This window comes from Rhinopithecus roxellana, chromosome 8 (assembly GCF_007565055.1).
Source record: "Rhinopithecus roxellana isolate Shanxi Qingling chromosome 8, ASM756505v1, whole genome shotgun sequence".
Classification (NCBI taxonomy): domain Eukaryota; kingdom Metazoa; phylum Chordata; class Mammalia; order Primates; family Cercopithecidae; genus Rhinopithecus; species Rhinopithecus roxellana.
Genome location: NC_044556.1, coordinates 17,742,442 through 17,812,343, shown reverse-complemented (window position 1 = coordinate 17,812,343; position 69,902 = coordinate 17,742,442). Strand labels below are relative to the sequence as shown.

Here is a 69,902-nt window from a genome sequence, read left to right as displayed (position 1 = left end):
GAGCCTAAAACCTCGCCAACCAAGCAAATAATTACGCTGAACCCCCTTTGACACTCTGTAATTGGATGTCCTGGGTACTCCCAATTCTTAGTCCTTTAATACCTGTTTTTCTCCTCTTACTTGGACCTTGTGTCTTTCGTTTACTTTCTCAATTCATACAAAACCACATCCAGGCCATCACCAATCATTCTACACAACAAATGCTCCTTCTAACAACCCCACACTATCATCCCTTACCCCAAAATCTTCCTGCAACTGAATCTCTCCCACTGTAGGTTCCCATGCCGCCCCTAATCCTGCCCAAAGCAGCCCTGAGAAACATCGCCCATTATCTCTCCATAGCACCCCCAGAAATTTTTGCCACCCCAACACTTTACCACTATTTCTTTTTCTTTCTTTTTTTTTTTGAGACAGAGTCTCGCTCTGTCGCCCAGGCTGGAGTGCAGTGGCCGGATCCCAGCTCACTGCAAGCTCTGCCTCCCGGGTTTACGCCATTCTCCTGCCTCAGCCTCCTGAGTAGCTGGGACTACAGGCGCCTGCCACCTCACCCGGCTAGTTTTTTGTATTTTTTAGTAGAGACGGGGTTTCCCCGTGTTAGCCAGGATGCTCTCGATCTCCTGACCTCGTGATCCACCCGCCTCGGTCCCCCAAAGTGCTGGGATTACAGGCTTGAGCCACCGCGCCCGGCCTCATTTTATTTTTCTTATTAATGTAAGAAGACAGGAATATCAGGCCTCTGAGCCCAAGCTAAGCCATCATATCCCTTGTGACCAAATGGCCTGAAGCAACTGAAGATCCACAAAAGAGTGAAAACAGCCTTAGCTGATGACATTCCACCATTGTGATTTGTTTCTGCCCCACCCTAACTGATCAATGTACTTTCTAATCTCTCCCACCCTTAAGAAGGTTCTTTGTAATTCTCCCCGCCCTTGAGAATGTACTTTGTGAGATCCACCCCCACCTGCAAAACGTTGCTCCTAACTCCACCGCCTATCCCCAAACCTATAAGAACTAATGATAATCCACCACCCCTTGCTGACTCTATTTTCGGACTCAGCCCGCCTGCACCCAGGTGAAATAAACAGCCATGTTGCTCACACAAAGCCTGTTTGGTGGTCTCTTCACACGGACACGTGAAACAACAGGCATACATCATCATGTCCAGCTAATTTTTAAATTTTTTGTAGAGACGGGGGTCTCACCATGTTGCCCAGGCTGGTCTTGAACTCCTGGCCTCAAGAGATCCTCCCACCTTGGTCTCCCAAAGGGCTGGGATGACAGGCATTGGCCACCATGCCAGGCCTCTTTTCAATTTCTTGATGGATGTGTTGACATCCAAAAGTTTGAAATTGTGATTGAGTCTAATTTGCTGTCCCCTCCAAATCCCCAAGTTTTTCATATTGTCCTTATGGAGGGCAGGTTTCATGTTGCCGGCCAGTTAAGGCCAAGACAGACAGGCAGACTCCGTTCTCCTGCCTGCTTCTCCCCAACCATGACCTTCTGTCCTTTCTGGGTCTCTGGCCTTGGTCAGGTGCCCTTCCCCCTCCTTCCCCTCTGCCCCCCACCCCGTGGTCAGCAGGAAAGCGGACTGTGGCAGCTGAGTATGAGTCAGCAGGTCTGGGACCGTGGGGGGCGGAAGTGGTGGGCTCAGCCTCGGGGACCGGCTGTGCGAGTTCCTGCATAAACTGGCCAGGAAGTGGGTCAGCTGAGGCTTCCCCCACGTGCTTGCTGCCCGGAACCCATTGGCCGGGTAACCTGGGCCTTCCCCTTCACGTTCCACATTAGCAACCCAGTTCGCATGCTCGCTCTCGTCATAATTCTGCTGCCCACAGTGTGCATTTATGAAGCACTTACTGCATGCCAGGCTCTGGCTGAGCTCAGATACGCGGCCCTGTGATAGGGCTATGGAGATCTGCTCTGTGTCACAGGGGTAAACTGAGGCTCGGAACAGGGCAGCTCCGTGCCTGAGTTACACAGCACAGCGCCTGGGTGACCCAATATCCCAAATCGTCATCCTCGGCTGGCTAAGGCCCTCTCTGTGTCTCCGTGTCTTCACCCTAAACAAAATATCTGGAGAATTTCCACTTTCTCTCTTTGTGTCTAACTCTCCCTGGCTCTCCCTCCATTTCTGCCTGTCTCTCATCGTGTCTATCTCTGTTTATCTCTGCCTCCCCCATGCCCTTATCAGCACCATACAGGGAAGGGAGAGGTGACAGCCTGACCCACCCTTCCCTGCTTCTGGGGGACCGGGACATGTCCTGGCAGGTCTGAGGCACTCCTTGTAAAAACTGGTGATTGCTTGGAGGCAGGAAGCCAGAACCTGGAGAGGGTGGGAAGGTGGAAGATGTGTGGGGGAAGGACTCAGTTGGGATTTCTGGTGCTGGACTTTGCCCCCTTACCCCTACCCCAGGCTTTCATCACACTCAGGATGTCTTCAGACCACTGCAGCATCTTTCCCAAACCTTGGGTTTTGAGGGATGCATAGGAATCTTCCAAGCATCAATAAGGGCTTTGGGGAGGGTGGTTCTGGGGAGAGGAAGTGGGGGATATTGAGGCAGTCGGGGGTCAGTAGAAACAAGGGAATGGGGTTCAAATGCCCAGTACAGAAATCCTTTTTCCTATAGGCGAAAGGGAGCCACAGAGGGTGTGAGAGGCCCAGCAGTTGGAATGGAGTGGAAGGGCAAGAATGGAGGCCAAGATCTTCATCTTTTCATTTTTATTTCATTTTTTTTAGAGACAGGGTCTCACTGTGTCACCCAGGCTGGAGTGCAGTGGGGCAATCTTAGCTCATTGACACCTCTGCTTCCTGGGTTCAAGTGATTCTCCTGCCTCAGCCTCCTGAGCAGTTGGGATTACAGGTGTGCACCACCACGCCCGGCTAATTTTTGTATTTTTAGTAGAGACAGGGTTTCACCATGTTGGCCAGGCTGGTCTTGAACTCCTGACCTCAGGTGATCTGCCCACCTTGGCCTCCCAAAGTGCTGGGATTACAGGCGTGAGCCACTGTGCCCAGTCCACAGCTACTTTATAAAATTTATTTTTACTTTTGTAGAGATACAGTCTTGCTATGTTGTCCAGGCTGGTCTGGAACTCCTGTGCTCAAGCGATCCCCCTGCCTTGGCCTCCCAAAGCACTGGGAATGCAGGTGTGAGACAAAGCACCAAGCAGACCCATTCCTTTGAGTAAGGCTGGGAGCACCCAGGTGAGGACGGATGGGGCCTCTAGGGGATGGACCCTCTAGGGGATGGACCCTTGTGCAGCCTCTCTCAGCCACATCCTGGGATGAGCCTTGGACTCTTTTTTTTTTTTTTTTTTTTTTTTTTTTTTTTGGTTGAGACAGAGTCTCGCTCTGTCGCCCAGGCTGGAGTGCAGTGGCCGGATCTCAGCTCACTGCAAGCTCCGCCTCCCGGGTTCACGCCATTCTCCTGCCTCAGCCTCCCGAGTAGCTGGGACTGCAGACGCCCGCCACCTCGCCCGGCTAGTTTTTTTGTATTTTTAGTAGAGACGGGGTTTCACCGTGTTAGCCAGGATGGTCTCGATCTCCTGACCTCGTGATCCGCCCGTCTCGGCCTCCCAAAGTGCTGGGATTACAGGCTTGAGCCACCGCGCCCGGCCCAATGGGAACTTTCTGAATGACTGGGACAGCCATTCATACAGGGTGAGGGGCCTCCTTAGGTGGAGGCCCCAGATCGCAGGAGGAGCCTGGTGTTTCTAGCGTCTTTCACTCCTGGGAGGAGGCACTGGTGTCTCGCCAAGTCCCTGGCTGGCCTCAAGAGCGGACCCACCGCACTCACCTCTCCTCCCAGCAGTTTACTGAACACCTACTGTGCCTCTGGCACTGTGCTGGGCACAGGAGACACACGGGGGGCCCCACGCATACCCATCCACCCTGTCACAGAGGCTGTCAATTACCACCCAGAGTGCTACAATGGGGACACCCAGGAAGCTGTAGGAGTCAGAGGAGATGCCTAGGTAGCCAGGAGGGCTTCCTGGAAGAGGAATTTATTTTGTGGGTATTTATTTTGTGGGTTTATTTTTTTGAGATGGAGTCTCATTCCATCACCCAGACTGGAGTGTAGTGGTGCAATCTCAGCTCACTGCAACCTCAGGCTCCCTGGTTCACTCAATTCTCCTGCCTCAGCCTCCCGAGTAGCTGGGATTACAGGCGTTTACCACCATGGCTGGCTAATTTTTGGATTTTTAGTAGAGATGGGGTTTCTCCATGTTGGCAAAGCTGGTCTCGAACTCCTGACCTCAAATGGTCCACCTGCCTTGGCTTCCCAAAGTGCTGGGATTACAGGCATGAGCCACCGCACCCGGCCAGGTTTTTGTTTTTGAGATGGAGACTCACTCTGTCACTCAGGCTGGAGTACAGTGGCATGATCACTGCTCACTGCAGCCTTGACCTCCCCAGGCTCAGAAGATCCTCCCACCTCAACCTCCTGAGTAGCTGGGACTACAGGTGTGTGCCACCACACCTGTCTAATTTTTGTATTTTTTGTAGAGATGGGGGGGGGGGGTCTCACCATGTTGCCCAGGCTGGTCTCGAACTCCTGACCTCAAGTGATACACCCGCCTCAGCCTCCCAAAGTGCTGGGATTATAAGCGAGAGCCCACACCCTGATCATTGTATTTACTGAGCACCAGGCTCCAGGTTAAGGGCTGTAAAAGCACAATCTCATTGAATTCCCACAAAAGCCCCATGAGGAATGGGTAAACTAAGGCTCAAGACAGCAAAGGGCCGGGCGTGGTGGCTCATGCCTGGAATCCCAGAGCTTTGGGAGGCTGAGGTAGGTAGAGAGCTTAAGCCCAGGAGTTCGAGACCAGCCTGGGCAATGTGGCAAGACCCTGTCTCTACATTAAATAATAATAATGAGTCGACTCTATGGGAAAGACCACCCAGCTATGAATACCCCCACTCGGGGTGCAAGAACCCTCAGTCCTCAGTGACTCCAAGAAAGTTCCCCCAACCCACGGGGTCCACTTGCTCCAGGACATCTTGCTTCTTGTGCAAGTCCCTTTGCTGTCAAAAGTTTATTCTCAGAGAGCCAGAGACCAGGTTAGCTTCATTCCTGCTGAGGACAGGCCTAGGGAATGAACACATCCGTTTGTGTTCTTCAAGGCCCTCCACTCCAGAGAAGCTGGCCTGGGTTCACCTTCCCACCCCTACTCTCCCTGGCTGTGACACAGGGGACAAGGGGCTTCAACTGGTGGAGCCTCAGTTTCCCTGTCTGTAAAGGTGGCAATGGCATGGCATCCCCTGTCAGAGTGATGGGGATTTCTTCGTTTTTTTTGAGGAGTCTCGCTCTGTTGCCCAGGCTGGAATGCAGTGGTGCGATCTCGGCTCACAGAAACCACCCCCCCGAGTTTAAGTTATTCTCCTGCCTCAGCCTCCCGAGTAGCTGGGATTACAGGCACCTGCCACCACACCCAGCTAATTTTTGTATTTTTAGTAGAGATGGGGTTTCACCATGTTGGTCAGGTTGGTCTTGAACTCCTGACCTCAGGTGATCCACCCACCTCAGCTTCCTAAAGTGCTGGGATTACAGGCGTGAGCCACAGCGCCTAGCCGTCATGGGGATTTTGTATGCTCTGGAGGTTGACGTAGATCATCGCTCAAATCCCAGTGCCTGTGTTACCACAGGCAAGTTCCTCAATCTCCCTGTGTGTTGCAACAAGTCCCCGGTTTGTTGTTGTTGTTGTTTGAGACTGAGTCTTACTCTGTTGCCCAGGCTGGAGTGCAGTGGTGTGACCTTGGCTCACTGTGACCTCCACCTCCTGGGTTCAAGTAATTCTCCTGCCTCAGCTTCCTGAGTAGCTGGGATTACAGGCAGTTGCCACCACACCTGGTTAATTTTTGTATTTTTACAGGGTTTTGCCATGTTGATCAGGCTGGTCTGGAACTCCTGACCTCAGGTGATCCACCCACCTCTGCCTCCCAAAATACTGGGATTCCAGGTGTGAGCCACCGCGCCCGGCCAGGCCCCTGATTTTGAGGAAGGAGAGCACTCAGGGCAGAATTCCCCCCTTCATCACTCACTCAGCACATGGTCACCAGCTGCCCTGGGCCCAGCACCACCGAGAATGGAAACCCAGCGACACAGGGTCCCCTCTACTCCCGGGCACCCAGGTGAATTCCGGCCTCACACAAGGACACACAGGAAATGTAAGTGTATTTCAACTGTTTTATTTGCTTTCTCTGGTGTCAAATTTGGGGTCTCCTAGAGTCCAGCCCCAGGCAGAGTCCGGCATATCCTTCTCCGCCTGGGAGGTCTGGGACACAGGAGTTTCAGAAAAGGCACTGGCAAAAGTTCTGGGGGGGGTCAGGGAGAAGCCACGCTGAGCCTGAAGGGACCGGGCCCTCCTTTGGGGACAGAAAACACAGTCACCTTTGGAAGGGAAGGGTTTTTTCCTAGAGAGAAATTTAAGACAAGATAAAAACCTGAGATGTTAGAGGAGCCTCCAGAAACAAGCTGGTGCTCCTCTGGGCAGGCAGAGAGTGAACTCGGCTTCCAAAGGCTCAGGGGAAGCTTGCCTGGCCCTCAGCCAGGCTCAGATGCCACAGGCCTTGGCAAGCAGAAAGCCCAACTCAAATCTCTATGTGGGATCTCCTCGAGACAAAGTGTCAGGACACAAAAGCCCTCAGGCCCCAGACCCCACCTCTGTGAATGGCTTGGGCCAGATGCTGGTCTGGATCGTCAGGAGCCACCGCCACCACCCAGTGACCAATTCCTGTCCCCTTTTTGTGTGTTCTGTGAGCGGTGGAGAGGCAGGCACTTCTGTGGGTAACTTTGGGGAGCCATGGCAGGGAGAAAGAGGAGGGGAAAGGGAATTTGGGAGAGTGGCAGCAGTTTAGGGTGGGACTGGGTCCCTCAAGGCCTGGGAGTTCCCTGCCACTCAGCTTGTGACAACTGTCCTGGAAACCAGGGGACAGATTCTCAGCAGGTATGTTCAGCATCCACCCAGGAATTAGCTTTCCAGCTGGGCAGCACCTGCCCCTCCAACAGCCATTCTGCCGAGGGTCTAAGTGGAACCCCAGCCCTCAGCCTGCCTCCTCACTGCAAAACCGGAGACACTTTCCCTCCCAGCCAGCAGCCCCAGGCCCTTAAGAGGCACTTGTGCCCAGGGAAGGGAAATTTAATCTGGATTATAAAAACAAAGGCCTCTCCTGCCCCCTTAAGTTAGGATGCTGAGGACAGGTGGCTGCATGGGGCAACCTGGCAGAGACCTACTTCCTCGACCATCATCAGCACCCCACACTGGCCGCAGGATCACACGGCTCCCGGAGGCCTCAGGATAGAGGCTGAGGCCATGGAGAATAGGGCTTTGTCTGGCTCTCTCCAAAAGGGATGTCTAGGTTCAGATGCCACAAGAGGCTGAGAGGTCAAAGGCCAACAGTCTAGACAGTGGCAGCCCAAAAGGGGTCGGCTGTGCGGGGCAGATTTCCATGAGCCATCCCCTCCACCCAGTCGCCTCCTCTGGGCACGGGAGTGCAGATGTAAACATGCCAGCTGGTCTTGCTTCCTGGAAGAAACTTCCAAGACTAAAAGGCATCTTGAATCTACTTCTCCAGCTCTTCTGTGGGTAACTTTGGGGAGCCACGGCAGGGAGAAAGTATCCAGAGTGGATACTTTCTGTTCTAGATGTTTCTATGCCAGCAACGAGCAGAAGAGTGGAGCAGGGAATTCCATTTTTGGTTTTTTTTTTTTTTTTTGAGACAGTCTTGCTCTGTCACCCAGTCTGGAATGCAGTGGCGTGATCTCGGCCCACTGCAACCTCCGCCTCCCAGGTTCAAGCAATTCTCCTGCCTCAGCCTCCTGAGTAGCTGGGATTACAGGTGCGCACCACCCGCTCCTAATTTTTGTATTTTTACAGACGGGGTTTTGCTATGTTGGCCAGGCTGGTCCCAAACTCCTGGCCTCAAGCAATCAGCCTACCTTGGCCTCCCAACGTACTGGGATAACAGGCGTAAGCCACCGTGCCTGGCCCCCTTTTTTTTCTCAATTTTGAGACAGGGTCTTTCTCTGTTGCCCAGGCTGGGGTACAGTGGTGTAATCACGGCTTACTGCAGCCTCCACCTCCCGGGCTCAGATAAGCCTCCCAACTCAGCCTCCCAAGTAGCTGGGACTACAGGTGCTTGATACCACACCTGGTTAATTTTTTTTTTTTTTTAATTTATGTAGAGATGGGGTCTCACCATGTTGCCCAGGACTGGTCTTGAACTCCTGGGCTCAAGCAATCCTCCCACCTCAGCCTCCCAAAGCACTGGGATCATAGACATGAACCATCTACAGGATTCCCCTCCTTGTCCAGAAACTACTGCCATCTGGGACATTTCCTCCACACATCTGGCTCTGATGGAGAAGCTGTGAACTCGGCCCCCACCCCCGTCCCTGCCCAGCCCTGCCTCTCCAAGTGGCCTCAGGCTTGTTCCAGCCCTTGATGGGAGCAGGTGGGCTAGGTGGCCCCAAGCTCAGCCCACTCGCTTTGAAGTCCTGCTTCTTCCTTCCTTTCCACTCCATCTCACTTCTTTTTTGAGCTACATCCCCACACACACACCACTGACCTTTGTGGTGGGGAGGGGGTGCTAGGGGCCAAATAAAGTGCACACACTTGGGCATCTTAAAAGAGATGCCATCATCAAGCTGGTCAGGGCACCAGGTGCCCCGATCCCTGTCCCTGTACCCCTGTTCCCTGCCTCAGCACCCTCCATGACGACTCATCAGGGAAGCCCCCCAATCACTTCACACCTTTCTCCCCCAGCCTTCCCACCACACCCCTCAGCCTGTCTTTCCACCATTGACACTCGCCACTCCTATTCCTCTTCCCAACACCTCCCAAGTCCCACCCACTTTGCAGACCCTTCCTATGCCACCTGTAGCCTCTACCCCAGGCTCTGAAAATGAGGCCAGAGGGAATGGGACTTGGTCCTTACCTTCTTGCATGAGGATTTTTTTTTTTTTTTTTTTTTGAGACAGGGTCTTGCTCTGTTGCCCAGGCTGGACTATAGCGGTGTGATCATGGCTCACTGGGGCTTCAACCTCACAGGCACAGGTGATCTTCCTGCCTCAGCCTCCTGAGTATCTGGGACCACAGGCATGCACCACCACATCTGGCTAATTTTTTGTATGTTTTGGTAGATGTGGGGGCTCTTGCTATGTTGCCCAGGCTGGTCTTGAACTCCTGGGCTCAAGAGATTCTCCTGCGTCAACCTCCCAAAGTGCTAGGATTACAGGTGTGAGTCACCAAACCTAGCCCACATGAGGCTATTCTAAGCTGAGACCCAACAAAGGTAGAAAAACACACCATACAGTGCATAGATGAGTTCCGCCAAAAGAAAAATATTTGTAAAAAACTCTGCCAGGCGCAGTAGCTCACACCTGTAATCCCAGCACTTTGGGAGGCCAAGGCAGGCGGATCACCTGAGGTCAGGATTTCAAGACCAGCCTGGCCAACATGGCGAGGCTGCATCTCTACTAAAAATACAAAAATTAGCCAGGCATGGTGGTGTGTACCTGTAATCCCAGCTACTCGGGAGGCTGAGGCAGGAGACTTTCGTAAACCCCGGAGGCGGAGGTTGCAGTGAGCTGAGATCACACCATTGCACTCTAGCCTGGGGGACAGTGTGAGAGTCTGTCTCAAAAAATAAGAACGAAAAATAACAATGAGAAAATTTAAATGAGCCAAATGTTGTGCATTATGAGGAAGGATGGGATACTGGCTTGACTTGGTGAGGAAATGTGAACACAAATGTTCCTGCAAGAACACAAAGATGACATACGCACACTTGACAATGAGCAAACAATAGGTTATATCTCTAAGGAGCTATGTCACATGGTGCTTTAAACACAGAGGTGAAATGAAGACAAAAGAAAGATGGGGCCGGGCGCGGTGGCTCAAGCCTGTAATCCCAGCACTTTGGGAGGCCGAGACGGGCGGATCACAAGGTCAGGAGATCGAGACCATCCTGGCTAACCCGGTGAAACCCCGTCTCTACTAAAAAATATAAAAAACTAGCCGGGCGAGGTGGCGGGCGCTTGTAGTCCCAGCTACTTGGGAGGCTGAGGCAGGAGAATGGCGTAAACCCGGGAGGCGGAGCTTGCAGTGAGCTGAGATCCGGCCACTGCACTCCAGCCTGGGCGACAGAGCGAGACTCCGTCTCAAAGAAAAAAAAAAAAAAAAAAAAAAAAAAAAAAAAAAAAAAGAAAGAAAGATGGAAGTGTGGAGCCTGGGGCAGGTGCTTAGCTCAGTTCAGGCCTGGCACACCCTCTTCCCCATTTTGCCCAGCTTAGCTAGACCTGTTTTCTCCTCAGAGGCCCACAGACGAGACCTTTGAGGAACAGAGCAAGATGAAGCCTGAAGTTGTTTTCCAAAGGACCTCTGGGTGATCCCTGAGTCTTGAGTTGTTTCCCACATTCAAAAGAGGCCACAGCTTCCCTTCACAGAAGCTGGGGGGACAGATGCAGTGTCTCCCACACTCCAGATTTCTCAGGACACAGAGAGCTACCAGGGGTGTGGAGGGGGCATTTCGAGCAAAAAGAAGGCTGCAGTAGAGGGAACAATAGTGTCCCTACTCATTTCCACCTGCCAGTCACAGTCCACACCCACTGCCGGGCACCTACTGCAAGTCACCTACCAGCATCCACCTTCCCCTCCAGAGAAAGCCCAAGACTTGGAAAATGTGTTTCACAGAAACCCATCAACCCAGTTTCCAAACGATCTAGAAACCCAACAGAGGTAGGAACCACTGCCAGCATCGGAACAGGAGACAAGGAAGGTGAACGCTGAAGGAAACAAAGCTCTCAGCTGTTTTAAAAAAGAACTGGGCTGGGATCAGTGGCTCATAAGTGGATAATAAGTGCCTGTTATCCCAGCACTTTGGGAGACCGAGAAGGGAAGATTGCTTTGAGTCTAGGAGTTCGAGACCAGCCTGGGCAACATGGCGAAACCCTGTCTGTATAAAAAATTTAAAAATTAGCCAGGTGTGGTGGTGCATGCCTGTAGTCCCAGCTACTCAGGAGGCTGAGATGGGAGGATCACGAGCCCAGGAGGTGGAGGCTGCAGTGATCTATGATCACACTACTGTACTCCAGCCTGGTCAACAGAATAAGACCCTGTCTCTCTCTCTCTCTCTCTCTCACACACACACCTCTCACACACACACACACACCCCTGGATGTTGGGAAACCAACAAGATCAGATTCCAACTGTGTCACACGCAGGGAAACAGTATAGCCACATTCCCCCAGGCCAAAATAGAAACTGATTTCCAGAACATGCATTTCACTCAATTGGTTTCAGTGTGGGGGTTGTCCTCTCTCCCTGATAGGTATCAAGGATCTGGCTGAACTTACATCATCTGAGGAATGTTACATCATTTCATTCCTGTCTAGAGTTCAAGGTTACCAGGAAGTAAGATAAAATTTGACTCCTGACTCCTGGGCGAGTATCCAAAACCAATCTACATAAAACCCCTTGGCCGCCCGGAATTCCTCCTGCTCAGACATGCTGGGACATGCAAAGCTCTGCCAACTCCAGCCCCTAGGCCTCCGTTTTGAGACCCCCCTACCACCCTGCTAAGGGAGCAACAAACTCGTTCCGGCACCAAAACCTTGAAGCTTCAGGCCAGAAGTAGCGGGGGGGGGTTTCCGCTGCTGTGGAGTTTTACATATTAAAAAAGAAAAGTCAAAAGCAGACAAAATCCGCCTTCCCACAGATGGCCCTGGTCTCCATGGCGACAGCTCATAGCTCGGTGTTGAAAGGACCACGACCCCCATGGCCACATCTGGGGCAGCAGTCCCACCCCGTCGCCTGGCCACCAACCCCATGCCTTAAGCAAGGGGGCCTCCTTTTTGGCCCTAAAACCAAGACATGCCATCTTAAGTCCAGTTGTTTTTTTTGAGACAGAATCTCGCTCTGTCACCCAGGCTGGAGAGCAGCCGTGTAATCTCAGCTCACTGCAACCTCTGCCTCCTGGGTTCAAGCGATTCTCCAGCCTCAGCCTCCCAAGTAGCTAGGACTACAGGCATGCATCACCACTCCCAGCTAATTGTTATATTTTTAGTAGAGGCGGGGTTTCACCATGTTGGCCAGGCCGGTCCCGAACTCCTGGTCTCAAGTGATCCACCCACCCTGGCCTCCCAAGTGCTGGGATTACAGCCATGAGCCACTGTGCCCAGCCAAGACATGGTATCTTAAGTCCAATTTTCAGGGCAGGAGACAAAAGTGGCCTCACCCTGGCATGAGGGGAAAAAAGACACTTTTGTTGTTGGCTAAAAAGCCTGCATTTTAACCAAAGGGAATATAAATTACTTTGTGCACAAACTAGCACTATTGGTTTAAAAAAAAAAAAAAAAAAGAGCGAGAGAGAAGAAAGAAAGAAAGAAAAAATTATGCCGTATCCCAGGGTAGCCCCAGAAAGGGCCAGGCTGTTGAGCACAGGTCAAGGTCGAGGACTCATCGAGACGCTTTTAAATTGGATAAAAGCCAGTCTTGGATATAAAGTGAATTCTGAATTTCCTTCACCAACAGACAGGAAAGCAGGTGAACACGTGGCTCCAGCTGTGGTATCGCAGCTCATGGACCCACCAGACCAAGATTCTCCCTGGGCATCTGGACCCCTCAGGCTGGCCTCCCTGGTCACGGCAGCTGTGTCCCCAGATGCAGGGAGGAAAACGGGAGAAAAGAAAATTTTCAGCCACTTCCCTCAAATCAACCAGAGCTTTTGTAGAGAAGGAGGAAGAGGAGATAGGCAGATCAGAATCTCTCTTCCAGATCGGATCCCCAAGTTGAAGAGCTTGTCTTTTCCTGGCCACACCCCAGAGGGTGGATGTCCCCTCGTGGGGTCCCCAGCAGGATGAGGTCTTAGGAGACCTGAGCGTTCCTCAGTGTTTGTGGCAATAGTTGATTTTGCCCTCTGACTGCTCCAGGAGGTCCAGCATCTCCTCAATGATGGCTCTCAGTGCCCTGCCCAGCTGGTCTGCGTTGTATGGCTTCCCCAGTGGGGGCACGTGGACGAAGGCTGATCGACCGTGACTCTGGTACAGAGAGGTGTAGTATGTAAAGTCGCAGAGATATCTAAGCCGCAGGGCGTGGTGGGTAAGAGAGAGACCAAAACGGGGTCAGAGGGGCAATCTGCAGACCAAGGTGACAGCACTCATCCAAACTCGAGGGAAGACCCCAGCCTCACCAGCCACCCACAAGATGGAATAACACTCTCCTCCCTCCCCAGGTTGGCAAAAAAATCACCAGGGGTGGTGGTGGTGCCTGTAGTCCCAGCTACTCAGGAGGTGGAGGCAGGAGGATTGGTTGAGCCCAGGAGGTCGAGGCTGCAGTGAGCCCTGATTGCACCACTGCACTCAGCCTGGGCAAGAGAGTGAGACCCTGTCTCTTTAAAAAAAAAAAAACAAAAAACAAAAAACTTGATAACTCCCAGTGCTGTGGCACATGTGGGGAAATGGGCAGAGTGAGCTGTTGCTGGTGGGAATGAACGCTGGTTATCCCCGTGTGGAAGGCAATTTGGCAGGCTAGTAAAATTATAATCACCCAGGCTTTACAACCTGGTATTTCCATTTTTTGTTTGTTTATTGAGACAGGGTCTCACTCTGTCACCCAGTCTGGAGTGGAGTGGTGCAATCACAGCTCCCTGTAGCCTCAAACTCCTGGCCTCCAGCGATCCTCCTACCTCAGCCTCCTGAGTAGCTGCGAGTACAGGTGTGCACCATCACCACCGGCTATATTTTGTTTTGTTTTTTTGAGACAGAGTCTGGCTCTGCTGCCTAGGCTGCAGTGCAGTGGCACAATCTCAGCTCAATGTAACTTCTGCCTCCTCAGCTCAAGCGATTCTCCTGCTTCAGCCTCCCGAGTAGCTGGGATTACAGGCGTGGACCACACCACATCTGGCTAATTTTTGTATTTTTAGTAGAGACAGGGTTTCACCATGCTGGCCAGGCTGGTCTGAAACTCCTGACCTCCAGTGATCCGCCTGCCTCAGCCTCCCAAAGTGCTGGGATTACAGGTGTGAGCCACTATGGCTGGCCCTATTTCCAGTTTTTATTTTTATTTATTTATTTTTTTGAGACGGAGTCATATTCTGTCATCCAGGTTGGAGTGGAGCGTTGCGATCTTGGCTCACTTCAACATCCGCCTCCCGGGTTCAAGCAATTCTCTTGCCTCAGCCTCCCGAGTAGCTGGGATTAGCGCCTGCCAGCACGTCCGGTTAATTTTTATATTTTTAGTAGAGTCGGGGTTTCACCATGTTGGCCAGGCTGGTCTGGAACTCCTGAGCTTCAGTGATTTCACCTGCCTCGGCCTCCCAAAGTGCTGGGATTACAGGCATGGGTCACTACCACAGGGAGTGGCTTAGTAAACTCTGGTTTATCCACACCATGGAATCCTATGAAATCATTTACAAGGAATGCGGTACAGCCAGAAAAAAATGGAGAACTCGCCAGATGCATGTTTTTTTTTGTTTTTGTTTTTTTTTTTTTTTGAGATGGAGTTTTGCTCTGTCACCCAGGCTGGAGTGCAGTGGTGCAATCTCGGCTCACTGCAAGCTCCGCCTCCTGGGGTCACGCCATTTTCCTGCCTCAGCCTCCCCAGTAGCTGGGACTATAGGTGCCCGCCACCATGCCCAGCTAATTTTTTTTTTTTTTTTTTTTTTTAGTAGAGACGGGGTTTCACCGTGTGAGCCAGGATGGTCTGGATCTCCTGACCTTGTGATCTGCCCGCCTCGGCCTCCCAAAGTGCTAGGATTACAGGCCTGAGCGACCCCGCCCGGCCAACCAGATGCATGTTGAATGTTCACAAATGAAAGCTGAGGAAGATAATTGTCAGTAAATGTGACTTTCGCCGTGTGACTCCATCCACATAAAAGCAAAGCAAAACAAGACACAATCGTAAAGCAGCAGGCCAAGTGATGTATATATGTACAGAAACGTGTCAGTCAGTAGGAGCTTCACGGTTTCAGTGTCTGACTTATCAGAGGGACCACTATGGAAAAAGAAAGGGAATGAGAATTTTTCCCAATTAGACCTATGAGGACACGTTCTAGAGTTACCTATAATTAAAAATTAATTTTATAAAGAGACTGATGGAAGCTAGGTATGGTGGCTCACACCTGTTGTCCCAGCACTTTGGGAGGCTGAGGTGGGAGGATCCCTTGAGTCCAGGAATTCGAGACCAGCCTGGGCAACATTGCAACACCCTGTCTCTATCAAAAATACAAAAAAAATGGGCTGGGCAGCCAGGCGTGGTGGCTTACACCTATAATCCCAGCACTTTGGGAGACCAAGGCAGGTGGATCACCTGAGGTCAGGAGTTCAAGACCAGCCTGGGCAACATGGTGAAATGTCTCAACTAAAAATACAAAAATTTTCTGGGCATGGTGGCAGGCACCTGCAGTCCCAGCTACTCAGGAGGCTGAAGCAGAAGAATCACTTGAACCTGGGAGGCAGAGGTTGCAGTGAGCTGAGATTGTGCCATTGCACTCCAGCCTGGGCAATAAGAGCGAAACTCTGTCTTAAAAAAAAAAAAAAAAGGGCTGGGCACGGAGGCTCACACCTGTAATTCTAGCACCTTGGGAGGCCAACGTGGGCGTATTGCTTGAGCTCAGGAGTTCAACACCAGCCTGGGCAACATGGTGAAACACCATCACTACTAAAAATACAAAAATTAGCTTGGTGTGGTGGTAGGTGCCTGTAATCCCAGCTACCCGGGAGGCTGAGGCAGGAGAATCGCTTGAACCCAGGAGTTGGAGGTTGCAGTGAAACAAGATTGAGCCACTGCACTCCAGCCTGGGCGACAAAGCTAGACGCAGTCTCAAAAAAAACAATAAATAAAATAAAATAAAATAAAATAAAATAAAATAAAGTAAAGTAAAATAAAATAAAATAAAATAAAATTAGGCCAGGCGCGGTGGCTCATGCCTGTAATCCTAGCCCTTTGGGAGGCCGAGGCAGGTGAATCACCTGAGGTCAGGAGTTTGAGACCAGCCTGGCCAACATGATAAAACCCTATCTCTACTAAAAATACAAAAATTAGCTGGGTGTGGTGGCAGGCGCCTATAATCCCAGCTACTCAGGAGGCTGAGGCAGGAGAATCGCTTGAACCCAGAAGGCGGAGGTTGCAACAAGCCAAGATTGTGCCACGGTACTGCAGCCTGGCTCCAGCCTGGGTGACAGAACAAGACTCTGTCTCAAAAAAAAAAAAAAAAAAATTAGCTGGGTTTGGTTGTGCTACCTGGGAGGCTGAGGTGGGAGGATCACCTAAGCCCAAAAAGTCAAGGCTGCAGTGAGCTGTGATTTTGCCACTGCACTCTAGCCTGGGCTACAGAACGAGATCCTGTCAAAACAAACAAACAAACAATTTAACAATTAGTTTTCAATTTAAAAAGAGAAAAAAAAGTTAGCTTTAAAAAGAACTCAGTGCTGTGCGGTGGCTTTTGCCTATAATCCCAGCACTTTGGGAGGCTGAGGCAGGAGGATCACTTGAGCCCAGTTATTCAAGAGCTGTCTGGGCAATGTAGCAAGATTCTGTCTCTACAAAAAACACAAAAATTAGCTGGATGTGGTGGTGTGCATTTGTAGTCCCCGCTACTCGGGAGGCTGAGGCAGGGGGAATCACTTAATCTCAGGAGGTCGAGGCTGCAGTGAGCCCTGATTATACCACTGGACTCCAGCCTAGGCAACAAAGTGAGACCCTGTCTCCAAAAACAAAAATCCTGATGGTAAATCCAGGCACTCCTTCCTTCAGCCAATCAACTGCACTGACCAACAGCCGCCTTTGAGTTGCACAAGCACACAGATTAGGGAGAAGTGAGGAAGCCAGTGCTGGGAGGGTATAACTTGGTCTGGGGAGTTGGAGAGGCCTACAAGTCACAAGGAGGTGACTCGTGTTGGAGTTAAGACTGGAAAGAGGGCCAGGCACAGTGGCTCAGGCCTGTAATCCCAGCACTTTGGGAGGCTGAGGCAGGTGGATCACTTGAGGTTGGGAGTTCGAGACCACCCTAGTGTGGCCAAAATGGCGAAACCCCGCCTCTACCAAGAATACAAAAGTTAGCCGGATATGATGGCGCACGCCTGTAATCCCAGCTACTTGGGAGGCTGGGGCAGGAGAATTACTTGAACATCAGAGGCGGAGGTTGCAGTGAGCCAAGATCGTGCCACTGCACTCCAGCCTGTGCAACAGAGTGAGACTCCATCTCAAAAAACAAAAACAAAAAAATACTGGAAAGAGGAGTTCCCAGAGGAAGGTGTTTTGGGCAGAGGCCATAGGGCATGCAAAGGCCCTGAGGCTACAGTGAGCTTGGTGTGTTTGAGGAGCAGGAGGAAGCCGGTTTATGTGTCTGGAGTGCAATGGACATGGGGTGATTAGAGGCAGAGCAGGGTGGAGAGGCGGGCCAAGCACCAGGGTTGGGATTTTATTCTACGTGCAATGGGAGCCATAGGGAAGGTCTAGGAAAGGGACACATGCATTTATTTATTTAGAGCCAACAGTGTCTTGTTCTGTCACCCAGGCTGGAGTGCAGTGGCGCTATCAGAGCTCACTGCAGCCTTGAACTCCAGGCTCAAGCAATCCTCCCGCCTCAGTCTGCCATTTTTTTATTTGTTAAGATGGGGTCTCCTTATGTTGCCCAGTTTGGTCTCGAACTCCTGGGCTCAAGTGATCCTCCTGCCTTGACCTCCCAAAGTGCTAGGATTATAGGTGTGAACCACTGCACCTGGCCCTGATTTATATTTATAAAAGAACTTTTGCAATAGGTTGGATCATCTCCTCAACATTCATATTCACCTGGGACCTCAGAATGTGACCTTATTTGGGCCAGGTTTGGTGGCTCATGCCTGTAATCCCAGCACTTTAGGAGGCTGAGGAGGGTGGATCACCTGAAGTCGGGAGCTCGAAACCAGTCTGACCAACATGGTGAAACCCCATCTCTACTAAAAATACAAAAAATTAGCTGGGCGTGATGACGCATGCCTGTAATCCCAGCTACTTGGTAGCCTGGAGCAGGAGAGTTGTTTGAACCTGGAAGGCGGAGGTTGCAGTGAGCCGAGATTGCGCCATTGCACTCCAGCCTGGACAACAAGAGTAAAACTCAGTCTCAAAAAAAAAAAAGAATGTCATCTTATTTGGAAAGAGGATCTTTGCAGATGTAATTAGTTACATTAAGATGAGGTCAGCTGGGCACAGTGGCTCACACCTGTAATCCCAACACTTTGGGAGATGGAGGTGGGCAGATCACCGGAGGTCGGGAGTTCGAGACCAGCCTGACCAACATGGAGAAACTCTGTCCCTAATAAAAATACAAAGTTAGTCATGCATAGTGATGCATGCCTATAATTCCAGCTACTTGGGAGGCTGGGGCAGGAGAACCGCTTGAACCCAAGAGGTGGAGGTTGCAGTGAGCTGAGATCATGCCATTGCACTCCAGCCAGGGCAACGAGAGCAAAACTCCGTCTCAAAAAAATTAAAAAAAAAAAAAAAAAAAAAAAAAAAAAAGATGAGGTTATACTGGATTAGGATGAGTCCTAAATATGACTGGTGTCCTAATAAGAAGACCATATGGCCACACACAAAGGGAAGAAGGTGATGTGAGGATGGGGGTGGGGACTGGAGTGATGTGTCTACAATCCAAGGATGGTTGGCAGCCACCAGCTGCAGGAGAGATGCCTGGGACAGATTAACCCTCAGCACCTCCAGAAGGAACCAGTCCTGCTACCACTTTGACCTTGGACTTCTGACTTCCAAGGCTGTTACACAATACACTTCTGCTATGTGAAACCACCCGGTTTGTGGGTATTTGTTACAGCAGCTCCAGGAAATTAACACAGAAACTGACTGATTGGGTTGTGGTAGAGGCAGCAGGGAGGACGACTGAGGTGGAGCCTGGGGCACTGTCCAGGTGGGAGATGCTGGGGGCTGCGGTGGGGACCGTGATGGTGGGGAGAAGTGGGCAGATCCATGAGTCCCAGGAGCAGAATCGACAGCACCTGCTACATACAAATATTTGGCTCTGTACCTCGTATACACTGAGTGCTTGGTCCAAAGAGGCCAAGGTCAACACGCTTGACTTGTTCCACACCAGACTCAGTGAGTGGAGAAGGGAAATCCCCACTCACCCCCACCCCACAGGGCCCTACCTGCCAGCATCCTGCGAGATGGTCACCGATACATCCAGGCCCAACGTGGTGACTCGCTTGCACACAGCATCCATGTCGATGATGGAGTCAATGCTTTCAGGCCCGTCCTCCACGCAGCACTGGGAGCCGGGGCAGAAGCGGCAGTTGTCCAGCCCCTTGTAGCCCTTGTTGTGTCCACATTTCTCCAGTGTGACTGTGGTCGCCATGCCTGACACCCCCACATGCACCACCAGCTGCACACAGACAGGGGCAGGACTTAACATGGCCTGCCCATGGGACTCGGAGGGGGTCCCCCTGAGGCCAAGGAAAAGGCAGCATCCTTACTGGGCTCTGCCTGGGGTTGTGTTGTTTCTGACCTCCTGCTGCTGGAATAGACCCTGCAGTCACTCTTGCAAAAAGGTATGCCATGTAAGACAGGCAAGAATTTGAAACATGCAAGGCTGTTCATTGCAGCTCTTCCTGTTATCAAAATCAAATACTGGAAACAAGCTAACTAGCCATCCGCGGGAGTTAGTTCAATAAATAATGAGCTACTATGCAGCTGTTAAAATGCCAGCGCAGTGTTTTTGTTTGTTTCTTTGTTTGTAGAGATGGAGTCTTGCTCTGTCGCCCAGGCTGGAGTGCAGTGGTGCGATCTTAGCTCACTGCAACCTCCCCCTCCTGGGTTCAAGTGATTCTCTGGTCTCAGCCTCCTGAGTAGCTGGGATTACAGATGTGTGCCACCACACCCGGCTAATTTTGTATTTTTAGTAGAGACAGGGTTTCGCCATGTTGGCCAGGCTGGTCTCGAACTCCTGACCTCTGGTGATCTGCCCGCCTTGGAATCCCAAAGTGTTGGGATTACAGGCGTGAGCCACCATGCCCAGTCTTGTTTGTTTGTGTAAGAGACGGGATCTTGCTCTGTTGCCCAGGCAGGAGTGCAGTGGCACAAATATCTTGGCTCACTGTAGTCTTAAACTCCTGGGCTCAAGCAATCCTCCTGCCTCAGCCTTCTGAATAGCTGGAACTATAAGCGTGCACCATCATGCCTAATTTTTAAATTTTTTTGTAGAGATGGGGTCTCACTATGCTGCCCAGGCTGGTCTCAAACTTCCGGACTCAAGCAATCCTCCTGCCGCAGTCTTCCAAAGTGCTGGGATTGCAGGCATGAGCCACTACCCTTGGCCTGGATAGCCCTTTGGGTTTTTTGAGACTAAGTCTCGCTCTGCTGCCCAGGCTGGAGTGCAGTGGCACAATCTCGGCTCACTGCAACCTCCGCCTCCCGGTTTCAAGCGATTCTCCTGCCTCAGCCTCCCGAGTAGCTGGGACTACAGGCGCCCGCCACCATACCCGGCTAATTTTTTGTATTTTTAGTACAGACAGGGTTTTGCCATGTTGCCCAGGCTGGTCACGAACTCCTGAGCTCAGGTGATCCATCTGCCTCGGCCTCCCAACGTGCTGGGATTCCAGGCGTGAGCCACCGTGCCCGGCCTGAAAAGCTCTTTCGAAGACAAGACCGTGTGGCATTGGTCACGTGATCTGATCAGGAATAAAGCCACCTAAGTCCTCCACATGAAGGGTGCCAACCTGTAAGTCCTGATGAGAAAGCACCGCCCCTCGGCACCACTCACCTGTGGACTGTGCTTCTCCCACAGGGCAGGGATGAGTCTCTGGACTGTTTTGTACTCAACTGGAATCTCATACACGTGCAGGTCCACACTGTCCCCAAGGCCTAGCTTTTCCAGCTCCTGGAAGAGAGGAGAGTGGGAGCGTCGTGGCCCCTGACGGCAGCTATGGGGATAATGCGCTCCCTGGGGGTGAGACAAACAGGCCGCTCTTCTGACTTATTCTGCAGGATGGGAAGTGGTGAGTGTTGATTGAGTTCAAAGCCCCTCATTTCCTTCCCCACTCACTTGCCTCGAAGTCTCTCTGCATCTCTAAGGTGACATGATTCTACGGCCCCTAGGGTTAAATCCCAGGTTCCTTGGACTCAATCCTGCCTGTGTGACCTTGGGCAATCCACTTAACCTCTCAGAGTCTCAGTTTCCTCATCTGTAAAATGGGAATAACAGAGTATCAGGCCGGGTGCGGTGGCTCAGGCCTGTGATCTCAGCACTTTGGGAGGCCAAGGTAGGCAGATCACCTGAGGTCAGGAGTTGGAGCCCAGTCTGGCCAACATGGTGTAATCCCATCTCTACTAAAAATACAAGAATTAGCCGGTGTGGTAGCATACGCCTGTAATTCCAGCTACTTGGGAGGCTGAGGCAGAACTGCTTGAACCTCGGAGGCAGAGGTTGTAGTGAGCCGAGATCACATAACTGCACTCCAGCCTGGGCAACAAGAGCGAAACTCCATCTCAAAAAAAAAAAAAGGCCAGGCATGGTGGCTCACGCCTTTAATCCCAGCACTTTGGGCGGATCACCTGAGGTCGGTAGTTTGAGATCAACCTGGCCAACATGGTGAAACCCCATCTGTACTAAAAAATACAAAAATTAGCCGGGTGTGGTGGCAGGTGCCTGTAATCCCAGCTACTCAGGAGGCTGAGGCAGGAGTATGGCTTTAACCCGGGAGGCAGAGATTGCAGTGAGCCGAGATTGCGCCATGGCACTCCAACCTGGGTAATAAGAGTAAAACTCTGTCTCAAGGGGAAAAAAAAAAAAAATTCAACCTGTTTCCAAGTAACTCAGCAGTATCCCAGAAGAAAACTCAAGAACACTGAGAGATGGCTGAGCACGGTGGCTCACGCCTGTAATCTCAGCACCTTGGGAGGCTGAGGCGGGTGGAACACCTGAGGTCAGGAGTTCAAGACCACCCTGGTCAACATGGAAAAACCCTGTCTTCACTAAAAATACAAAAATTATCTGGGCATGATGGTACGCGCCTGTACTCCCAGTTACTTGGGAGGCTGAGGCACGAGAATGGCTTGAATCTGGGAAGTGGAGGTTGCAGTGTGAGCCCAGATCATGCCACCGCACTCCAGCCTGGGCGACAGAGCAAGACTCTGTCTCAAAAAAAAAAAAAAAAAAAAAAAATCAAAAAAACAAAAAAAGATAAATTATATTTTTCAAAGATCCCACTATCCATTCCCTTAACAAACCTCATTCCCATCTTCACACCACAGAGGTGACAGGGCACGGCACACATCATGCAGACCTGTTTCTTCCTCCCTTCTTTTTTTTTTTTTTTTTTGAGACAGAGTCTTGCTGTTTCGCCCAGGCTGGACTGCAGTTGTGCTATCTCGGCTCACTGCAAGCTCCGCCTCCCGGGTTCATGCCATTCTCCTGCCTCAGCCTCAGCCTCCCCAGTAGCTGGGACTACAGGTGCCCGCCACCACACCCAGCTAATTTTTTGTATTTTTAGTAGAGACGGGGTTTCACCGTGTTAGCCAGGATGGTCTCGATCTCCTGACCTCATAATCCGCCCGCCTCGGCCTCCCAAAGTGCTGGGATTACAGGCGTGAGTCCCTCTCTTTCTTTCTTTTTGAGATGGATTATCAAAAGTCATTTAGTGGTACGATCTTGTCTTACTGCAACCTCTGCTTCCCAGGCTCAAGAGATTCTTCCGCCTCAGCCTCTCGAGTACTGGGATTACAAGGTGCCCGCCACCACACCAACTGATTTTTGTATTTTTAGGAGAGACGGGGTTTCGTCATGTTGGCCAGGATGGTCTCCAATTCCTAAGATCAAGTGATCCGCCCCCCTTGGCCTCCCACAGTGCTGGGATTACAGGCAGGAGCCACTGCACTCAGCCCCATGGAGACCTGTTTCTAATTTCTTATTCACACACCTGAGAAATCCCATAGTATTTTTGCTTTTAGAGATGGGGTCTTACTACATTGCCCAGGCTGGTCTTGAACTCCTAGACTCAGGTGATCCTCCCATCTTAGCCTTAGTTGAGACTACAGGCATGTACCACCACACCTGGCTTGTTTTTACATCAATTTTATCTTTTTTTTTTTTGAGACGGAGTTTCGCTCTTGTTGCCCAGGCTGGAGTGCAATGGCACGATCTCCGCTCACCGCAATCTCCACCTCCTGGGTTCAAGCGATTCTCCTGCCTCAGCCTCCCGAGTAGCTGGGATTACAGGCATGCGCCACCACGCCTGGCAAATTTTGTATTTTTAGTAGAGACAGGGTTTCTCCATGTTGGTCAGGCTGGTCTCGAACTTCTGACCTCAGGTGATCCGCCCACCTCTGCCTCCCAAAGCGCTGGGATTATAGGCGTGAGCCACTGTACCTGGCTCGATTTTATCCTTTTAAAAAAATTGTATTGAGATAAAGTCTAACAGCACTTAAAAGTTTTTTTTTTTAGATGGAATCTCATTCTGTCGCCCAGGCTGGAGTGCACTGGCTCGATCTGAGCTCACTGCAACCTCTGCCTCCTGGGTTCAAGTGATTCTCCTGCCCCAGCCTCCCCAGTAGCTGGGATTACAGGTACATAGCACCATGCCCGGCTAATTTTTGTATTTTTAGTAGAGAGGGGTTTCACCACGTTGGCTAGGATGGTCTCCATCTCCAGACCTCATAATCCACCCGCCTTGGCCTCCCAAAGTGCTGGGATTACAGGCGTGAGCCACCACGCCCGGCCAAAAGTAAAGTTTTCAAAAAGATTTACTGCTGCTTTTCCATTCATAGTCAGTAAAAAAAAAAAAAATTCTGAGACAGGGTCCAGCTCCAGTCACTGAGGCTGGAGCGCAGTGGCGCCATCAGCGCTCGCTGCAGCCTTGACCTCCAGGGTTCAAGTGATCTTCCTACCTCAGCCTCCCAAAGTGCTGGGATGACAGGCATGAGCCACCGTGCCCAGCCATTGATTTTATCCTGCAACTGTGTTTGCTCCACTCAGCAGTCTATCTGGGAGATCTATCTACATTACGATACGGAGATCTCAGCGTACCCTTTTCTCTGCTGTGTAATACTCCATCTCAGAAATTGGTCACCATGGATTTAAACATTCCCCTACATTGGAACATCTAAGTGGCTTCTGATTTTCCTTATTGTAAAGCCATGCTGCAGTAAACGTGCTCATGCAAACTTCTCATGCTGATGGGTGGGGAATAAATGCCAAACAGGGCATTGCTGCACTGTAGATCAGTCAATACATAATTGCTATTGAGAGAGATCATTACACTGAAGCCTGGTTTTCCCACCTCATATTCAATACGTCCCAGAGGAGAAAACTTTACAGTTTGTAAATGCATCTTTCCCTAATCTCCAAGAGGAGACCCACAGAGCTCTTTTCTCTCTTAAAAACAAATCAGCAGGCTGGGTGCAGTGGCTCATACCTGTAGTCCCAGCACTTTGGAATGTCGAGGCGGATAGATCATTTGAGGTCAGGAGTTTGAGACCAGCCTGGCCAACATGGTGAAACCCCATCTCTACTAAAAACACACAAAAAATTAGCCAGGAGTGGTGGTGCGTGCCTGTAGCCCCAGCTACTCAGGAGGCCGAGGCAGGAGAATTGCTTAAACTTGGGAGGTGGAGGTTGCAGTGAGCGAAGATCGCACCACTGCACTCCAGCCAGAGTCTCGCTCTGTCTCAAAACAAACCAACAAACAAAACACAAATCAGCAGCCAAGCACAGTGGCTCATGCCTGTAATCCCAGCTACTGGGGCAGATCACTTGAGGCCAGGAGTTCAAGGTCAGCCTGGGCAACATTGTGAGACCCTATCTCAAAAAAAAAAACCCAAAAAGCCCCCACACCCCAAATGATACAAAAAACACAGACAATAAAAGAAAAAAATCGATAAACTGGATTTCATCAAAATTAAAAACAAAATTAAAATATTTAAAAGACTGAGTAACCTCTGGACCAACCTGGAGGGATTTCCAGGCATGACCTATGGCAAGACTGCGCCACCTTCTGGACAAGGAAAGAATGGGAGGGGGGATGGGGACAGGAGGGAGACTTCTGTGCAAAAAACTCATCACATGTTTTTGACTTTTGAACCATGTCAATGTTTTACAAAATCAAAAAATAAAATAAAACAACCCATAGTCCCATATCAACAGATCTGCCTCTTTTCTGTCTTTTCCCTAATGGGCACAAGGTGATGCCTTGAGTCTCATGGGATGTGTGACTTTAAAAGTCAACAGGGAAAGCTATATTCAGAAAAACAGGGTCAGGGGTGGGTGGCTCACACATGTAATCCCAGCGATTTGGGAGGCTAATGCAGGAGGATTGCTTGAGGCCAGGAGTTCAAGACCAGCCTGGCCAACATGGCGAAACCGTGTCTCTACTAAAAATACAAAAACTAGCCGAGTCCCAGCTACCCGGGAGGCTGAGGCATGACAACCACCTGAACCCGGGAGGCGGAGGTTGCAGTGAGCTGAGATTGCGCCACTGCACTCCAGCCTGGATGACAGAGTGAGATTCTGAAGAAAGGGAAGGAGAGGAGGGGAAAGGGGAAAGGGGAAAGGAAAAAGGAAAGGAAAAAGGAAAGGAAAGGAAAAAGGAAAGGAAAGGAAGAAGGAAGGAAGAAAGGAAGGAAGGAGAAAGAAAGAGAGAAAGAGAAAACCACTGCCAACATATATACACATACCCCAAAGCATGCAGTCACAAGAGAGGTGTTCATGTGTGGGTTTGGCAAGACCCACTTGATGGCAGGGCTTGGTGGCTCACACCTGTAATCCCAGCTTCGTTGGGAGGCCAAGGTGGAAGGATCATTTAAGCCTGGGAGTTCAAGACCAGCCTGGACAATATAGTGAGATCCCATCTCTACAAAAAGTAAAATTGAAAAAATTAGCCAGGCATGGTGGTGCCTGCCTAAGTCCCAGCTACTTGGGAGGCTGAGGCAAGAGGATTGCTGGAGTCCAGGAGGTCGAGGCTGCAGTGAGCTATGATTGTGCCACTGCACTCCAGCCTGGACAACAGAGCAAGACCCCATCTCAAAACAAAAAGAAAGTTTTTCACCAAAGTGATGGGGAAACTTAAGGTCTGTTCACATTGCCTGATGTAAATTATTCCTCAATTTTAAATAGAGTAACAGTGGGGAGCCGCCTGCCATACAGTGTATCTGGCACTAGAAGGAAGTGCATGGCTGGTAATCTGACTGAAGTCTTAGCCTCTGAACACACTCTGTTCCAACAGGGCTGGATAGTTCTCCTCCGGGAGAAGGGACGCAGGGCACCCCCAGTCCCACATCACGTTGCTGGGAGCACACCCAGCCTCACGCACCACCAGAGCATACACCGTGAAAGGACGGGGCTCGGGCAGACGCCCCACTGTCTACACCCCATCTACCTGACAGGACCCCGCCGCGCAGCCTCGTCTGACCGATTCCCCCGACCCCACGACAAAGACCCTCTTTGTTCCCTGGTAATATCCTTAGCAGGTCTGTCTAGACTCACTGTGGCAGCCATTGTCCTGTGATGCTACCAAGTTCTGTGACCCGGGTCCTCCTCACCCAGCTTGGGCAAGAGACGCCCCAGACGGCCCTGAGCCCCAGAGCTCCCCGGCCCTTAACATGCACCTGCGCCTCCTCAGAAGAGAAACACAGCCAGTGCTCCAGTCCACCCTGAGAGAGAGGGGAGATGGGACACACAAGATACATGTTGCCTCCTGCTTGGGGTGCTGGGGGTAGCCACCATCCCAGGAAAGAACAAGGGGGGATCCCCTCTGTACCCCAACTCCCACCTCCTGAACACTGTGGGTGGGAAACAGTTCCACCTATGCTGTGGGTATGACTTCACCCAGGGGACGAAGAGAGAGGATCAGAAGAGACGGAGACAGGCCAGGCGCAGTGTAATCCCAGCACTTTGCCTGTAATCCCAGCACTTTGGGAGGCCGAGGTGGGCGGATCACAAGGTCAGGAGTTCGAGACCAGCCCGACCAATATGGTGAAACCCTGCCTCCACTAAAAATACAAAAATTAGCTGGGCATGGTGGCATGCACCTGTAGTCCCAGCTACTTGGGAGGCTGAGATGGGAGAATCGCTTGAACTCGGGAGGCAGAGGTTGCAGTGAGCCAAGATGGCACCACTGCACTCCAGCCTGGGTGACAGAGCGAGACCCTGTCTCAAAAAAAAAAAAAAAAAAAAAAAAAAAGAAGAAGAGACAGAGAGATGGAGTCAGAGAGAAACAGAAATGGAGAGAGAGAGAAGGGGAAAGAGAGATTCAGAGAGAAAGAGAAAAGGAGACAGACACACACAGGGAGAGAAACTGAGACACACAGAGAGAAACAAAGAAAGAGAGAGAAAGGGGAAGAGATAGTAAGACCCAGAGAGAGACAGAGAGAAACAGAGAAGGCTCGGCATGGAGGCTCATGCCTGTAATTCCAACACTTTGGGAGGCCGAGAAGGGAGGATGGCTTGAGCCCAGGAGTTTGAGACCAGCCTGGGCAAAATGGCCAAATATCATCTCTACAAAAAAAAAAAAAAAAAAAAATTAGCTGGGTGTGGTGGTGCATGCCTGTAGTCCCAGCTAATTGGGAGGGTAAGGTGGGAGGATCACCTGAGGCCGGGAGGTCAAGGATGAGGTGAGCTGAGATCGCTCACCTCACTCATTCAATCGACCATTGAACTCCACTCCAGACTGGACGACAGAGTGAGACCCTGTCTCAAAAAAACAAAAAACAAAAAAGAGAGAAAGAGAGAAACGGAGAGAGAAAGAGGGGATGAGGTGGGAAGAAACAGAGAAACCCAGAGAGGCAGAAAGATACAAGGAGACAAGAGAGAGAAACAGACACACACACAGAGAGAGGTGAAAGCGACAGAGACAGAGAGATGAAGAGAGACACAGAGATGAATAGAGATAGAGAGAAGAGGGGAAAGGGACAGAGAGAGACCCAGAAGGAGCAAGAGCGGAGAGACACAGAGAAGTACTTAGGAGGTCCCTGAAGGAGGAGGAGCTTCTGAAAAATCCATCAGGGCAGGAAGCAATTGCCACCCACAGCGCAGAAGAGATCACCCATCTTTGGGTGGAGATGACACTAGCAACAGTTGCCTGCATTACACCAACAACACTCCGGGGCACATTTTTTGGAGGAATGGATTCAACCCATCCAGCAGTGACACCTTTCTAACAGGCAAATCCAGGACAAGAAGGAACCAGGCAGCAACTCCAGGGGTGGTTCTCACAGAGGTGTGGGACCTGGAAGCCGCTTGTTCCCGCCAACTTCTAGAACAGGCAAAATTCACCTAGTGGCACAAAAAAGTCTGCAGAGGTTTACAACTGGAGGGCTTGGGAGTACTTGGGAAGAGGCTATGTGACGCTTCTGTGAAGAATGCGAGGAAGAACCACAGAATGTTTGAGATCTTGACCTGGCCTTGGGAGGGCACATATATAAAATGTCTTTTTTTTGAGACGGAGTCTCACTTTGTCACCCATGCTGCAGTGCAGTGGCACAATCTCGGCTCACTGCAACCTCCGCCTCCTGGGTTCAAGCAATTTCCGGCTAATTTTTGTATTTTTAGTAGAGATGGGGTTTCACCATATTGGTCAGGGTGGTCTTGAACTCCTGACCTCAAGCAATCCACCAGCCTCAGCCTTCTAAAGCGCTAGGATTACACGTGTAAGCCACTGTGCCTGGTCAAATTTTTTTTTTTTTTTTTTTTTTTTTTTTTTTTTTTTTTTTTTTTTTTTTGAGACAGGGTCTAGCTCTGTCACCTGAGCTGGAGTGCAGTGACACCGAGGGTTCACTGCAGCCTCTACCTCCCCAGGCTTAGGTCATCCTCCCATATCAGCCTCCCGAGTAGCTGGGACTACAGGTATGTGCCACCACACCCAGCTAATTTTTGTATTTTTTTTGTAGAGATGGGGTCTTGCTATGTTGGCCAGGCTGGTCTCGAACTCCATGCCTCAGGTGATTCTCCCACGTCAGCCTCCCAAAGTGCTGGGATTACAGGCGTGAGCCATCGTGCCAGGCCTAAAATTTCACTAATGAGTGTCCTGGGTGTATATAGGACAGATCTAAGAAGGTTGGCATCTTTTTAGCAGGGGAATGTTGCGGAATCTTGTGTCCTAAACTTCAGGAAGAAAGCGAAAAGTGGGACTGGGCACAGTGGCTCATGCCTGTAATCCCAGCACTTTGGGAGGCCGAGGAGGGCGGATCACCTGAGGTCAGGAGTTCAAGACCAGTCTGGTCAATGTGGCAAAACCCCGTCTGAACTAAAAATTTAAAAATTAGCTGGGCGTGGTGGTGTGCAGCTGTAATCCCAGCTACTAGGGAGGCTGAGGCAGGAGAATCGCTTAAACCAGGAGGTGGAGGTTGAAGTGAGCTGACACCGTGCCACTGCACTCCAGCCTGGGCAACAAGAATGAAACGGTGTCTCCAGATAAAAAAAGAAAGAAAGCAAAAAGTGGAAACTGCAGGTCTGGAGAGAGGATAACCAAGGAGAAGGGCTATTTCCTCTCCGGCCACAGGATAAAAACCTGCCATCCTTCACCATCCAAGAAGCCCCGAAGCTCAGAGGGATTTCCAAAGATTGTTTAATTGATTTTTCTTCTATTTAGATGCAGATCACAATGTCTGGGGCCCAGGAATTCAGACACCCGGCTTTGTGTCCACTCAGCCCCGTGAAGGCTCCTGTCTGAAATCTGCACAAAGCCTGACACACAAGTCTTCAGAAACACGCTGTTTCTTTTTGTCTGGCTCTCCGGGGAGTGGGTGAGCAGGCAGGGTCTCGGGCACGCTCCCATCTGCAGGGTCCCGGGACCCTATCCCTCCGTCCCGTTCACAAAGTGGGCAGGAAAGAAAAAAAAAAAAAAGGGAAACAGCCAAAACTTTGAGGTCTTAAGTTGGGGAGGGAAGGGGGTGATTAAAAGATGGGAGGTACAGCTGGGAACTGCCACGCTGAGGTTTCAACTTAGATTTTTCTCCAAATCTAGGATTCTGGAGTGGGAACAGAGGTTACTTTCAATCAGGCAGCAAGTAGGCTAGGATAAACAGGAGTTTGGCTCTGGTCTCTGCTGGTCTGATTTATATAAGGAAAAAACACTTCCTTGTTTCTCTCTGTGCATTGCTCCCCAGCCTGTCCCTACAAAATACTCCATCTGGAAAAGAAACTAGAAAGGTTTTGCAGACTGGCATCTCGTTCAGGGCACCCGGAATGACAGCCCCCCTCAGCCCCTAATATGCCATCTTTCCCTCCCCCAGCTGCCAGGAGGTGACAGCGAGGCTCACTGTACCCCCTCCTACAAGGTCAAGACATGTCCCCCTGCCACCCCACCTCCCATATTCCTGCCTGGTCCTTCCGAAACCATGAATTACCTGCCCAAAACATACCAGGGAATTCTCACTTTGGCTGTTCAGAAACCAACCTGAGTCACGATTTGTCTGAGTCAATGGAAAAAATTTTTGTTAAAAAGGAGGGAGATCCTGGCCAGGTGTGGTGGCTCACACCTATAATCCTAGCACTTTGGGAGGCTGAGGAGGGTGGATCACCTGAGGTCAGGAGTTTAAGACCATCCTGGCCACCATGGTGAAACCCTGTCTCTACTAAAAATACAAAAATTAGCCGGTATTAGCATGGTAGCGGGTGCCTATAATCCTAGCTACTCTAGAGGCTGAGGCAGGAGAATTGCTTGAACCCGGGAGGCGGAGGTTGCAGTGAGCCAAGATAGCGCCACTGCACTCCAGCCTGGGTGACAGAGTGAGACTCCGTCTCAAAAAAAAAAAAAAAAAAAGAGGGAGATCCTAGAGTTGGATAATTCCTAGGTAAAGTAGACGCCAGGTAAAGTAGTAAAGGAGGATTCAGAGTTCTGGGCTGCAAACAAATACTCAACAGATGTGTGCTCCAGTGGTTACTATCCAGGAAGATATGTGGATCCGACATCGTTTTGTAAGAGCTGGCTGGGCATAGTGGCTCATGCCTGTAATTCCAGCATTTTAGGAGGCTGAGACAGGAGGATTACTTGAGGTCAGGAGTTCGAGACCAGCCTGGCCAACATAGTGAAACCCCATCTCTACTAAAAATACAAAAATTAGTCGGGCGTGGTGGCAGCCACCTATAATCTCAGGCACTCTGGAGGCTGAGGTAAGAGAGTCGCTTAAACTCAGGAGGCGGAGGTTGCAGTGAGCTGAGATTGTGCCATTGCATTCCAGCCTGGGTGATAGAATGAGACTTCGTCTCAAAAAAAAAAAAGTTTTGTTGAAAGGAGACATTCTTGGATGCCATAACTTTCTGCGGGGTGGGAGTGCCCAGTTCCAAGCCTGATTCCCACCCTCCGGATCTAAGTTACCTGAACTGCAATCCAACTGGCGTTCACAGTGTGTTCCCCAAAAGGGCCAAATCCTGAAAAAACAGGAAAAGCAATATATTACCCAAAAATGGCCCTTCCCAGTCTTCCCCTGGCCGCTACTCCCACCTGGAGAAGCAAGCAAGGAGCTTCAGGGCGCAGCTGCCAGGGACAACATTGCGGGCCTGGTCCTGAGTTCTGGGAGCACCTGGAGGCCCGTCAGAGCCGCCGTCCTGCACCTGTCCACTCTGTAGTCAACGAGTCCCTTCCTGTCTTCACCTCCGCCGGCCCCTCATGCTCAGCCAGGGTCCAGAGGTCTCTTCTGCCTCCGAAAAGGTTGCCCTGATCCTGTCTCCACTTCCTCTGTTCCCCTTGACCCAACCTAAAATTATTGTGTCACTGTCCCGAAATGCCCTGAATCGGCACCAAATGAGGAATGAGCCCTACGGGCTGTCTAGATTTCACCTTGTCACCCTCCTCACTGCTAGCTCAAACTCCAGGCCCCTTTCCAAAACATGACAGTCGCCCAAGGCTGTGCTAAGTGATCTTCCTGGCATTCTGCCTGGCCACGTCCCCTTTCAGGCAAGGGTTTTTCCTGGGCCCAGTTTCCAGGAGCAGGGACTGAAGCACAGAGAGGTGAAGCTAGCTGCCCAAGGTCACACAGCAAGAAGGTGAAAGAGCTGGGATTCAAATCCAGACCTGGGGCTGGGTGTGGTGACTCACACCTGTAATCCCAGCACTTTGGGAGGCCAAGGCGGGCAGATCACCTGAGGTCAGGAGTTCGAGACCAGCCTGGCTAACATGGTGAAATCCTGTTTCTACTAAAAGTAGAAAAAATTAGCCAGCTGTGGTGATACATGCCCGTAATTCCAGCTACTCAGGAGGCTGAGGCAGGAGAATCGCTTGAACCCAGGAGGCGGAGGTTGCGGTGAGCTGAGATGGCGCCATTGCACTCCAGCTTGGGCAACAAGAGCAAAACTCCGTCTCAAAACAAAACAAAAAAATACGGTCCATCTAGGACAGTGATCCCACAGGATATAAATGCTATGCAGAGATGCTGTAGCCTGGGATAGCAGGTAGGGGCTGTGGCTCAGAAGAGAGCCTCCTAACTTTATCCTTCTGTACAGCCGAAGTTTGAGTCCCAGCTCAGCCCCTCACAAACTGGATGACCTCTGTGAGCCTCAGTTTCCCTTTCTGCAAAATGGAGACAGTCAAGATGTAATCAGCTCATTCAAAAAGTGCTGGAATAAATAAACAGATAAAGGAAGGCTGGAGGGGGTGGGGGCAGTGACCCTCCTCCCAATTATACACACCTGCTAAGCAGGTGCCTGGTTTCTTCCTTCTTCCCTGAATCTCCAGGATCAGCCTCAACCTCCCTTCAACAGCCACAAAACACCTGTGTGCACCTTTGCTGGATTTCCCACTCTGACCCCTCCAGACAGCAGGTCAAAATGACACCCCCTACTCCCTGACTCTGAGGCCCCAGCGGAAGTTTGCGCCCCACGTGGCCCCGAGGCGGAGTCTCAGAGAGGAGGAACAGTTGGTTTGGGGGTGAGGGGAGTCGGTGACAGCGGGGGCCCTGACTCACTAACAAACAGCCCCGGCACAAAACACAAAAGGTTTCCGCTGAAGACAGTCTCTGGGACAGCTGGGAGAGCCCCGGCGCCCGAGGTCCCCGGACTCCCACCTGTCCCTGCCTTGGGGGAGCAGCCCCCCACGAGCGCAGAGCGCAGCAAGCAGTGACTGGGAGGTTCATTTGTCACTGGGACACTTCCTGCCCGCAAATCGGCCTTTGTCCCCTGAGGCCGGGTGTTGGGGGGGTTCGGTGTGGGGACAGGCCGGACCTCGGAAGGGGCAGGGAGGAAGGGTCCGGTCCAGCCCGCAGGCCAGACAGAGCAGGCAGGTGCCAGGAGGGTCACCATCCCTACCTTGGGAGGAAAGGACGCCAGGGGGACCTGCGCGGCTCCAGGCATTTGCCCGGCCCCCCAATCTCCGCGCCTGACTGCCCTGACTGCCGACCCTGGGACCCCCGAGGCTCCTCCTCTTTCACTTTCCAGGAAGCCTGGGCTGCGCAGGGCTCCCGCCGGCGATGACACCTTCCAAATCTGGGAGGACTTCCAACACCTGCCCCGCCCGGCCCCGCAGTCCTGGAGCCGCCCCCGCCCCTGCCCCCGGCCGCTGCCGCTACAGCCCCCATCAGCCAGCGTACCCGTCACTACCACCGCCTTCCTCGGCTGCTCCATGGCGGGATTGGGGTGCGCCTCGGACCCGCTTCTGTTCCGACTGGCGCGACAGCTGCAGCCGCGGCAGCCTCCTGGCCCCGCGAGGCCACGCCCCTTCCACGCCCCCTTCCACGCCCCCGGTCAGCCGCTCGGCGTGCGCGCCCCCCGGCCCGAGACGCAGCGTGCGCGCCCTGCGCCCCGCCTCCGACCCTGAACCCCGCCCCCGACGGCTATCACCGTCCTCCCCAACCTCCGTTTCCCCGTCTGCAAAATGGGAACATCTTATGCCGTAGGGTGTAGCTGCTTACACGCACTGAGCCAGGTGCTGGGGACGAGCCGGTCCTTTATTCTATAAGAGTTCATTGAAGGCCTGCCCTATGCATGCATACTGCCCAGAATTAGGGAGGGGAGTCCCCGTGAGCAAGGCCCGTTTTCCAGATAAGGAAACTGAGGCACAGATTGCCACTTCCCCGAGGTCACTCACCTCGAGGGGTCACAGGAGCGGCTTTCAGGCCAGGGAGTTGGCGGGGGTAGGGGAGGACGGAGTAAAAAAGGAAAAACACGGCAACCACATTTGTGCGGTGCCAGAAGGTTCTCTGCAGGACCCCATGGTCCTAGGAGGCTAATGGGAGAGGGCGATTGCACCTCCTGTTCCCTCTGCCGGAACACACCCCGCAGGTACCTGTGAAGCTGGCCGCCTTCAGGCCTCAGCTCCAGTGTTCCAATGTCGCCTTCTCCCAGGGGCCCTCCTCTCCCTGGCTGTCACCTCCTCCTCCGAGGGGTGAACTGTCACTTTCGCCTTGGGGCCTTCTCTGGCTGTCACCTCCCTGCTATCCTATTACCTCCTCTGAGGGTTCCTTCTGGCCCTCCGTGGCTGAAATGACTCCACTGCTACCCCCCAGTGTTTCCATCTTATTCCCTGGTTCCATCCTCTTTATAGCAATAAAGCTCAGAAATAATTTCCTTTCTCTCTGTCTCTTCTATTTTATTTTATTTTATTTTTGGAGACAGGGTCTCACTCTATTATCCAGGCTGGAGTGCAGTGGCACAATCATAGCTCACTGCAACCTTGATCTCCAGGGTTCAACTGATCCTCACACCTCAGCCTCCTGAGTAGCTGGGACTACAGGTGTGTGGCACCACACCCAGATAATTTTTGTATTTTTGTAGAGTCGGGGGTTTCACTATGTTGCACAGGCTGGTCTCGAACTCCTGAGCTCAAGCAGTCTGCCCCGTTGGCCTCCCAAAAGTGCTGGGATAACAGGTGTGGACCAGCACGCCTGGCCAGAAATCATTTTTAATTTTTTTTAACTTTTAAGTTATGGGGCACATGTGCAGGTTATATAGATAAACTCGTGTCATGGGGGTTTGTTGTACAGATTATTTAGTCCCCCAGGTATTATTAAACAGAAATTATTTATGTATTTATCTATTTGAGACGTAGTTTCACTCTTGTCGCCCAGGCTGGAGTGCAGTGGTGTGATCTTGGCTCACTGCGACCTCTGCCTCCCGGGTTCAAGCGATTCTCCCACCTCGGCCTCCCGAGTAGCTTGGGATTACAGGCGAGTGCCACCATACCCAGCTAATTTTGTATTTTTAGTAGAGAGGAAGTTTCACCATCTTGGCCAGGCTGGTCTCGAACTCCTGACCTTAGGTGATCCACCCTTCTCAGCTTCCCAAAGTACTGGGATTACAGGCATGAAACACCGCCTCTGGCCCCCCCAGGTAGTATTAAGCAGAAATCATTTAGTATAGTCACAGCCTCTCTGGTTGGCTTCCCATTTCCTCTGACATAGAGATGAGAACTTCCAGGGAAGGACGTGTTGTTCTGTTAGAGCTGCATCCCAACACCCAGCACGTCCCCAGGCACATTCTGCCAACTTTCATCAGAGACCAGAATTCCTCTAAAAACAGGCAGAAAACTGAAAGCTGAGTTTCTGGCCACATCTTCAGAAACAGGGCTGGACCTTGGACTTGGGTCACTGATTTTTTTTTTTTTTTTTTCTTTTTTTTGAGACAGGATCTTGTTCTTTTGCCCAGGCTGGAGAGCAATGGAGCGATCACAGCTCACTGCAGCCTCAACCACCATGGCTGAAACGATTCTCCCACCTCAGCCTCTCGAGTAGCTGGGACTACAGACACATATAACCATGCCTGGCTAATTTTTTTTTTATTTAATTTAATTTTTTTTGTTTGTTTGTTTGTTTTTTGAGGCAGAGTTTCGCTCTTGTTGCTCAGGCTGGAGTGCAATGGTGCGATCTCAGCTCACCGCAACCTCCGCCTCCCAGGTTCAAGCAATTCTCCTGCCTCAGCCTCCTGAGTAGCTGGGATTACAGGCATGCGCCACCACACCTGGCTAATTTTGTATTTTTAGTAGAGTCGGGGTTTCTCCATGTTGAGGCTGGTCTCAAACTCCTGACCTTAGGGGATTCGCCCGCCTCGGCCTCCCAAAGTGCTGGGATTACAGGCGTGAGCCACTGCGTCCAGCCAATTTTTAAAAATCTTATTATTTATTTTTATTTTTATTTTTTGAGTTGGAGTCTCCCTCTGTCGCCTAGGTTGGAGTGCAGTGGCGTGATCTTGGCTCACTACAACCTCCCGCCCCCGGGTTCAAGCGATTCTCCTGCCTCAGCCTCCTGAATAGCTGGGATTACTGGCGCCTGCCACCGTGCCTGGCTAATTTTTGCATTTTTAGTAGAGACGGGGGGGGGGGTGGGTTTCACCATGTTGGCCAGGCTGGTCTTGAACACCTGACCTCAGGTGATCCGCCTGCCCCAGCCTCCCGAAGTGCTGGGATTACAGGCGTGAGCCACTGTGCCTGGCTGGTACTATGGTGTTTACCGGCTCCACCCCGAATTCCTCTAACACCAAGGGCAGAGTTCTCTAGGCTGCCCCTGAGCCCTGTTTGGAAGCCCACGCCCCAGGTCACACGCTCAGTGGGCTATTTTGGTCTTTAGCAGCTTCAGGTAGAATGCAGAACATCAGAGAGCTGTCTGAGCTGGCCAGGGAATGAGGTCCAAGCCAAGTGGGAGAAGAGGGCAGATCAAAACACTGCCCTGGCCGGGCGCAATGGCTCATGCCTATAATCCCAGCACTTTGGGAGGCCGAGGCAGGCGGATCACTTGAGGTCAGGAGTTTGAGACCAGCCTGGCTAACATGGTGAAACTCCGTCTCTACTAAAAATGCAAAAAACTAGCCAGGAGTAGTGGCACGTGCCTGTAGTCCTAGCTACTTGGGAGGCTGAGCCAGGAGAATCACTTGAAGCCAGAAGGTGGAGGTTGCAGTGAGCTGAGATCGTGCCACTGCATTCCAGCCTAAGGGACACAGCAAGACTCCATCTCAAAACAAAACAAAACAAAACACACAAAAAAAACCACTCACCCAAAGTCAGGTTTTATAACCTGAATATGTCATACGTGCCTGGTGTGGAGTACGTGCATTGCTAGAAGTCGGGGATATGGTGAGAGAGAAGTGACAGTGGATTTTTGTTTCCTCAATTGCACTGGGAGGAATGAAAACATGCAGAGTCAGCAGTGATGGGGAGAAACTGAGTCATGTCTCGCTGCCCCAGTGACGTTCACTGGTAGCCCTAATCATGTTTGGGCCATGTTTTTTTTGTTTTGTTTTGTTTTGAGATATGATCTTGTTTTGTCTCACAGGCTGGAGTGCAGTGGCACAGTCACAGCTCACTGCAGCCTCTACTCCCTGGGCTCAAGCCATCCTCCCGCCCCAGCCTCCCAAGTAACTGGGACTACAGGCATGTACCACCGTGCCCAGCTTGGAGGAACTTTTTTTTTTAAGACAGAGTCTTGCTCTGTCACCCAGGCTGGAGTGCAGTGGCACAATCTTGGCTCACTGCAGCCTGTCTCCCAGGTTCAAGTGATTCTCCTTCCTCAGCCTCCCAAGTAGCTGGGACTACAGGTGCATGCCACTATGCTCGGCTAATTTTTGTATTTTTAGTAGAGATGGGGTTTCACCATGTTGGCTAGGCTTGTCTCAAACTCCTGACCTCAAGTGATCTGCCCGCCTCGGCCTCCCAAAGTGTTGGGATTATAGGTGTGAACCACCGCACCTGGCTAAGGAACTATTTGTGTTTGTTTGTTTGTTTTTGAGACGGAGTTTCACTCTTGTTGCCCAGGCTGGAGTACAGAGGCCTGGTCTCGGCTCGCTGTCACTGCCGCCTCCTAGGTTCAAGCAATTCTCCTGCCTCAGTCTCCCAAGTAACTTGGATTACAGGTGCCTGCCACCACACCTAGCTAAAGAACTATTTTTTTTTAAACCCAGTTAGCAAAGTGAGGAAACTGAGGCCCAGAGTGGCTAAGCCACCTGCCCCAGGTCACACACAGGAGGGGCTGGGTTTTGGTTTGGAAGTAAATGGGCACCTCCTTAGGGGAGGACAATCCCAGGCAAAGTAAATCCTCACTGGACCTGCCAAGGTGTAGTTTCTTGTGCTAGGATAGTTTGCGACAGTATATACCCAGCAGCACAGGGGAGGGGGTCAGATGAACTGCAGTGGGGGGAAGGAGAGGTCAGAATGGAGTCCTCTAAAAAAATATTTAAAGATTGGGTGTGGGCCAGGCACGGTAGCTCACACCTGTAATCCTAGCACTTTGGGAAGCCGAGGCAGGAGGATCACTTGAGGCCAGGAGTTCGAGATCAGCCTGGGCAACATGGGGAAACCCCTTCTCTACTGAAAATACAAAAAAATTAGCCAGGCGTGGTGACATGTGCCTGTGGTCTCAGCTACTTTAGAGGCTGAGGCAGGAGAATCGCTTGAACTGAGGAGGTAGAAGTTGCAGTGAGCTGAGATTGCGCCACTGCACTCCAACTTGGGCAACAGAGCGAAACTGTCTCAAAAAAAAAAAAAAAAAAATCGGGTGTGGGCCAGGTGCAGTGGCTCACGCCTGTAATCCCAGCACTTTGGGAGGCCAAGGCAGGCAGATCACTTGAGACCAGCCTGGGCAACATGGTGAAATCTTGCTCTACTAAAAATACAAAAATTAGGCCGGGCACAGTGGCTCACACCTGTAATCCCAGCACTTTGGGAGGCCGAGGTGGGCAGATCACGAGGTCAGGAGATCAAGACCATCCTGGCTAAAGTGGTGAAACCCCATCTCTACTAAAAATACAAAAAATTAGCCGGGCGTGGTGGTGGGCGCCTGTAGTCGCAGCTACTCGGTAGGCTCAGGCAGGAGAATGGCATGAACCTGGGAGGCGGAGCTTGCAGTGAGCCAAGATCATGCCACTGCACTCCAGCCTGGGCGACGGAGTGAGACTCCGTCTCAAAAAAAAAAAAAATACAAAAATTAGCCGAGCATAGTGGTGCACACCTGTAGTCCCAGTTACTCCGGAGGCTAAGGTGGGAGGATCACTTGAGCCTGGGAGTTGGAGATCACTTTTCCTTCCAGAGATATTTATGCATTTGCAAACATGTTTGCACGTGTCTTTTTTTTTTTTTTTTTTTTTTTTTTTTGAGGGGGAGCCTCACTCTGTTACCCAGGCTGGAGTGCGGTGGGGAGATCTCCATTCACTGCAAGCTCCGCCTCCCAGCTTCACGCCATTCTCCTGCCTCAGCCTCCTGAGTAGCTGGGACTACAGGTGCCCGCCACCACGCTTGGCTAATTTTTTGTATTTTTAGTAGAGATGGGGTTTCACCGTGTTAGCCAGGATGGTCTCTATCTCCTGACCTCGTGATCCACTCACGTTGGCCTCCCAAAGTGCTGGGATTACAGGCAAGTGAGCCACCGCATCTGGCCTGCACGTGTCTTTCTTTCTCTTACATTTCGTTTTCATTTCATAAATGCTCTTCCATACTTGATATTTTTCTTTGGCAATAAAATACACACAGCATAAAACTTACCCTTTAAACCATTTATTTTATTTTATTTTTAATTTTTATTTATTTATTTTTATTTTATTTTATTTTATTTTGAGACGGAGTCTTGCTCTGTAGCCCGGGCTGGAGTGCAGTGGCCGGATCTCAGCTCACTGCAAGCTCCACCACCCGGGTTCACGCCATTCTCCTGCCTCAGCCTCCCGAGTAACTGGGCCTACAGGCACCTGCCACATCGCCCGGCTAGTTTTTTTGTATTTTTTTAGTAGAGACGGGGTTTCACCGTGTTAGCCAGGATGGTCTCGATCTCCTGACCTCGTGATCCACCCGTCTCGGCCTCTCAAAGTGCTGGGATTACAGGCTTAAGCCACCGCGCCCGGCCAATTTTTATTTATTTTTTTTGAGACGTAGTTTTGCTCTTGCTGCCCAGGCTGGAGTGCAATGGTGCAATCTCGACTCACTGCAACCTCCACCTCCTGGGTTTAAGCAATTCTCCACCTCAGCCTCCGGAGTAGCTGGGATTACAGGCATGTGCCACCATGCCCAGCTAATTTTGTATTTGTAGTAGAGATGGGGTTTCTCCACGTTGGTCATGCTGGTCTCGAACTCCCGAACTCAGGTGATTCCCCACTCCCCAACCTCGGCCTCCCAAAGTGCTGGGATTACAGGCGTGAGCCACCATGCCGCCTGGCCTTACTTTATTTTTTGAGACAAGTTCTTACTCTTTCACCCAGGCTGGAGTGCAGAGACACAGTCATAGCTCACTGCAGCCTCAATCTCCTGGGTTCAAGCAATCCTCTCTCCTCAGCCTCCCGAGTAGTTAGGACTACAGGTACAAGCCACCTTGCCTGTTTTTTTGTTTGTTTGTTGTTGTTGTTTTGTAGTAAAATGTACGTGACATAAAATTTACCATCTTAACCATTTGTAAGCACACACTTGGGTAGCATTAAGTACGTTCACATTGTTGTGGAACCATTACCACCATCCATCTTCAGAACTTGTTCTTCCCAAACAAATTCTATACCTATTAAATGCTCCCTCCTTATTCCCCTCCCTCAGCCCCTGGCACCCAACATTCTACTTTCTGTTTCTATGAATTGGATGACTTTGGCTGGGTGCAGTGGCTCACCCCTGTAATCCCAGAACTTTAGGAGGCTGAGGCAAGTGGATTGCTTGAGGCCAGGAGTTCAAGACCAGCCTGGCCAACATAGGAAAACCCTGTCTCTTAAAAATACAAAAAATATTAGCCAGGCATGGTAGTGTAATGGGAAAGTTCCCTTGTTCCCCTCACAGGACGGGTGATGGGGGTGTGGCTTGCTTCTTAACCTCTAGGAGAGCATACAGATAGGCAGGCTGTGGGATTCTGACCCCACAGTAGTGTCCAGGGTGCATGTTTACAGCTCCTGAAGCCCCAGGGGGCGTGTGTTACAGGGTGCTCTTTTAGTTTGCCATCTATAGGCAGCTTACCAACTCAATTAGACCCTCTACCTTGTCACAAGGACAGAGGGATTTCTTTTTCTTTTTTTTTCTTTTTTCTTTTTTTTTGAGACAGAGTCTTGCTCTGTCCCCCAGGTTGGAGTGCGGCGGTGCGATCTTGGTTCACTGCAACCTCCGCCTCCTGGGTTCAAGTGATTCTCCGCAGGACTACAGGTGATCGCACCCTCAGCCAGCTAATTTTTTAAATTTTTAGTAGAGATGGGGTTTCACCATGTTGGCCAGGCTGGTCTCAAACTCCTGACCTCTGGTGATCCACCCACCTTGGCCGCCCAAAGTCCTGGAATTACAGGCATGAGCCACTGTGCCTGGCCCAGACAGAGGGATTTCAGTATCCCGGGGTTTCTTGCCTTGGTGTACCAGAAGAATTAGATCATACCTGGGCTTGGAGAATGAGTATAAAGTTTTTTTTTGCTCTTGTTGCCCAGGCTGGAGTGCAATGGCACAATCTCGACACTACTATTGAGTGGAAGTAGCCCTCAGTAGATGGGGGAGCCAGAAGGGAGATGGTCTTTCTCTGGAGTTGGGCCGCTAGGAGGCCCCAGCTCTCCCCGGACTGCCCAGGCCAAACTCGGCCTGGTTTCACTGGTCGACGACCCGCACGCATGCCAGTGCGCTCTTCCACCAGCGTGTTCCCTCGACGTCCTCTCGCTGTCCAGCCACTTGTATCGTCTTCCACAGATGTGCTCGTCAAGACGTCCAGCAGTTTGTGTGTCTGCCCGCTAGGGTCTCGGGTTTTTTTTTTTTTTTTTTTTTTTTTTTTTGAGACGGAGTCTTGCTCTGCCACCCAGGCTGGAGTGCAGTGGCCGGATCTCAGCTCACTGCAAGCTCCGCCTCCCGGGCTTACGCCATTCTCCTGCCTCAGCCTCCCAAGTAGCTGGGACTACAGGCGCCCGCCTCGTCGCCCGGCTAGTTTTTTGTATTTTTAAGTAGAGACAGGGTTTCACCGTATTAGCCAGGATGGTCTCGATCTCCTGACCTCGTGATCCGCCCGTCTCGGCCTCCCAAAGTGCTGGGATTACAGGCTTGAGCCACCGCGCCCGGCCGGGTCTCGGGTTTTTATAGGCACAGGATGGGGGCGTGGTGGGCCAGTGTGGTCCTGGAAAATGCAACATTTGGACACAAAGGCAGAAGTGCCTGTCCTCACCTAGGTCCCTGCGGGTGGAGCCCTAGCGAGGGACCACACCCTCCTTTACCCCCGCACTTCCCTTCCCTATCATTTAAAGGGACCACACTCTTCCCTTCCCAACACTCCCATATCAGTGACACATGCCTGTGATTCCAGCTACTCTGGAGGCTGAGGCAGGAGAATCACTTGAATTCAGGCAGCAAAGTTTGCAGTGAGCCAAGATTGCACCACTCCGCTCCAGCCTGGGTGACAGAGGGAGATTCTGTCTCAATAAATAAATAAATAGGCTGGGTGCGGTGGCTCACGCCTGTAATTCCAGCACTTTGGGAGGCGAGGCAGGTGGATCGCAAGTTCAAGAGATCGAGACCATCCTGGCTAACACGGTGAAACCCTGTCTCTACTAAAAATATAAAAAATTAGCAGGGCGTGGTGGCGAGCACCTGTAGTCCCAGCTACTAGGGAGGCTGAGGCAAGAAACTGGCGTGAACCCGGGAGGCGGAGCTTGCAGTGAGCCGAGATCGTGCCACTGCACTCCAGCCTGGGCAACAGAGCGAGACTCCATCTCAATAAAATAAAGTAAAATAATATAAATAAATAATAAAATAAATGGCTGGGCACGGTGGCTCACACCTGTAAACTTACCACTTTGGGAGGCCAAGGCGGGGGGATCATTTGAGGTCAGGAGCTCGAGATCAGCCTGGCAAACATGGTGAAACTCTATCTCTACTAAAAATACAAAAATCAGCCAGACGTGGTGGTGCATGCCTGTAATCCCAGCTACTCAGGAGGCTGAGGCAGGAGAATCCCTTGAATCTGGGAGGCGGAGGTTGCAGTGAGCCGAGATCACACCACTGAACTCCAGCCTGGGCAACGGAGTGAGTCTCTGTCTCAAAAAAACAAACAGAAAACAATGCTGTGAAGCCTGACGCAGAGGCTCATGCCTGTAATCCAGCAGTCCCCAACCTTTTTGGCACCAGGGACTGGGTTTGTGGAAGACAATTTTTCCATACACTGGGGGCTTGGGGGGGATGAAGATGTTTTCAGGATGAAACTATTCCGTCTCAGATCATCAGGGCATTAGATTATCATAAGGAGTGCACAACCTAGATCCCTCGCATGTGCAGTTCACAATAGGGTTCACACTCCTATGAGAATCTAATGCTGCCGCTGCTGGTCTGACAGAAGGCAGCGCTCAGGAGGTACTGGGGAGTGATGGGGACTGGCTGTAAACACAGATGAAGCTTCACTCGTTTGCCTGCTGCTCACCCGCTGCTGTGTGGCCTGGTTCCTAACCACAGACTGGTACCAGTCCTCAGCCCAGGGACTGGGGACCTCTGCTGTAATCCCAGCCCTTTGGGAAGGTGAGGTGGGAAGGTGGATTGCTTGAGGCCAGGAGTTTGAGACCAGCAAGAGTAACAGAGCAATACCCATTAAAAAAAAAAACCAACAACAACCAAACAAAAAAATGCTAAATAGAGCAAAACCTGCCGAGCTGGATGTTGATTTGCAAAAGAAACTACATTTTTTAAATGTATCTCTTTTTTTTTTCTAGACAGAATCTTGCTCAATCACCCAGGCTGGAGTGCAGTGGCGCAATCTCAGCTCACCCCCGCCTCCCAGGTTCAAGCAGTTCTCGTGCCTCAGCCTCCAGAGCAGCTGGGGCCACAGGCGCAGGTCACCATGCCCGGCTAATTTTTTTTTTTTTTTTGTATTTTTGTAGAGACAGAGTTTCACCATACTGACCTGGAACTCCTAACCTCAAGTGATCTGCCTGCCTCGGCCTCCCAAAGTGCTGGGATTATAGGCATAAGCCACTGTGCCCAGCCTAAAATTTATCTTTTTTAGAGACAGGGTCTCACTCTGTTGCCCAGGCTGGAGTGCAGTGGCTAGTCACAGGCATGATCCCGCTACGGATCAGCACTGGAGTTTTGACCATCTCCGTTTCCAACCTAGGCTGGTTCAACCCTCCTTGGGCAACCTGGTGGTTCCCTCCTCCCAGCAGGTCACCATATTGATGCCAGACTTAATGTGGACACCCAATCAGCATAGTGCACTACAGCCCAGAACTCCTGGGCTCAAGTGATCCTCCCGCCCCAGCCTCCCAAGTTGCTGGGACCACGGATGTGTATTGCTGCGCTGGGCAGAAGCTACATTTGTCTCTAGCCTCCCAACCCCACAACCCAGGGAAGTTTGGGCTCTTCTGAGGACTAAGGCCACCCTGAACCCAAGCACTAGGGAGCCAGGTGGCAGAAGGCAGGACTCATGGACTCTGCACAGGCGCTCAGATCCTGCCCCTGGGCTCAGATCCTGCCCCTGGGGGCTCCAAGCCTCTCTGGACTTTGCTAGCTGCTAATAGGAGTGGCCTTGGAAGGGAGGGAAATTTGGAGCTCACGGGGACCACACAGCTCTGCATTAGGACTCTGTCCTTTTGGCTCTGTCAGAGTAAATCAAGCCCAGTTTGGGGACTGCAAGGGGCCTCATGGCCATGGTAGGGAGAGAGATGTCTGGGCAGACATGCATTCTTTGTTGTTGTTGTTTTTTAAACACAGTCTCACTCTTGTCAGCCAGGCTGGAGTGCAATGGCGCGATCTTGGCTCATTGCAACCTCTGCCTCCCGGGTTAAAGCAATTGTCCTGCCTCAGCCTCCCGAGTAGTTGAAATTACAGTTGTCTGCCACCACGCCCAGTTAATTTTTTGTATTTTCAGTAGAGACAGGGTTTTGCCATGTTGGCCAGGCTGGTCTCGAACTCCTGACCTCAGGTGATCCACCTGCCTTGGCCTTCCAAAGTGCTGGGACTACAGGTGTGAGCCACCGTGGCCAGCCCAGACATGCATTCTTAAAGGATGAATGTGTCCTTTTTCTCCAGGCGGTGTCTGGAGATAGTGAGGCCTTTGGGGAGCTCAGGCGAGAAGACAAGGCTCATACTTGGGAGATGGAGGCAGGAGGATCAGTTGAGTCCAGGAGTTCCAGACCAGACTGGGCCACCCTCTCTCTACAAAAAATTTTACAATCACCCAAAGGTGATAGCACATCAGGTCCCAGCTTCTCAGGAGGCTGAAACAGGAGGATCACTTGAGTCCAGGAGTTCAATGCTGCAGTGAACTACGATCCTTTTCTTTTTTTTGTTGTTTTTTTTGAGATGGAGTCTCACTCTGTTGCCCAGGCTGGAGTGCAGTGGTGTGATCTTGGCTCTCTACAACCTCCACCTCCTGGGTTCAAGCAATTCTCCTGCCTCAGCCTCCCAAGTAGCAGGGATTACGTGCATGCGCCAACATACCTAGCTAATTTTTGTATTTTTAGCAGAGACAAGGTTTTACCATGTTGGCCAGGCTAGTCTCGAACTCTTGGTCTCAAGTGATCCACCCACCTCGGCCTCCCAAAGTGCAGGAGCCACCGCACCCGGCCTGAGCTACCATCTTGCCACTGCACTCCAGCCTGGGCAACAGAGTGAGATCCTGTCTCAAACAACAACAACAAAAATACTAGGCCACAGATGTGCTTTTGGTGGTCAGCCACTGCCCATGGCCCCTGCTCCCATGTCCAGCCCTGGCCCGCCCCTTGGAGGGTATATTTACTGCTCCACTCCCCACCCCTGCCTCTCCCTCTTTTCGCCAGGAGTAGTTTGAACGTTGAGGCTGGGTCTTCTTTCCCTTTAGTCTGTGCCAGTATGCAGTAGGTGCACAATTAATGCACGAGGGCAGAGATGTGTGCAGGACGAAGGGTGGCTGGATCCAGCAGTCTCTGTGCCCATCTAAGGAACTTCTACCAGGCAGCTGGGTGCAGGTGGGCAGTGGAGGAAGTTTCAAGATCCCACTTGAGGACGGGCACAGTGGCTCACACCTGTAATCCCAGCACTTTAGGAGGCCAAGGTGGGCAGACCACTTGGGGTCAGGAATTCAAGACTAGCCTGGCCAACATTGGTAAAACCCCATCTCCATTAAAAATACAAAAATTAGCTGAGCGTGGTGGTGGCTGCCTGCAATCTCAGCTACTTGGGAGATTGAGGCAGGAGAATTGCTTGAACCCAGGAGCTGGAGGTTGCAGTGAGCAGAGATTGTACCACTGCCCTCCAGCCTGGGTGACAGAGCGAGACTCCATCTTGAAAGAAAAGAAAAGAAAAGAGAAAGAAAAGGAAGGCAAGGAAGGAAAGGAAAGGAAAGAAGGAGGAAAGAAGGAAAGAAAGAAGGAAAGAAAAGAAAGACCCCATGGCTGGGTACAGTGGCTCACACCTGCAATCCCAGCACTTTGGGAGACTGAGGCAGGTGGATCACCTGAGGTCAGGAGTTCAAGACCAGCCTGACCAACACGGAGAAACCCCGTCTCTACTAAAAATACGAAATTACCCAGGCGTGGTGACACATGCCTGTAATCCCAGCTACTCAGGAGGCTGAGGCAGAAGAATCGCTTGAACCCGGGAGGCAGAATTTGTAGTGAGCTGATATCACAGCACTGCACTCCATCCTGGGCAACAAGAGCGAAACTCCATCTAAAAAACAAAACAAAACAAAACAAAAAACCATTTGAGGAATCTCAGCTTCTTCTGACTCTGGGATATGAAGGCAGCCAAGGATGGGGGCAAATGAACCTCTGTTCTTTGGTTGCCTGCACCCCAGGAATGCAATGGGCAAGGCACAAATGATATTTTGTTTCAGCTCAGGTGGCCATGGATCAGGAAGGTACTGATCCATGTGAGGCTCCTGGTTCCCTGGATGGGAGAGGGTCACTGCCTTGACCAGCGAAGCACAACCCATGAGGGTGTCTGCATTTCTTTTTTTTTTTTTTTTGAGACGGAGTTTCACTATTGTTGCCCAGGCTGGAGTGCAGTGGCGTGATCTCAGCTCTCTTCAACCTCCACCTCCAGGGTTCAAGTGATTCTCCTGCCTTAGCCTCCAGGTAGATCACCTGAGGTCAGGAGTTCGAGACCAGCCTGGCCAACATGGCAAAACCCTGTCTCTACTGAAAATACAAAAAATTAATTGGGCGTGGTGGCAGACAACTGTAATCTCAACTACTAGGGAGGCTGTATTTTAGTTTCACCATGTGGACCAGGATGGTCTTGATCTCTTGATCTCATGATCTGCCCACCTCGGCCTCCCAGAGTGCTGGGATTACAGGCATGAGCCACCTCGCCTGGCCCAGCTAATTTTTTTTTTTTTTTTTTTTTTTTTTGAGACGGAGTCTTGCTCTGTGGCCCAGGCTGGAGTGCAGTGGCCAGATCTCAGCTCACTGCAAGCTCTGGCTCCCGGGTTTACGCCATTCTCCTGACTCAGCCTCCCGAGTAGCTGGGACTACAGGCGTCCTGCCACCTCGCCAGGCTAGTTTTTTGTATTTTTTAGTAGAGACGGGGTTTCACCGTGTTAGCCAGGATGGTCTTGATCTCCTGACCTCGTGATCCGCCCGTCTCGGCCTCCCAAAGTGCTGGGATTACAGGCTTGAGCCACCGCGCCCGGCCAATTTTTTTTTTTTTTTATAAATACTGCTGTTTATTTATTTATTTTTTATTTTTTATTTTTTATTTTTTTTTGAGACGGAGTCTCACTGTCGCCCAAGCTGGAGTGCAGTGGCTGGATCTCAGCTCACTGCAAGCTCCGCCTCCCGGGTTCCCGCCATTCTCCTGCCTCAGCCTCCCGAGTAGCTGGGACTACAGGCGCCCGCCACCTCGCCCGGCTAGTTTTTTGTATTTTTTAGTAGAGACGGGGTTTCACTGTGTTAGCCAGGATGGTCTCGATCTCCTGACCTTGTGATCCGCCCGCCTCGGCCTCCCAAAGTGCTGGGATTACAGGCTTGAGCCACTGCGCCCGGCCTGTTTATTTATTTTTAAGATGGAGTCTCACTCTGTTGCCCAGGCTAGAGTGCAGTGGCATGATCTCGGCTCACTGCAACCTCTACCTCCCAGGTTCAAGAAATTTTCGTGCCTCAGCCCCCCAAGTAGCTGGGATTACAGGCACACACTGCCATGGCTGGCTAATTTTTGTACTTTTAGTAGAGATGGGGTCTTGCCATGTTGGGCTAGGCTGGTTTCGAACTCCTGACCTTAGGTGATCCACCTGCCTTGGCCTCCCAAAGTGCTGGGACTACAGGCGTGAGCCACCGCGCCCGGCCCAATATTGCTCTTTTAGAATTGGCGATATTGCTGCCAGGCCTTGCCCCTTCACTCGGAAGACTTCCTTAGGAGAAATTTTCAGAAATGGATTGCTGAGCTGAAGGGTGCAATACTTTTACAGCTTTTGAGATATAATACCAACTTTTATCCCATTTAAAAGGAAATATATGTTTGCAAGTTTCATCACAACCTTGGCAGTACTGGCATTTATACTTCTTAGGTTTCAGCTGGAAGAAATATAATTTTTTTTGGTTTTTTTTTTGAGACAGAGTTTTGCTCTTATTGCCCAGGCTAGGTGCAATGGTGTGATCTCGGCTCACTGCAACCTCCGCCTCCTGGGTTCAAGTGATTCTCCTGACTCAGCCTCCCAAGTAGCTGGGATTATGGGCATCCACCACCATGCCTGGCTAATTTTTGTATTTTTAGTAGAGACAGGGTTTTGTCATGTTGGCCAGCCTGGTCTCGAACTCTTGACCTCAGGTGATCCACCTGCTTCAGCCTCCCAAAGTGCTGGGATTACAGGCATGAGCCACCGTGCCTGGTCAGAAATAGAATTTAAGCTAGATCCAGAATAGGATTTTGATTAGTGGAATAGGAAGGATGATTTATTTATTTATTTATTTATTTTTATTTTTATTTTTTATTTTTTTCGAGACGGAGTCTCGCTCTGTCGCCCAAGCTGGAGTGCAGTGGCTGGATCTCAGCTCACTGCAAGCTCCGCCTCCCGGGTTCACGCCATTCTCCTGCCTCAGCCTCCCGAGTAGCTGGGACTACAGGCGCCCGCCACCTCGCCCGGCTAGTTTTTTGTACTTTTTAGTAGAGATGGGGTTTCACCGTGTTAGCCAGGATGGTCTCGATCTCCTGATCTTGTGATCCGCCCGCCTCGGCCTCCCAAAGTGCTGGGATTACAGGCTTGAGCCACCGCGCCCGGCACGGGAAGGATGATTTATGAAGCATCAGATACAGCTGGGCTCAGGCTTAGATATGGCCATGAGTCTGCAGTGAAGAAATGGCCATGAGTATACCTGACTTTGATCACTGATCACTCCAGCTCTGCAATCCCAAAACTATCCCAAGGAAGCCTTTTTTTTTTTTTTTTTTTTTTTTTTTTTTTTTTTTTTTAGATAGGATCTCGCTCTGTCACCCAGGGTAGAGTGCAGTAGCACGATCACGGCTCACTGCAGCCTCGAAATCCCAGGCTCAAGCCATCTTCCCATCTCAGCCTCCCAAGTAGTTGGAATTACAGGCATGTGCCACCATGCCCAGCTAATTCTTAGGCTGTTTTTTTTTTTTTTTTAAATAGAGATGAGGTCTCGCTATATTCTTCAGGCTGATCTTGAACTCCTGGGCACAGGTGATCCACCCGCTGGCCTCCCAAAGTCCTGGGATTACAGGCATGAGCCACCATGCTCAGCCAGCCAGGGAAGCCTTCTGATTGCCCCGGCCTGGGTCATGCATTCATGATGATAGGGGAGGGTAAACTGTCCTGAACAGCCCCAAATAGAGCCTCAGGAAACCTCTTAGGTCCTTGCTCCTACAAGTCAAAGGGGGCTGAAACAAGCAATTACAACATGGCATAAACCAGGCAATGACAGAAATCAGTGGAGGGTACTAAAGTTCAAAGTATAAGAGAAGGAATGATTAGCTTTTGAGCAGGGCAGCTAGGGAAGAGTTCACAGAGCAGATATGCATTAGCACTGGCTCTTTTGCCAGGGACAGACTGCAAATTCCAAGTGGATGAAGCAATTTAAAAACAAACTTGTTGGGCTCACATAAGTGGAACATCATAACTGGGGCTTCAGGTGTAGCTGGATCCAGGGACTCAAACCATACTTCCCTTTTCACCAAGTATCTCCGTTGTCTTGTGTCTGCTGGATTCTTTCAGCGGAAAGCTTCTTCCAGAAGGCAGAACCTAAGGGGTGCTGGACTTTCCCTTTAACTCCCCAGGAAAGAGTTCTTCTCCCTCCCAGCCCTTGGTATCCTTCCCAGGGGAGAATCTCACTGGCCTTGGTAAATTCCATGCTGTTCCTTTAACCAATCCCTGTAGCCAGGGGGATGGGGAACTCTGATTGGCCACCCTTACTGTTGAAAGGGCAAACAAAAAAACTGCAGTAACCACTGGCTGCCACAAGGGGACACCCAAGCAGAGGTTTCGACGATGAGTAGGAGATTGCAAGTTGTGCAAAAGAAAGACTGCATGTAGAAAAGTCTAGAAAAGTTAGACAGGATGACCGAGCATGCGGTCTGCTGCTACTTTCATCACCATGTTGATGCTGGGACACCTCATAGGCCCTGTTTCTTTCCTTTTTTTTTTTTTTCCTGTTTTTTTGAGATGGAGTCTCACTTTGTCACCCGGTTCACTACAAACTCTGCGTTCCGGCCTTAAGTGATTCTGGTGCCTCAGCCTCCTGAGTAGCTGGGACTACAGCCGCAGGCCACTGCACCCGGCTATTTTTTTTTTTTTTTTTTTTTTTTTTGAGACCGAGTCTGGCTGTGTTGCCCAGGCTGGAGTGCTGTGGCGCCATCTCAGCTCACTGCAAGCTCCGCCTCCCGGGTTCACGCCATTCTCCTGCCTCAGCCTCCCCAGTAGCTAGGACTACAGGCACCTGCCACCATGCCCAGCTAATTTTTTGTATTTTTTAGTAGAGACGGGGTTTCACAGTGTTAGCCAGGATGGCCTCGATCTCCTGACCTCGTGATCCGCCCGCCTCGGCCTCCTAAAGTGCTGGGATTACAGGCGTGACCCACCGCGCCTGGCCGCTCCTCCCTCCCTCCCTCCCTCCCTCTCTTTCTTTCTTTCTTTTTTTTTTTTTTTTTTTGAGACAGAGTCTCACTCTGTCTCCCAGGCTGGAGTACAGTGGCCCGATCTCAGCTTATTGCAACCTCCGCCTCCGGGTTTCAAGCGATTCTTCTGCCCCAGCCTCTGGAGTAGCTGGGATTACAGGCGCCTGCCACCACGCCTGGCTAATTTTTGTATTTTTAGTACAGACGGGGTTTCACCATTTTGGCCAGGCTGGTCTTGAACTCCCGACCTCAGGTGATGCACCCGCCTTGGCCTCCCAAAGTGTTGGGATTACAGGTGTGAGCCACCGCGCCAGCCTAATTTTTGTATTTTTAGTAAAGATGAGGTTTCACCATATTTTTTCTTTTTTCTTTCTTTCTTTCTTTTTTTTTTGAGATGGAGGTCTCGCTCTGTTGCCTAGGCTAGGGTGCAGGGGCACAATCTCAGCTCACTGCAGCCTCCGCCTCCCAAGTTCAAACAATTCTTCCAACTCAGCCTCCCAAGTAGCTGGGATTACAGGTGCACCACCACGCCCAGCTAATTTTTGTATTTGTTTTAGTAGAGATGGGGTTTCACCATGTTGGCCGGGCTGGTCCCTAACTCCTGACCTCAGGTGATTCACCCTCCTCGGCCTCCCAAAGCACTGGGATTACAGGCATAAGCCACCGCACCCGGCCTATTTTAAAATTTTTAGTAGAGATGTAGGTCTTATTGTTGCCTAGTCTGGTCTCAAACTTCTGGCTCAAGTGATCCCTTCCCACCTCAAGCCTCTCAAAGTGCTGGGATTATACGTGTGAGCCACTGCGCCTGGCCTGGCTTCCTCTTGTAAGACTCCCTGGGCTTTCTCAGATCTCCAGAGCCCACTCTACCTGGGTGTGGTGCCGGTCAGAAGGATCAGGGAATTCAGATTTCAAACTGCTGGGCTCAAACGATCCTCCAGCCTCGGCCTCCTGAGTAGCTGGGACTACAGGCATGCTCCACCATGCCCAGCAGGAAAATCTTTGAGAAGTTGAGCAAGGGTTCCCCAGTTCAGCTCTGAGAGGCATAGGGTCCTTACAGCGAGAAGTTCCTCACCCTGGACTCAGTAAGAAAAGGCTCTCAGGGCAGTGCTGAGACTCAGGAGGCTGCGATAGGAGGAGTCACTTTACGAGGTCCCCTATTGCTCATTTGTAGGCCTGAAAGTCAAGGCATGTGGCCAGGGGATGGAACCTTTGATACGCACTTAGCTAAGCCTCTTCTAGGAACTCAGGCTATAGTCCTGCTTGCAAGTGGGTGTAACTACCGTGGAGAAGTAAACTATTCAAATAAATGCCTATGTTTAAAGCTAGCATAGCTAATACTTGATGTAATGGGTTGAGTAGTAGCCCCTAAAAATATATATCCCAGCTGGGCATGGTGGTTCATGCCTATAATGCTGGCACTTTGAGAGGCCAAAGTGGGAGCTGGAGGCTAGCCCAGGAGCTGGAGGCTAGCATGGTGAGGGCAGGGCAACAAGCAAGACCCCCATCTCTAAAAAAATAAATAAATAAATAAATAAATAAACAAACAAGCTGGGCGTGGCGGTGGACCTGTGACCTGTGTGCAGTCTCAGCTACTCGGAGGCTGAGATGGGAGGATCACTTGACCCCAGGAAGTTGAGGATGCAATAAGCCATATGGCAGCACTATACTCCAACATGGGGAAGAGTGACTGCGTCGCAAAAAAATTTACATGTACCCACCCACATATATCCAAATCCTAACCTGCTGGTAGGGGTGAATGTGACTGTAATTGAAACAGGGTCTTTGCAACTTGATATACAGTGAAGTTCATTTGTTTGTTTCCATTTTTAGGGATTTCTTTTGATTTTTCTTTTTGACTTTATTTTTTTATTTATTTTTTATTTATTTTTTATTTTTCTTTATTTTATTTTATTTTATTTTTTTTTGAGATGGAGTCTCGCTCTGTCGCCCAGGCTGGAGTGCAGTGGCCGGATCTTGGCTCACTGCAAGCTCCGCCTCCCGGGTTTACGCCATTCTCCTGCCTCAGCCTCCCGAGTAGCTGGGACTACAGGCGCCCGCCACCTCACCCAGCTAGTTTTTTTGTATTTTTTAGTAGAGATGGGGTTTCACCCTGTTAGCCAGGATGGTCTCGATCTCCTGACCTCGTGATCCGCCCGTCTCGGCCTCCCAAAGTGCTGGGATTACAGGCTTGAGCCACCGCGCCCGGCCTTGACTTTTATTTTTAATTATGCTTCCAAAGTTGAAACTAGACAACAAGGTACATTGAAAGAAGTCTGGCCTTCATTCTTATGTTTTCATCTTGTTCCCTTATTCCCCCAGTTTTGTTACTTTTTTTTTTTTTTTTTTTTGAGATGGAGTCTCACTCTGTTGCCCAGGCTGGAGTGCAATGGCACTATCTCAACTCACTGCAACCTCCTCCTCCTGGGTTCAAGTGGTTCTCCTGCCTCAGCCTTCTGAGTAGCCAGGACTATAGGCACACACCACTATGCCTGGCTAATCTTTGTATTTTTGTAGAGATGGGGTTTCACCATGTTGGCCAGGCTGGTCTCGAACTCTTGACCTCAGGTAATCCACCCACCTTGGCCTCCCAAAGTGCTGGGATGACAGGCATGAGCCACCGCCCCTGGCCTAGATTTTGGTTCATACTTCTTTTGTTTTTTTGTTTGTTTGTTTGTTTGTTTGTTTTTTTTTGAGACAGGGTCTTGCTCTGTCACCCAGGCTGGAGTGCAGAGACAGGATCACAGCTCACTGCAACCTCTGCCTCTTAGGCTCAAGCAGTTCTCTCTCTTCAGCCTCCTGAGTAGCTGAGACTTCACGCACAGTCACCACACTCAGCAACTTGTTTGCATTTTTTGTAGATTCAGAGTTTTGCTGCTGTATTTCCCAGGTTGGTCTCAAACTCCTGGGCTCAAGTGGTCCAGCCACCTCAGCCTCTCAAAGTGCTGGGATTACAGGCATAGGCCACCGCGCCTGGCCTGGCTCATTCTTTCCATGTTTCTTTTGTTTTAGAGTCTCGCCCTGTTGCCCAGGCTGGAGTGCAGTGGCATGATCTCAGCTCACTGCAACCTCTACTTCCTGGGGGGGGAGGGGGGGGGGGGGCCAAGCAATTCTCCTGGGATTACAGGTGCCCACCACCATGCCCAGCCAATTTTTTTGTATTTTTGGTAGAGATGGGGTTTCACCATGTTGGCCAGGCTGGTCTCAAACTCCTGACCTCAGGTGATCCGCCCACCTTGGCGTCCTAAAGTGCTGCAATTACAGATGTGAGCTGCCATGCCTGGCCTTTATGTTTCTTATTTAAAAATATAAGCAAATTGGCCGGGCGCAGTGGCTCATGCCTGTAATCCCAGCACTTTGGGAGGCCAAAGTGGGTGGATCACCTGAGGTCAGGAGTTTGAGACCAGCCTGACCAACACGGAGAAACCCCGTCTCTACTAAAAATACAAAATTAGCTGGGCGTGGTGGTGCATGCCTGTAATCCCAGGTACTCGAGAGGCTGACGCAGGAGAATCGCTTGAACCCAGGAGGTGGAAGTTGCGGTGAGCCGAGATCACACCACTGCACTCTAGCCTGGGCAAAAAGAGCGAAACTTGGTCAAAAAATAAAAAAACAAAACAAAACAAAACAAAAATATATATATATAAGCAAATTTTGTTCATGTGCTTGGTGTGGTAAAATATATATATATGTCGGGCGCGGTGGCTCAAGCCTGTAATCTCAGCACTTTGGGAGGCTGAGACGGGCAGATCACGAGGTCAGGAGATCGAGACCATCCTGGCTAACACGGTGAAACCCTGTCTCTACTAAAAAATACAAAAAACTAGCCGGGCGAGGTGGCGGGCGTCTGTAGTCCCAGCTACTCGGGAGGCTGAGGCAGGAGAATAGCATAAACCCGGGAGGCAGAGCTTGCAGTGAGCTGAGATCGTGCCACTGCACTCCAGCCTGGGCGATAGAGTGAGACTCCGTCTCAAAAAAAAAAAAAAAAAAATATATATATATATATATATATAATATGCAAATATATAAACACATACACATGCATGTATTTCTCTTTGTGCACACAAAAGATGACATATTGTAAAAACTGTTCTCTACCTTGGTTTTTTTCCACTTAATATATCCAGACACCATTCAATGTCAGTATATGAAGACTGTCTTCATTCCTTTTTATAGCTGTATTACTCCATCATGTGGTCGCATTGGGTTTCTTTCAGTCTTTTGATATTATGTATAATGTCAATAAATAGCATCGGTCATTAAAAAATGAGGCTGGGGCCGGGCGCGGTGGCTCAAGCCTGTAATCCCAGCACTTCGGGAGGCCGAGACGGGTGGATCACGAGGTCAGGAGATCGAGACCATCCTGGCTAACACGGTGAAACCCCGTCTCTACTAAAAAATACAAAAAACTAGCCGGGCGAGGTGGCGGGCGCCTGTAGTCCCAGCTACTCGGGAGGCTGAGGCAGGAGAATGGCGTAAACCCGGGAGGCGGAGCTTGCAGTGAGCTGAGATCCGGCCACTGCACTCCAGCCCCGGCGACAGAGTGAGACTCTGCCTCAAAAAAAAAAAAAAAAAAAAAAAAAAAATGAGGCTGGGCGCAGTGACTTACGCCTGTAATCCCAGCACTTTGGAAGGCCGAGGTGGGTGGATCACCTGAGGTCAGGAGTTCGAGGCCAGCCTGGCCAACATGGTGAAACCCCGTCTCTACCAAAAATACAAAAATTAGCTGGGCATTGTGGCGTGGACCTGTAATCCTAGCCACTCGGGTGGCTGAGGCAGGAGAATCCATTGAACCCAGGAGGGAGGGATTGCAGTGAGCTGAGATCGCACCACTGCACTGCAGTCTGGGTGATAGAATGAGACTCCATTTCAAAAAAAAAAATAGGGTCTTCGCAGATGTAATTAAGGATCTTGCGATGACATTATCCTGAATTTATGGTGGGCTTAATAAGAGAAAGGCAAATCCTTATAAGAAAAAGGATAGGCTGGGCTCAGAGGCTCAAGCCTGTAATCCCAGCACTTTGGGAGGCAGAGGAGGGAGGATTGCTTGACCCCAGGAGCTCGAGACCAGCCTGGACAACATAGGGAGACCCTGTCTCTACAAAAAAAAAAAAAAAAAAAAAAAAAAAAAAGGAGAGAGTCATTTGAGACTCACAGACACACAGAGAAGGCCAAGTGACGACAGAGGCAGAACGTGGAAGGCTGCATCTACAAGCCAAGAACTCCGAGGTTTCCCAGCAGCCACCAGAACCCAGGAGAGAGGCATAGGACATGCAGATTGTCCTCAGAGCCTCCAGAGGGAGCCAACCCTGCTGACAACCTCATTTCATTATTCTGGTCTCCTGAATTATGAGAAAATCACGTTCTGTTGCTTTAAGCCTCTCAGTGTGTGGGCATTTGTTACAGCAGGCCCCAGGAAACTAATAGCATTCGCCTATTTACTCTGTTTACCGTCTGTCTCCCTAAGGGCCACGAATTTTGTGTATTGTTCATTTCTATGAGCAGAAGCAGGCACAGAATAGGTATTAAGTACTTAATATGTGCCAGACGCTGTTTTAAGTGCTTTCACACGGTTTCACTCGTTTCATCCTCATAGTAACGTTTTGGAGCAGACACTACTACTTACAGGGAGCAAACTGAGGCCCCGAGGGTAGTGGTCAGGATTCCAACCTACTAAATGATGTTCCCTGGATAATTACGGAATCAGAAAACTAGGAGTCCGAAGGGCGACATCAGACACGTCCCAATCACCACGAAGCCTGGATTTCTCTCCCTCAACTGCAAACGAAAAGCATTAACTGGCCGGGCGCGGTGGCTCAAGCCTGTAATCCCAGCACTTTGGGAGGCCGAGGCGGGCGGATCACAAGGTCAGGAGATCGAGACCATCCTGGCTAACACGGTGAAACCCCTTCTCTACTAAAAAGTACAAAAAACTAGCCGGGCGAGGTGGCGGGCGCCTGTAGTCCCAGCTACTCGGGAGGCTGAGGCAGGAGAATGGCGTGAACCCGGGAGGCGGAGCTTGCAGTGAGCTGAGATCCGGCCACTGCACTCCAGCTTGGGCGACAGAGCGAGACTCCGTCTCAAAAAAAAAAAAAAAAAAAAAAAAAGAAAGGCATTAACTGGCTTTGCCCACAGCATGGAGCCGAGACGACCGACGAAGGTTTCACCTGCGCACGCGTTTACCCACAATGCACCCCGCGCCGGCGCGCGTTGCTCCGCCCCCTTTTGTATTACAAGCCGAGGCACTTTACGGCTCTCTTCCTCGTTCCTCCGGCGGGAACACGGCCCGTCCCGCCCCCTTCGCCCAGCGGGCCCCGCCCTACTCCGCGTGGATTGGTTAACCGCCCTTCTAGCCCGGTGCTGACTGGCTCGCGTCTCTGCCACTTTCTTTCAGCCCAGTGGCGCGCGGCGCGGCGTGGCGACGACCGCCGGGAGCGTGTGCAGCGGCGGCGGCGGAAGTGGCCGGCGAGCCCGGTCCCCGCCGGCACCATGGTGAGGGCAGGGCAACGGCGGGGTCTCACCGGGAGGCGGGAACAGCAGTCGTTGGGAGCCCTGCGGGCGGGCGCTGAGGGCTGGGTTGGCGCGGGGCGAACGTACGGTCCGAGCCTCGAGTCCCGTCCCCCGGCACAAGGCTGGGAAACTGTTGCTGGAGACTGCAGGTGGTTCTACCACGTTCGGGTCTGGGATTTAGCGTTGTACGTACTTTTATCCACAGTACAGTGGCCTCGCCTTACTTAGTTTTCCCATTTTGCAGGTTGGGAAACTGGGGTAAAAAAAGTGGGGATCCACCAAATGCAGCAGAGTTTTTGGGTAGGGAAGGGGGTCCCTTACGCTTCGTACCCAGTCTGACCTCCCAGATTGAAAACTAGAGTGCTGGGAAGTAGGGGGCCAGTCTGAGTTGTGAAACTTAGTTTAGGAATTTCAGAGCTTGTAAGATGCTTAAAATGCTAGCAGTAGAGCCTCCTAGGCCTCTTGTTTTCTGGCTGAAAAGTAGGCCTGGTGCTGGGGTGTGTTGTTTCTCCTTGGTTCACATAGCATATCATTCCAGGGGAAGGGGGCATTTTGAGCTAGGGGTGGGCAAAGTACATCCTCCCCGCACACAGAAGGAAAAATTGCAGCCCAGGTCTCTGCAGGGCCACATTGCTTATGATTCTGGAAGTTCTGGATCTGGGCTAGAAAGTGCCCGTGTCTCCCAGTGTGCAGATCAGAAAAGGAATCCAGAGCTGGGAGTTTCCTGGCTCATCAGCATCTGGCCCTTCTTTTTTCAATGAGAGAAACCAAGGCCCTTGTTGGGGATGTGACTTCCAGACTGTGAGAGAGTGGGAGATTCAGTAACCAGGAGGGCCCCCCAGGGGAGGCTGCATCAGAACTGTGGATTAGTGAGAGAGCTCTCCCTAAATCCTGCTGGTAAGTGTGTAGTCACCCAGCGGGTTCACCTTGCCTGCTTCCTAGACAGAGCCGATTTATCAAGACAGGGCAATTGCATTAGAGAAAGAGTATTTCACACAGAGCCAGCTATGCAGGAGACTGGAGTTTTATTACTGCTGAAATCAGTCTCCCCTGAGCATTAGGGGATCCGAGTTTTTTTTTTTGAGACGGAGTCTCGCTCTGTCGCCCAGGCTGGAGTGCAGTGGCCGGATCTCAGCTCACTGCAAGCTCCGCCTCCCGGGTTTACGCCATTCTCCTGCCTCAGCCTCCCGAGTAGTTGGGACTACAGGCGCCCACCACCTCGCCCGGCTAGTTTTTTTTTTTGTATTTTGTAGTAGAGACGGTTTCACCGTGTTAACCAGGATGGTCTCGATCTCCTGACCTCGTGATCCACCCGTCTCGGCCTCCCAAAGTGCTGGGATTACAGGCTTGAGCCACCGCGCCCGGCCCGGGATCCGAGTTTTTAAAGATAATTTGGCGGGTAGGAGCTCAGGAAGTGGGGAGTGCTGATTGGTTGGAGCTTCCTGAGGTTGGAGATGGAGTCATTGGCAGGGGATTGAAGTGAGGTTTTCTTGCTGTCTTCTGTTCCTGGGTGGGATTGCAGGACTGGTTGAGCCAGATTACTGGTCTGGGTGGTGTCAGCTGATCCATCAAGTACAGGGTCTGCAAAATATCTCAAACACTGATCTTAGATTTTATAATAGTGATGTTATCCCTAGGAGCAATTTGGGGAGGTTCAGACTCTTGCAGCCAGAGGCTGTATGACCTGTAAACAATAATTTCTAATCGTGTAGCTTATTTGTTAGTCCTACAAAGGCAGACTGGTCCCCAGGCAAGAAGAGGGTCTTTTCGGGAAAGGGCTATTACCAATTTTGTTTCAGAGTCAAACTATACACTAAATCCTTTCCCAAGGTTAGTTCGGCCTATGCCCACAAATAAACAAGGACAGCTTAAAGGTTAGAAGCACGATGGAGTCGGTTAGGTCTGATCTCTTTTCACTGTCATAATTTCCTCAGTTACAATTTTTGCAAAGGCGGTTTCAAGAGCAAGGATTCAGAGAGCCTGTCCCTCTCTGCCATGTACTTAGAGGGCAGAGTTGGCATGAAAGACTGGGCAGAACTGGAAGGATCCATCCCTGTGTTACGTTTTGTGGAAGCAGGATCTTTGTTTTTCTTCCAACTATATTCCCAGTGTGTAGAATGGTGCCTGGGCAAAGTGTGAACTCATTCATTCAGCCCCTTCCCACCTTCTGAACATCCAGAGTCCTGGCTGTCCAGCCATTTCCTGGAGGAGTGGCCAAGAATGGACAAGGCATCATGGGATACACACTTCCAGTTTCCTGTGGTCAGGGCAGGGCCAGAAGGAGTGGCCTGGGTTAGAAGCAGGGATGGGCAGTCCTGGACAGCTTCCTGAATTAGGAGGCACTGGATTAGGTCCTCGTGGATCTAGACCTGAGAACCAGATTCCAGATGCTCCAAGAAAGCCCACTAAACCTCCACCTCTCGGAGAGAGTGATTTTCCTGCCTCAGCCTCCCAAGTAGCTGGGATCACAGGCATGCGCCACCACGCCTGGATAATCTTTGTATTTTCAGTAGAGATGGGGTTTTACCATGTTGGCTAGGCTAGTCTTCAACCCCTGACCTCAGGTGATCCACCCACCTCAGTGTGTCAAAGTGCTGGTATTACAGGTGTGAGCCACTGCACTCTGCGCTTGTTTTTCTTTTTTGGAACTGAGCTCTCACTGTCGTCCAGGCTGGAGTGCAGTGGCACAATCACTGCAGCCTCAACCTCACCAGCTCAAGTGATCCTCCCACTTCAGCCTCCCAGGTAGCTGGGACCACATGCGTCACTAAACCTGACTAATTTTTACATTTTTTGTAGAGACGGAATCTTGCTGTGTTGCCCAAGCTGGTCTCATACTCCTGGGCTCAAGTGATCCTCCCACCTCAGCCTCCGAAAGTGCTGTGATTACAGGCGGAAGCCACTGTGCCTGGCCTCACCTGGCACTTTGATGTATCTTCTTTTAAGATTTTGAGGATCCACCCCTTCCTCTGACCTCTTTCTCCAACAGAGTTTGGAGATGAGGATATAGGAGAAATCAAGATATATGGTCACAGCCTCAGGCCATTGCAGCCTTGGAGGGCCCAGGAGTCAGGCAACTCCCTGTCCAGCAGCCACTCCTTCCCTTACCTGTGGGGTGGGGCGAGTGTTCTGCCTTCCCTGCGTGCCTCCCTGGGTGGTGTGTGCATTTCTTTTGTGTATTTATTCAACAAATATTTACCGAATACCTCTTATGTGCCTGGCCTTGTGCTTGGCCCTGGACAAAGTCCACACCCACTTTGAGTGTTCCAGTCTAGCAAGGGACAGAGGTAAAAACAAGGTAATTAAAGACTGGCTGCATCCTATGATGGAAACAAACACCCATGAGGCAGAGAGTGGCCATTAAGAGGGCCTGGCCAAAGGAGGTGACGTTTCAGCAGCCACGTGAAGGTCTGGGGAAGGTCACCCCAGGCAGAGGCAATAGCAGAAGTAAAGGTCAGGTGGCAGGAATGGGTGTGACGGCCAGTGTGACAGACCCTCTCAGGCCTGGCTCTGTAGCTGGCCTGGGGAGTGTCGTGAGCGGGTCTGCACCAACCCTATTTGGGTATTTTTTGTTTTTTGGGGTTTTTGTTTGTTTGTTTGTTTGTTTTTGAGATGGAGTCTCGCTCTGTCGCCCAGGCTGGAGTGCAGTGTCTGGATCTCGGCTCACTGCAAGCTCCGCCTCCCGGGTTTACGCCATTCTCCTGCCTCAGCCTCCTGAGTGGCTGGGACTACAGGCACCCGCCACCTCGCCCGGCTAGTTTTTGGTATTTTTTGGTAGAGACGGGATTTCACCGTGTTAGCCAGGACGGTCTCGATCTGCTGACCTCGTGATCCGCCCGTCTCGGCCTCCCAAAGTGCTGGGATTACAGGCTTGAGCCACTGCGCCCGACCTGTTTTTTGGATTTTTTTTTGAGATGAACTGTCACTGTCACCCAGGCTGCAATGCAGTGGCACGATCTCAGCTTACTGCAGCCTCTGCCTTCTGGGTTCAAACGATTCTTCTGCCTCAGCCTCCCGAGTAGCTGGGACTACAGGTGTGCACCACCATGCTTGGCTAATTTTTGCATTTTTAATAGAGATGGAGTTTTACCATATTGGCCAGGCTGGTCTCGAACTCCTGCTCACTGCAGCCTCTGCCTCCTGCTTTCAAGCAATTCTCCTGCCTCAGCCTCCCAAGTGGCAGGGATTACAGGCACCTGCCACCACGGCCAGCTAATTTTTGTATTTTAGTAGAGATGGGGTTTTGCCATGTTGGCCAGGCTGGTCTGGAACTCCTGACCTCAGGTGATCACCTGCCTCAGCCTCCCAAAGTGCCGAGATTACAGGCGAGAGCCGCTGTGGCTGTCCTGCCAGCTCTCTTTGTTTCTCAGATGTTCTTTCTGCTGCTTTTGGATGGGACTGCAGGTGACAGGCAAGGAGGCCATGGGTCCTCCCAGGCTGTGCTCTTGGTCACTGGGACCAGGTGGTGACCCAAGAGGGGCTGTCACTGGCATGGAAGGTGTGTCTCCAGGCCACCTGCTGACAGTAGGGCGTCCGCCTCTGGGCAGCTCTGCCAGGGCCTTGCTGGATTTCCCTAGGCAGATCACTTCTGCTGTGGGTGCTGGCGCCTCCTCTGCAGAATGAGAGGTGGGCCTTAAAGGGCTAGCCTGACCTCTGCCCCTTCCCCGGTGATCCAGGAGGAGGTCCCAGGTCCCATTCCTGTTACGGACTGGAGAAATAAAACAGGCTTACTGAGGAAAACCCACGGCTTCTTCACAGTAAAGGGCGACCTGGGCGTGGGACCCATGTGCCAATCTATGGCTCTTGTGTTTTCTCTGTGGCTGGTGGCACCCAGTCAGACACACGCCCAGCCGCCCACAGCCCTCCTCCCCTGCCTCTCTGAGCAGCCGCCCCGGGGCCACATGGCCCGTTCTTCCCCCTTATCTGGCTCTTCCAGGAAGCCGGTGCAGGAAGCGGGCTTGGGCCTGGCTTCCTGCTGGCACCGACCTCCCCTGGGCAGCTTTTCTCAGGAAGGGGCTGTGGGATGTAGGATTCCCTCCCCAGCCCCTTCCTTTCATAGGGGAGCCACCCCACCAGGGTTGAAGGCCATTTCCGGCCTCAACAGGGAGAGGCCTTCAAGTTCACACTCCCTGGAAAGGCGGCCACCCTGTGGATCAGGGTGGTAGCCAGGGCAGGACTCCCAGCAAAGGCTTCTGGGGTCAGGGCCACCTGGAATTCCAGTCACCAGGACGAGGCAAGGTGAAGCCTCTGTCCTGTGAGGCACTGTCTCGTCAGGGCCCCTTGGTGCTGGGACCTTCCTCACAGCAGTACTAGAACGGGCCTGTTATAGGACCCCGCACCCAGGCACAGCCCTGTGTCACCCCGAGGCAGCTCCCAGTGTACAGGCTGAGTTTTATGTTTCCGAAATGAAAGTGTTGATTTTCCCCCCAGTAATAGAAACACTACATATTTGACATAATAAATTCAGTAATGATGGAAAAAAACATCTTGAAACCAGACGTGGTAGCGCATACTTGTAATTCCAGCTACTTGGGAGCTTGAGATGGGAGGATTCCCTGAGACCAAGAGTTCAAAGCCAGCTTGGGCAAGATAGCAAAACCCTGTCGCCACCAAAAAAAAAAAAATCTTGAAAGTTCACCTTACCTGGTGACTTCCTGTCTTTGAAAACCCAGTTCAGGCTAAGGGTGATGGCTCATGCTGTTACCCCAGCACTTTGGGAGGACCAGGCGAGGGGGTCACTTGAGGTCAGGAGTTCAAGACCAACCTGGCCAACATGTAGAAACCCTGTCTCTACTAAAAATACAAAAATTAGCCGGGCATGGTGGCGCACCCCTGTAATCCCAGCTACTTGGGAGGCTGAGGCGGGAGGATCACTTGAACCCCGGAGGTGGAAGTTGCAGTGAGCCAGGATCATACCACTGCACTCCAGTCTGGGTGACAGGCTTGCTTCTCAGGCTCAAGTGATCCTCCTGCCTCAGCACCCGAGTAGCTGGGACTACAGGCGCATGCCACCATGGCCAGCAAAGTTTTGTATTTTTAGAGCAAGACTTCATCTGAAAAAATAAAAATAAAACCAGCTCAGATGTGGCCTTCTCTGATGGGACTGACCCCTGCAATGGGGCCTGGCGGTGTCAGTCTCGGTCAGTTGGGGCTGCCCTGCAAGGCATGGGCTTGTGCTTTCTTCAGACAGACAGGGCCAGGCCAGCTCTGCCCCCTCCTAGCTCCATAGTACCGGGCAAGTTCCCCAGTTTCCAAGCTGTAGTGTCCTCAACTCCATACTCACAGTAACCTCAACATGGATGCATCTCAGGCATACCAGTTTGAGCTTAAAATACAAGCATTAGGCCAAGTGAGGTGGCTCATGCCTGTAATCCCAGCACTTTGGGAAGCTGAGGCAGGTGGATCACCTGAGGTCTGGAGTTTGAGACTAGCCTGGCCAACATGGTGAAACCCCGCCTCTACTAAAAATATAAAAATTAGCTGGGTGTGGTGATGCACGCCTGTTGTCCCCAGCTGCTTGGGAGGCTGAGGCAAGCTGCTTGGGAGGCTTGAACACAGGAAGTGGAGGTTGCAGTGAGCCGTGATTGTGCCACTGCACTCCAGCCTGGGTGACAGAGCGAGACTCTGTCTCAAAAAAAAAAAAAAAATTGACCAGTGTTCAGCACCAAGAGCAGGTGGTGGCCACCTATGGGAGGAGGGAGGGTATGTGAGGCTTTTCTTCCTAATCCAAGAGGCAGGTGTGTGTTCTGGGGCTGGGCAGAGTAAGGAAATGGCATTTCCGGTGGAGAGTGATTGACACACACTCCTGTGCGCCCCTTCCACCGTACCGCACCATCTTTGAGTCGTGGGTGGGACTCGAGACCAGAGCTCCCAGGCGCTGATCAGACAGACAAACCATGCAGCTTTATTTGCCTTTCAGCTTCCCTTGTCACTGTTGAAGACGGCTCAGAATCACCCCATGGTGAGTACTCAGTGGTCTGGGACAGCCTGTTTGAGAGGGGGCCAGCCTCAGCACAGGGGCGGCGGCTGAGCAGACGGCTTCCTGCCTGTCCACCAGCATGGCGGCTCGTTCCCTTCTCCCTCCCCAGGCGTGTCCACACCCCTGTCATTTCTGCTACTTGTAAGAGTAATGCATACATACTTACTAAAAATTTAATGGGCCAGTTGCAGTGGCTCACGTCTGTAATCCCAGCACTTTGGGAGGCCAAGACAGGAGGATCGCCTGAGCTCAGGAGTTCAAGATCAGCCTGGGCAAGAAGAACTTAAAATTTAGCCAGATGAGGTGGTGTGTGCCTATAGTCACAGCTACACAGGAGACTGAGGCGAGAGAATTGACTGATCCCAGGAGTTTGAGGCTGCAGTGAGCTATGATCATACCACTGTGCTCCAGTCTGAGCGACAGAGTGAGACCTTGTCTCTAAAAAAAGAAAAAAAATTAATGAGGGGGTTCTGCAGCCATACCACCCTGAACACGCCCGATCTCATCTGATCTCGGAAGCTAAGCAGGGTTGGGCCTGGTTAGTACTTGGATGGGAGAAATTTTTTTTTTTTTTTTTTTTTTTGAGACGGAGTCTCGCTCTGTCACCCATGCTGGAGTGCACTGGCCGGATCTCAGCTCACTGCAAGCTCCGCCTCCCGGGTTCATGCCATTCTCCTGCCTCAGCCTCCCGGGTAGCTGGGACTACAGGCGCCCGCCACCTCGCCCGGCTAGTTTTTTTTTTTTTTTTTGTATTTTTTAGTAGAGACGGGGTTTCACTGTGTTAGCCAGGATGGTCTTGATCTCCTGACCTTGTGATCCGCCCGCCTCGGCCTCCCAAAGTGCTGGGATTACAGGCTTGAGCCACCGCGCCCGGCCAAGGATGGGAGAAAATTAATGAGGTGGAAGGATCACTTGAGCCCAGGAGTTCAAATCCAACCTGGGCAATATAACAAGACCCTGTCTCTTAAAAAAATAAAAAGAACTTCAGGCTGGGCGTGGTGGCTCATGCCTAGTATCCCAGCACTTTGGGAGGCTGAGGCTAGAGGATGGCTTGAGCCCAGGAGTTCAGAGACCAGCCTGGGCAACAAGGAGAAACCACGCCTCTCCATAAAATATAAAAATTAGCTGGGTGTAGTGGCGTGTGCCTGTAGTTCCAGTTACTCGGGAGCCTAAGGCAGGAGGATCACCTGAGCCTGGGGCGTTTGAGGCTGCAGGTCTAACCTGGGCAACAGTGAGACCCTGTCTCCAAAAAATGATAGTATTACATACTAACACTTCAGTTAAAGTGCACAATTTAGTGGCATTTGGTGCAGTCACAGCGTTGTGTAACCACCACCTCTCTCTAGGCCGGAACATTTCCGTCTCCCCAAAAGGAAACCCCGTCTCTATCAGCAGTCACTTCCCAACCCTAGCTCCTGATGAGCACGAGGCAGCTGCCATCTCTTTGGGGTTGCCTATTCCGGATATATCCCATGCGTGTGAGCAGAGACCATGAGGCCTCTCGGGTCTAGTAGCTGTCACTCAGCACCATGTTTTTGAGGTTCATCCACCCTGTGGCCTGTGTCAGTGCCTCATTCCTTATAGCCAGACGATACTCCGTGGAGCAGATACTTAACACATTTTGTTTATCTGTTCGTCTGCTGATAGGCATCTGGGCTCTTTCCCCTTTTTGGCTATTGCGAATAGTGTCACTGTGAACGTTCACACACACATATTTGTATAGTTGCCTGTGTTCGTTTCTCTCGGGCAGATGCCTAAGTTGAATCATTTAAAAATCTCAGCCTTGGTGGGAGGCCAAGGCGGGTGGATCACCTGAAGTCAGGAGTTCGAGACCAGCCAACATGGTGAAACCCCCGTCTCTACTAAAACATTAGCTGGGCGTGGTGGCAGGTGCCAGCTACTTGGGAGGCTGAGGCAGGAGAATCGCTTGAACCCGGAAGGCAGAAGTTGCAGTGAGCTGAGATCACGCCATTGCACTCCAGCCTGGGCAACAAGAGCGAGACTTCGTCTCAAAAGAAAAACTCGGCCAGGCGCGGTGGCTCAAGCCTGTAATCCCAGCACTTTGGGAGGCCGAGACTGGCGGATCACGAGGTCAGGAGATCGAGACCATCCTGGCTAACATGGTGAAACCCCGTCTCTACTAAAAAAATACAAAAAACTAGCCGGGCGTGGTGGCGGGCGCCTGTAGTCCCAGCTACTAGGGAGGCTGAGGCAGGAGAATGGCGTAAACCCGGGAGGCAGAGCTTGCAGGGAGCTGAGATCCGGCCACTGCACTCCAGCCTGGGTGACAGAGTGAGACTCCATCTCAAAAAAAAAAAAAAGAAAAGAAAAACTCAGCCTTGGACTGAGCACAGTGGCTAATGCCTATAATCTCAGCACTCTGGGAGGCCAAGACAGGAGGATCACTTGAGCCCAGGAGTTTGGGACCAGTCTGGACAACAGTGAGACCCCACTTCTACAAAAGGAAAATAAATTAACCGCGTGTGGTAGTGTGAGCTTGTAGTTTCAGCTACTAGGGAAACCGAGGTGGGAGGATGACTTGAGCCCAGGAGGTCGAGGCTGCAGTGAGCCGTGCTCACGACACTGTACTCCAGTCTGGGCAACAGAGCAAGACCCTGTCTCATAGAAGACATCAAAAAATCTCAGCCTTTTTTGAACAGCAGCATATCTTCAGAATGATGTGCTACTTATCTTTGTTCTCAAAACATATCAAAATAGACGAGTAATTATTACAGTGCAAAACAGCATTTGCGGAACACCACAGCCCAAATATCTGGTGTTGTGGGGGTGCCTACCGGACCAGCCTAGCTGTGCCCACCTGGTCCCCAGCCACCCTGGATCAGTGGCCACCATCACCATTGTCTCACTCATTCCTTTAAACATTTCTGTGTTTCTTTTTTTTTTTTTTTTTTTTTTTTTTTGAGATGGAGTCTCACTCTGTCACCCAGGCTGGAGTGCAGTGGCCGGATCTCAGCTCCCTGCAAGCTCTGCCTCCCGGGTTTACGCCATTCTCCTGCCTCAGCCTCCCTAGTAGCTGGGACTACAGGCGCCCGCCACCACGCCCGGCTAGTTTTTTGTATTTTTTTAGTAGAGACGGGGTTTCACCATGTTAGCCAGGATGGTCTCGATCTCCTGACCTCGTGATCCGCCAGTCTCGGCCTCCCAAAGTGCTGGGATTACAGGCTTGAGCCACCGCGCCCGGCCAATTTTTTCCTTTTTTTTTTTTCTTTTTTTTTTTTGAGATGGAGTCTCGCTCTGCCGCCCAGGCTGGAGTGCAGTGGCCGGATCTCAGCTCACTTCAGCTCACTGCAAGCTCCGCCTTCCGGGTTCACGCCATTCTCCTGCCTCAGCCTCCCGAGTAGCTGGGACTACAGGCTCCCGCCACCACGCCCAGCTAGTTTTTTGTATTTTTTAGTAGAGACGGTTTCACCGTGCTAGCCAGGATAGTCTCGATCTCCTGACCTCGTGATCCACCCGTCTCGGCCTCCCAAAGTGCAATTTTTTCTTTTGTAAGACCAAGTCTCACTCTGTTGCTCAGGCTGGAGTGCAGTGGTGCGGATCTCAGCTCACTGCAACTTCCGCCTGCTGGGTTCAAACAATTCTTCTGCCTCAGGCTCCCAAGTAGCTGGGACTACAGGCGTGCATCACCATGCCCAGCTAATTTTTGTATTTTTAGTAGAGATGGGGTTTCACCATGTTGGTCAGGATGGGGTCAGGATGGTCTCAATCTCTTGACCTCGTGATTTGCCCACGTCAGCCTCCCAAAGTGCTGGGATTACAGGCCTGAGCCACCACGCCCGGCCCAGTATCATTTTTTAATTGTACAAAGGTTGGCGTCATGATAGACTGTCTAACTGCCAGTGAAGTGTATAGTGGAGGCAGAGTCTGTCACCTGTAAGGAAGGCCATTTAGGGGTCTGGGAGCTGTGGGCTGAGGCCTGGAGGTGGTGGTCCGTCTCACGGGGCAGAGCTGCACCTCCTGGGGGGCCCATGGCGCAGGGCTCCAGGGCCATAGCTGACCTCTGGCCTGTCTCTCTTCCAGCTGGTGGAGCTGAAAAATGGGGAGACGTACAATGGACACCTGGTGAGCTGCGACAACTGGATGAACATTAACCTGCGAGAAGTCATCTGCACATCCAGGGTGGGTACTGCGCCCACCAATGGGGGTGGTATGCGGGGGTGGACACTCAACATCCTCCCTCCCTGGGCCTCATGGGAGGAGTTAGTGGGGGAGGCCGCCTAGGACTGCTCATCCTGACGGGTCAGTGGGGAGGGACAGGGCAGGGTGGGCCAGGCCACCAAGTCCCCTAGCACGCCCTGGACTTTGACCCTGTGTGAGGCTGCCCCCCCGACCCGGCCTTTCCTGCTGTGTGTCTGTTGGTGCCACCCCTGACCTGGAAGGACCTGGGCCTGGGGATTCCCTGTGGAATTCCCCTCCAGGGGAAGTCCAAGCCTCCCAGGCTCTGCTGCCTTTAGTCCAGCCTGGATGTTGCCTGGACCCTGTGGGCCATGGTAGCGTGGCCATGGGATGTCCAGAATGCCCAGGTCACGGTGGGCAGGGGCAGTGCCAGGGCCCGGTGGGCCAGGAGCCACCAGCCAGAGCCCAAGACCGGGAATTGCCTCGCTAGGAGCGCTGCTGGGTCGGCCGGGGCTGGAAGATGGTTCCCCTAGCGTCACGGGCCTTCCCTGCCCCTGGGATGACCCATGGAGCACTGAGGAGGAGGTCAGGCATGGTGCTGAAGGCAGCGGCTCCCTTGGACTCCTCCCACCAACCTTCCCTGACACCATCTGTCTTGTCTCCCTGTGGGTGACAGCCCCCCATGGTATAGGGAGGAAACTGCTGGGGAGCTTGGAGTACCTGCCTGGGGTCACCTTGACAGGACAACAGGGCTCAAGGAGGGGGAGCGCTCCTTCCTGAAGTGGCCTTGTCTTGCCCTGACCCCCAACCCGACCCAGGACTGGGCCTCTTGTCAGCACAGGGTGGGAACAGGTGGTGGGGCTGCTGTGCAGCAGCGCTAGAAGCTCTAGAAGCTGATTGCTGGGTTTCGTGCCATAGCCTCTCGGAGGGCGTCTGGGTGGGTCCAGTCCGGCTGTGTGGGACGGTGCCTCGGTGCAGAACCACGTGCCTCCCACCTGCGGCCAGCAGGGCTCTTTCCCCTTCTGGCATTGGAATCACCAGGTGTGTTGCGTGCGTGAGCGTGTGCGGTCTTTTGGACACTTCCAGGTCCTAGACCTGAGAAGCCTGTTAATTCAGAGGCTGTGTGGTCTCCAGGGGTTGGTCTGGCCTCTGCCGCCAGCTTCGAGTGGACGGGTGACTTTCCCTGGGCAGCCTGCCTCTGTGGCTGGGCGGTGATGCTGCCGTCACTGGAGGCTGGGAGGAGAGGCGATGGGAACTCACATCGTCCCCATCTGAGCGGGGCCCTCCCTCCCTCAGAGGCAGGCCGCAGGATGCAGAGAGTCCCTCGGGCTGAGGGAGCTCTGGAGCGCTGTGGGCAGGAGGCAGGGGCCTCCCTGCAGTGAGCTCAGGCCCTGCCCAGGTTCCTGCACGAGGAAGCCTCT

At 51.5% G+C, this 69,902-nt stretch overlaps 2 protein-coding genes across 6 annotated transcripts in view; one reads left to right on the top strand and one right to left on the bottom strand.

The window, feature by feature from the left end:
• Positions 1-11,065: 11,065 nt before the first annotated feature.
• On the bottom strand, positions 11,066-33,831 carry PGPEP1 (pyroglutamyl-peptidase I). 5 transcript variants are annotated; one of them, XM_030936167.1, is made up of 6 exons: positions 33,502-33,819; positions 31,296-31,348; positions 25,657-25,832; positions 20,750-20,866; positions 19,140-19,372; positions 11,066-13,077 (listed from the first exon to the last, which is right to left on the bottom strand). In XM_030936167.1, exons 3-6 carry the CDS (start codon positions 25,828-25,830, stop codon positions 12,885-12,887), a joined length of 717 nt encoding a protein of 238 aa, XP_030792027.1. In that variant the 5' UTR covers positions 25,831-25,832; positions 31,296-31,348; positions 33,502-33,819; the 3' UTR covers positions 11,066-12,884. The 5 variants fall into 5 exon arrangements, with proteins under 5 accessions (XP_030792027.1, XP_030792028.1, XP_030792030.1 ...); XM_030936168.1 differs by lacking the exon at positions 25,657-25,832 and having other exon boundaries at positions 33,502-33,815; XM_030936171.1 differs by lacking the exon at positions 25,657-25,832 and having other exon boundaries at positions 12,959-13,037; positions 33,502-33,831.
• A 23,253-nt stretch (positions 33,832-57,084) lies between these two features.
• LSM4 (LSM4 homolog, U6 small nuclear RNA and mRNA degradation associated) overlaps positions 57,085-69,902 on the top strand; it is a 17,752-nt gene continuing 4,934 nt past the window's right edge. The window contains exons 1-3 of the mRNA XM_010386639.2: positions 57,085-57,347; positions 64,285-64,326; positions 68,386-68,484. Coding sequence (XP_010384941.1) covers positions 57,345-57,347; positions 64,285-64,326; positions 68,386-68,484 — 144 coding nt within the window. The 5' untranslated portion in view covers positions 57,085-57,344. The remainder of the gene's footprint in view (positions 57,348-64,284; positions 64,327-68,385; positions 68,485-69,902) is intronic.

Excerpts from the sequence above, each read along its gene's own strand:
- PGPEP1 (XM_030936167.1), bottom strand. The coding sequence starts at position 25,830 with ATGGGATCTCACTATATTGTCCAGGCTGGTCTTGAACTCCCAGGCTTA. Across the intron at positions 20,867-25,656 it reads TTGTGACTGCATGCTTTGGG|GAGCTGGAAAAGCTAGGCCT; the intron begins GTATGTGTATAT and ends CCTCTCTTCCAG. Across the intron at positions 13,078-19,139 it reads ATCTCGCAGGATGCTGGCAG|ATATCTCTGCGACTTTACAT; the intron begins GTAGGGCCCTGT and ends CCTGCGGCTTAG.